At 34.0% G+C, this 72,089-nt stretch overlaps 6 protein-coding genes across 8 annotated transcripts in view; 4 read left to right on the plus strand and 2 right to left on the minus strand.

The window, feature by feature from the left end:
• Positions 1-5,448: 5,448 nt before the first annotated feature.
• LOC116003962 (feruloyl CoA ortho-hydroxylase F6H1-3-like) lies at positions 5,449-7,938 on the plus strand. The gene is made up of 2 exons (XM_031243906.1): positions 5,449-5,957; positions 7,350-7,938. The coding sequence occupies exons 1-2, from the start codon at positions 5,449-5,451 to the stop codon at positions 7,936-7,938; spliced, it is 1,098 nt and encodes a 365-aa protein (XP_031099766.1).
• A 14,131-nt stretch (positions 7,939-22,069) lies between these two features.
• LOC116005036 lies at positions 22,070-27,289 on the minus strand. Of its 3 annotated transcripts, XM_031245258.1 has the most exons (7): positions 27,177-27,289; positions 27,030-27,073; positions 25,958-26,035; positions 24,114-24,228; positions 23,325-23,437; positions 22,800-22,915; positions 22,070-22,388 (listed from the first exon to the last, which is right to left on the minus strand). In XM_031245258.1, the coding sequence occupies exons 1-6, from the start codon at positions 27,190-27,192 to the stop codon at positions 22,835-22,837; spliced, it is 447 nt and encodes a 148-aa protein (XP_031101118.1). In that variant the 5' UTR covers positions 27,193-27,289; the 3' UTR covers positions 22,070-22,388; positions 22,800-22,834. The 3 variants fall into 3 exon arrangements, with proteins under 3 accessions (XP_031101118.1, XP_031101117.1, XP_031101119.1); XM_031245257.1 differs by lacking the exon at positions 27,177-27,289 and having other exon boundaries at positions 27,030-27,170; XM_031245259.1 differs by lacking the exon at positions 27,177-27,289 and having other exon boundaries at positions 24,114-24,301; positions 27,030-27,170.
• A 682-nt stretch (positions 27,290-27,971) lies between these two features.
• LOC116005043 (bi-functional coumaroyl CoA and feruloyl CoA ortho-hydroxylase F6H2-2-1) lies at positions 27,972-29,332 on the minus strand. The gene is made up of 2 exons (XM_031245268.1): positions 28,784-29,332; positions 27,972-28,697 (listed from the first exon to the last, which is right to left on the minus strand). The coding sequence occupies exons 1-2, from the start codon at positions 29,281-29,283 to the stop codon at positions 28,121-28,123; spliced, it is 1,077 nt and encodes a 358-aa protein (XP_031101128.1). The 5' UTR covers positions 29,284-29,332; the 3' UTR covers positions 27,972-28,120.
• A 12,481-nt stretch (positions 29,333-41,813) lies between these two features.
• LOC116004157 (bi-functional coumaroyl CoA and feruloyl CoA ortho-hydroxylase F6H2-2-1-like) lies at positions 41,814-43,226 on the plus strand. Its single transcript, XM_031244085.1, has 2 exons — positions 41,814-42,421; positions 42,507-43,226. The coding sequence occupies exons 1-2, from the start codon at positions 41,919-41,921 to the stop codon at positions 43,081-43,083; spliced, it is 1,080 nt and encodes a 359-aa protein (XP_031099945.1). The 5' UTR covers positions 41,814-41,918; the 3' UTR covers positions 43,084-43,226.
• Positions 43,227-49,725: 6,499 nt separating this feature from the next.
• Positions 49,726-51,138, plus strand: LOC116004252 (bi-functional coumaroyl CoA and feruloyl CoA ortho-hydroxylase F6H2-2-1-like). The gene is made up of 2 exons (XM_031244222.1): positions 49,726-50,325; positions 50,423-51,138. The coding sequence occupies exons 1-2, from the start codon at positions 49,823-49,825 to the stop codon at positions 50,997-50,999; spliced, it is 1,080 nt and encodes a 359-aa protein (XP_031100082.1). The 5' UTR covers positions 49,726-49,822; the 3' UTR covers positions 51,000-51,138.
• Positions 51,139-68,678: 17,540 nt separating this feature from the next.
• The window catches only part of LOC116004558 (transcription initiation factor TFIID subunit 12b-like), a 6,739-nt gene continuing 3,328 nt past the window's right edge, over positions 68,679-72,089 (plus strand). Inside the window, exons 1-3 of the mRNA XM_031244662.1 lie at positions 68,679-68,921; positions 69,816-70,492; positions 70,910-71,125. Of these exons, the coding sequence (XP_031100522.1) occupies positions 69,827-70,492; positions 70,910-71,125 (882 nt within the window). The 5' untranslated portion in view covers positions 68,679-68,921; positions 69,816-69,826. The remainder of the gene's footprint in view (positions 68,922-69,815; positions 70,493-70,909; positions 71,126-72,089) is intronic.

A 72,089-nucleotide genomic window follows, 5' to 3' on the forward strand; every position in this document is an offset into this window, starting at 1 on the left:
TACTCTCTCACTTTTACTTCTTGATGTAATGTGACAATTGATGATTAGTTATTTTCATCACGTAAGCTTCAAAAAAAATATCAACATTAAAATTTTGTGATATGGAGTAAAAGCTGATAATAGAATTTGAGAGTACAAGGAATATTATTTTCCCTACTTGGAACCCACAGGATGAAAATAAATAATAATCAATTGTCACATCAGAGAATAAAAATGGAGTGAAAATGTGTAGTAGATCAGAGGTAGTAAAACTCATTGTATGCACTATGGTATAGTAGTAGAACTCAAACCCATAATCTATTGCTTGATTGGAAGTCTAGCACCTTATATATTAGGCGATACACAGCTAGGCGCTAGATATTTAATAATGTTCAAATATCATTAAATGTTTATTTTGGAAAAATAATTCAAAATTATATATGAGAAAAGATCAAATGAGAAAAGAAAATTGATGTAAGTATAATGTAAAATAGATCAAATTATTATGTCTTTGTATACTTCTTTTATTTTGTATAAATTTGTAATTGTAGGAAGAAATTAGGGGTGTAAATGAGTCGAGCCGTTCGCGAGCTGCTCGCGAGCCGCTCGGTCAAAGCTCGGCTCGAGCTCAGTCAAATTCGAGCTCGAGCCGAGCTCGAGCGGCTCGTTTAGTAATCGAGCAGAGCTCGAGCTCTAATGTCTTAGGCTCGTGGCTCGTCGAGCCGCTCGCGAGCCATATAAATAAATAAATAAATAAATAAATAAATATATATATATATATATATATATATATATATAATATACATATAAAATTATAGTTTATTTTTAATTAAAACATGAATTTAAAATCAAACAGGTAAAATTTGAGCTCAAAATCAAACTCGAACTCGAGTTCAACCCTGATCTTGAGCTCGAATTCAAGCTCGAACTCGAGCTCAAGATCGAGCTCGAGCTCGAGCTCGAACAGTCGAGCTACTTGAGCCGAACTCGAGCAGCTCGAAAATTGGCGAGCTCGAGCTCGAGCATCAATTCTTGAGCTCAATCGAGCTCGAGCCGAACTCGAGCCGAGCCTTCCTTAACGAGCTCGAGCTCGAGCCACCCTATGCTTGAGCTCGGCTCAGCTCATTTACACCCCTAGAAGAAATACAAGCACGACATGATGCTGCAACGCAAGAAGTGGAAGGGTCAACTGAGCCACCAGTTATAAACATGTCACAGTTGTATGTGGATGTTGTTGGTGGGGTGAAAAAGCAGCGTATTTATGGCTTAGGAACCAAGGCATCCTCATTTATCAATGACAATAGTTGTAGTTCATCTGCTACTTCACAATTTCATCAAGATACAATGAAGGAGATGTTAGATACCATGCGAGTTGAGATGGAGGCTCAGATGGAGGCTAAATTACAAGCTGAAAGAACTCAAATGCAGGCTAAATTACAAGCTGAAAGAACTGAAATGGAGACTCAAATGCAAGCTCAGATTGCAAGTTTGATGGATGAGTTGCGTCGCAACGGCATCATACCCACCACTTCTACGCCACAACCTCCAACTACTGAAGGACATTCTGTTAATTCAAATGATGAAGACTTGGGAGATGATTAGATTATGTTTTCTTAATATATTTTCAGATTATGTTTTTGGATGTTGATGTTGTTTTGGAAGTTTCTTAATATTATGTTTTCTTAATATATTTGGCAAGCTCAGATTATGCTTTTTAATATAATAGATTTAATGCAGGTACGTGATATTAATTGTGGGTAATTTTTTTTTTTTTTTAACACTTGGACAATATAATTCAACACTTGGACAATATAACACACAAACAATTCTCAATTTCACTAGGATAAGGGAAATACAACTAAAATAATGGTGAATTATTATACAAAATAGTAGATATCAATATACATAATGGTGCGGCCGCACTGACCGCACGTTAAGGATAATGGGTGAATGAGAAATTAGTTCTCAAAGATGACCAATTTGAGTAAGAAAACTGGAGAGAAAAACCTTTCAAGTAGTTTTTTCCCGCATTGGTTTGGGAAGTGGGTTTGCACCACTACTTATACAAGAGTCTTTCTAAGGCTTATTGAATTGTATAGCATAGAGGTTCTCTCTCGCGCGTAGGGGGTGCAAATCAAATCACAAAATGAGCTTGAAAAGGGTTGACTCGTGTGCACCGGCACCTGCAGGCACGAATATACAATTGTATTACCATATTTTACAATATTACGCAAACCTTAATAATATAGGAGTGTTTTGGACGGGAAGTTAAAATTGAGGATTTTTGTTTTTATTAATAGTATAGAAGTACTATTATTACGATTGCATTGCAAAGAAATATATGTACTGTATTATTACGATTAGTAATTTTAATCTAGAATTGTATTACGAATAGGAACGTAGAGAAGAACGAATATATTTTATTAGAAATTGTATTACCATATTTTAATGTACAATTGTAGGAACGTAGAGAATAATGTATTTTATTAGGAATTGTATGACCATATTTTAATGTACAATTGTATTACGAATAGGAATTGTATTAACATATTTTACAATATTACACAAACCTTAATAATATAAGAGTGTTTTGGGCGGGAAGTTAAAATTGAGGATTTTGTTTTTATTGATAGTATAGAAGTATAGATATAGATTGCATTGTAGGGAAATATATGTACTGTATTATTACTACGATTAGTAATTTTAATCTAGAATTGTATTATGAATAGGAAGTTAGGAACGTAGAGAAGAATATATTTTATTAGGAATTGTATGACCATATTTTAATGTCCAATTGTATTACGAATAGGAATTGTATTAACATATTTTACAATATTACACAAACATTAATAATATATGAGTGTTTTGAGTAGGAAGTTAAAATTGAGGGTTTTGTTTTTATTAATAGTATAGAAGTATAGATTTGAATTTTACTCTTGCTTTGGGTTTAAAGTGTGGTGAAAATAAGATAATATTAGCAAGCAAAATTGGTAGTCGTCTGTGAATTTCAACAAAAAAATAAAAATAAAAATCTAAGAGAAATCCTAAAACAAATAGAAGTTTAACAACAAGCTAATTGAGAGACAATATTGACAACGTTTAAAATAATTAGAAATTGAAATTTTTAAAAATTGACAGTGAGGAAAATTGAGAAATTAAGAGTTGGTTTGAAAATTTAGAAAATGGCTTCCGAAAGTCTTTTCATTTTTTATTTTTTATTTATTTTTTAGGAGTTAATACTCAATTTGATCCATCGAATATTAAGATTTCACCATTTTGGTCCTCAAGTTTAAAAGTTGCTCAATTTAGTCCCTAATTATGTAATTTTTACCTAAAATTGTTCATCGACTATTAGGATTTCACCATTTTAGTCATCGACTACCAAAGTTGCTTAATTTAGTCCCTAACTATGTAATTTTTACCTAAGTTGCTCAATTTAGTTTCCAACTATGCAAATGTTAATCTAAAATGTAAGTTTATTGTGGATTTGGAAACCTTTTTTGAGAGTCAAGGACTATAGTGGTAAAATTCTAATAGTCAAGGGACCATTTTAGGTAAAAATTACATAGTTAAGGGACTAAATTGAGTACCGATGACCAACGTGGTGAAATCCTAATAGCCGTAGAACCATTTTAGATAAAAATTGCACAGTTAAGGACTAAATTAAGCAACTTTAATAGTCGATGATCAAAGTGGTGAAATCCTAATAGTTAAGGGACCAAATTAGGTATTAACTCAATTTTGACTATCAATAGAAAATGAAGTCAATTAACAATACTCATTCTTGCCGAAGGAAAATGACTTATTTTGGTGAAAAAAAGTCTTTAAAGATTTTTACCCAGAAGGTTTTTTTTTTTTTGAATTTTTTTCTCACGCTCAGTTATATACCTGTATCCTTCTAAGAGGTGTCAAATGAGTTGGTTAGCTCGTCATCTTTCTAGTTATTATTCGAACTAAACTATGCTAGTTTGGTTAAAATATGGGTTGGGTCCGATCGGACAAGACTAAACAATAAAAATCTTGACCTAACCAAACTCATAGCATAAAAGATTAATAAAAATTATTTAAGCTTGTTTCTTCAATTTCACTAGTTGAGATTTATTGCATTCATCAATGGTTGATTAAAATACGAATTGGCTGGGGCAGAACCAAATAATAAAAATTTTAACCCTGCCCAACAGCCAAAATATTTTTTAAAAGATAATATTTTATTCAATTATTTTTAGCACAGAGTTATTATATTTATCAATGTCAAAGTATATATGAGTCAGAATGTGTCGAGCTGAACAATAAAAATCTTAAGTCGATCGGACCCACATCCTAAAAAAGAAGTAAATTTTTCTTCAATTTCTTTAATTCGTAATTAATATATTTATTATTTTTATTATAATACGATACAAGTTATAAATTAATTATTTACATCTTTTTATTATAATTATTATTAATTTTTATAAGTATTATAAATTTAAATTTATAATGTTATTTTAATATAACTAATTATTATTGTAATTAAAATAATTAATATTTTAAAAGAAATAGCTTAGTAATTGATTTATGCTCATATTTTTTTAAATGAATCAAATAGGAAAGAATACAATTTTTAACTTTTACCAAACAAAAAAATATTATTTAATTTTCTGACTTTTAGTCAAACACCAAAAAGTAAAAATATTTTCCAAAAAAGAATATTTTATTTTTAAAAAATTCACATTTCCAAATAGACCATAAAAAGTACGATTAAAAAAAAGTTACAGTACAACAATAATTGAAACTCACAGTGAAATTTTGTAATTTGGAGTTTTGAAAATATCAAAGAATTAATATCATTTTTGATCCCACGACTTTTAAATTTTATCAATTTTGGTGCACAATTTTAAATATTTTTAATTTTGGTCCCTAACTTTGTTATTTTATCAATTTTGGTCCTTCCGGTCAAATTGATGGCGAAATATTATCGGATTTTAAGGGTAAAAAATCGTCATCTCAATGAAACGTCTTCAATATCTAAACAAAATCACTGTAAAATCATATTTATAGGTCTTTGATCGGTACAAATAATGGAGAAGACAAACAGAAACTAGACAGAGATTTATGAGATTCATATGATTTCTCTTTTGTTTAGATATTGAAGATCTTTATTTGGGATAATGATTTTGTCCTTAAAATATAAAATTGCGCAATATTTTGTCATCAATTTGGTCGAAAGGACCAAAATTGATTAAAATAACAAAGTTAGATACCAAAATTGAAAAAATTTAAAATTATGCACCAAAAGTGATAAGATCTCAAAAGTGGTGAGACCAAAAATGATATTACTACATATCAAAATGTGGGGTTTACACTTTACACTCACTCTACAAGGTCTATAAAAGGAAAGGATGAATGGGATCATAATCCCAGCAACAAACTTACAAGCTCAAATATCTCAAGAACAAAAACACCATTATATTATATTTTCTTGCTCTCAAAATGTCTTCTTCTTCTTCTTCTTCAACATTGTGCTCAGTCCTCTCAAACCTCACCGCCTTTGTGGTGAACGAGGGTCACGGCGTGAAGGGCCTCTCCGACTTGGGCCTCCAAGCCCTCCCGGACCAATACATCCAGCCTCCGGCGGAGCGGATCACGGCGAGCACGGTCATCACCGACGACTCCATTCCGGTCATCGACATGTCCCCGGAAAACCCGCAGGTGGGCGAGATGATCTGCGAGGCGGCCAAGAAATGGGGATTCTTTCAGATCATCAACCACGGGATTCCCCTTGAAGCTCTGGAGGAGGTTAAGGCCGCCACTTACCGGTTTTTCAGTCAGCCGGCGGAGGAGAAGAAGAAACATTCCAAGGGAAACTCTCCGACCACTAACGTCAGATATGGGACGAGTTTCGCTCCCCTTGCCGAGAAGGCTTTGGAGTGGAAAGACTATCTTAGCCTCTTCTATGTTTCCGATGAACAGGCTAACTCTTTTTGGCCTTCAGCCTGCAGGTTCGTATATATACAACGTAAAAAATAATGGTTCTAAAAATATGAAGAATAATAATGCTAGTTGTAGATATGAGATGATCAACTTCTTAAAATTAAGGGAAAAAAATGATATTGTATTCTCATAATTATCGCAAACTCCAAAACGTTCCATCCAAACTTACACAAGAAAAAGTTTTAGAGTGCATCTACTAATACACAACAATATAATGAACTCATTATTTGTATAAGCACACTCGGACTGCAGGATGATGCACCTTCAAGTTTTGCATGGATATCAGTTGTTTGCAATAATTATTAAAATGTTACTGTAATTTTATTTTCTCCTTACTTTAGAGTTATTGGTAATTCAGATCAACGATGATTAACATTATTTTACAGGAATATTGCTCTTATAAATATATTACACTACGTAATACATGAACGTGTTCTACACATTTGAGAGTGGTTGCCAACTTTCAATTACTCTTTGGTTTGACAATTTATTTATTTATTTTGTTTATTCTAGGTATTTGGCGATGGATCCTAAAAAAAAAAAGGTTTTAAAAAAACCCTAAACCACTTAGATTGCTCTCAAAGCCATTATCTTGTGTGCTTTTGACTAGACTAATATAAATATATAATAACTAATTAATGAACTATTATCTTTTTTTTTTATTCTTAATTTTTATATTAGTCTCAACTTTTTTATATATGCACTTTATTTGAGATTCATATATTGCAGATAGTTTATCATCGGGAGAAAAATTAAAGTAAAATAGCAAGAATTGAGACATGTATAGTGTACCTTTTTTTTTTAGTACTATAACTCTATTATAGTATAGTATTAGTCTATACATACTTTCTCAACATATTGAAGCACTGAAAGCATGGTTGAAAAAATCGCTAGGCGATTGGGGAGCGCCCAATAGCTAGGATGCCTAGGTGGGAATTAATCGGCTCTTAGGCGCCCATGTATTTTTTTTATTTTATTTTTTATTGTTTAAGACTAATAATTATAAATTATATAATACTTTAATAGTTAATACTAAAATATTAAATATTAATCTAAAAAATATTTAGAGTTTGTACAATTTAGGATTATTTTACTCAAAACGATGTTGTTTTGAGTGAAATAACTCATTAAAAAAAAAAAGAACAATAGTTCATCAGCGGATTAAGTGGCTTAGTCGGTGCTTAGGAGGCCAAGGCTGACGCCTAGCCGGCCAGTCGCCTAGACCACCATTTAAGGTGATACGCTAGGCGGTCGACCAACGCCTAACGGGATTTTTGCAATGACTAAAAGTTAATGTTTTCACTGATATTCAAACCTGTGACTAGAGTCAAAGAGGTGACGATCATTGAGCTACAAGCTACTTGACAAGTTATGTAGCATTGATATGGTTTAATTTTCAGGGAAGAAGCATTAAATTTCCTTAAAATCTCAGAAATTGTTGTGAAGCGGCTACTGGAGGCACTAATGGAAGGACTAAACGTGAAAGAGATAAACGGTGCAAAAGAGTCACTTCTGATGGGTTCCAGGAGGATCAACATAAACTACTACCCAAAATGCCCCAACCCGGAGCTCACCGTCGGCATCGGCCGCCACTCCGACGTCTCCACATTGACCCTCCTCCTCCAGGACGAGATCGGCGGACTGTACGTCCGCAAACTAGACGGCGGCGACGACGACACCTGGGTCCCCGTCCCTCCGATCACCGGCGCCCTGGTCATCAACATCGGCGACGCCCTCCAAATCCTGAGCAACGGGCGGTACAAGAGCATCGAGCACCGCGTCATCGCCAACGGGAGCAACAGCAGGATTTCCGTCCCCATTTTCGTCAACCCAAGGCCGGAGGACGTCATCGGGCCGCTGCCGGAGCTTCTTGACGGCGGCGAGAAGCCGTTGTACAAGCAAGTTCTTTACTCCGATTATGTGAGGCATTTCTTTAAGAAAGCTCACGATGGAAAGGAGACTGTGGATTTCGCGAAGCTGAACATCTAGAAGCCTAACGGATGTTTGGTTCCCGGAATAGGCAGGGAATGACATAGCATTCCCAGTAATAACCTATTCCGTTGTTTGGTAAACATTTGTATTTACAGGAACAATGTTCCGGAAATGAGCTATTACCCTTGCAAGGGTAATAGCTATTACCAGCAACCCTGGTATTAGCCTATTACTAAGAAAAATGTTGTATTGTAACAACATGGCTAAGTTTATTATTTCATTAAAAATAAAAAGTATGTTTATTTCGTACATTCATGAAGGTGTGCTGAATAAATCTTAAATTAAGCTTCACTCATTCAGATACTTCTTTTGGTTTTCACAACCATATCATCATTTGAAAAAGACTAGTATTTATTACAAGGAGTTTAATTCGAATCAATGTTTTTTCAGTTTAGTGAGTTGTCTGTCACATTAAATTTTTTTTTTTAGTATGATTTACTTTTTATTTTTACTTTGTCTTGCATTAATCACTAAAATGAATGGACCTTTAGTTATTGCACATCATATCTAACAAGTTGACCAATAATTGCTGTGCATTGGAGAATTTATAAGAGACAAAATTGTTGCTATTTATATACAAGCTAAGACCTTATGCGGCCTGATGCTAATTAACCTTTCTGGCACAATTATCAGATTTGTGAATGATGCGAAGTTCAGTTACGTGGCATGCATGCATGTATACACTTAATATGGATTTGTATTCATTGTGTACTGTACAGACCTCCTATATATATACAAGTTAACAGTAGGTCTCACTAAAAAACATATAAAATATCTTGATTTCAATTTTATATGTGTTACGTTGATTGTTATTATTGTGTTGATAGTAAGTATTATGATGATATATTGTGTTGATAGTTAGTTTTGTATAATTGTGAAGTTTAAAGTATATTATTGTGTTATTGTAAAGAGTATATATTGTATATATAGTTTGTTGGGTTGGTTTTGCAAAATTATGTAAGAATTTTCAAAAAAAAATAAAAATTGAGGGTTACAAAAATTAATTAATTTATATAAAAAAAAATAATATCTGCGACCTTTTCTAGTGAGAAACGGTAGCCAATTAAAAAAAAAGGTATAAGCCACTCTTTCAGCGTAGATAGTGTTAGGCAGTTTAGTATTTGTGTTATGCTAGGACTCTTATCCTTATGTTTTATATCTTGTACTCTTGTGGTTAATGTGACAGACTATTCAAGCCTCATCTGGTATCAGTAGTGACAGACTATTCAAGCCTCATCTGGTATCAGTAGACTTAGGGTTTTCTCTTTTTGCTATGGCGGCTCCTACGTCGGGTTTACAGGACAGCTCTGCCGGAGACTCTTTCGAGCGGACTGTTTCCGGCGTTTCCCCCTCCCCCATTGTGGCTAGCAAATCTCTCACCTCGGCACATCACTTTGTGTCGATTAAACTCACGTCTCGCAACTATCTTTTTTGGCGGACTCAGCTATTGCCATTTTTTAATGGACAAGGTCTTCTTGATTTTGTTGATGGCACCTCTGTTTGTCCGGCCGTTGTTGCCTTACCGGACCCGCCTACACCGGCTGCTATGGAGAGTGCTGTGTATGCTGCTGCTGCCCGTCGTGCCTGACTTAGACAAGATCAAGCCATTCTTTCAATACTCATCTCCTCCATGTCTGAAGAGGTGATGCACTTGGCGGTGTGTCAATCTACGTCGCGGCAGCTATGGTTGGCTATTGAGGGGAGTCTCGGTTCGTTGACTAGGGCACGAACGTCGCGTCTCCTTGGCCAACTGCAAGTTTTCTGCCAAGGTGACTCATCCATTGATGATTACCTAGGATGTGCGCAGATGCTGATTGAGGACCTCGCTTTGGCCGGTCGTCCGATTGGGCTGGATGATAAGAACCTCTATATTTTTAGAGGGTTGCGCTCGGAGTAGCGCCCTCTAGTTGCGACGCTCACCAAGGGAAAACCGGTGTCTCTCACTGAACTCTCTTACTTTTTAATTTCGCAGGACTTTATTTGTGACGATGGTGATTTGGTAAGTCCGTCTACGTTTGCTGTTCGGCGTGGAGGACGTTCTGGTGGTGGTCAGTTTGTGTCACAACAGCAAGGTTCTGGTAGAGGTCGCAGGGGCCGTGGCCGGTCGCAGCAGTAGGGTATTCGTTGTCAGATCTGCAACGTGGCTGGGCATTCGGCGCTAGCTTGTTACGGGCGGTACGCAGAAGCTCCCGGTCCTCAGGCGCATATGGCGTATTCTGCTAATGATTCTGACTCTGTAGCTCCGCACCAATGGTTTCTAGATACAGGTGCTACGCACCATGCTACGCAGGGCTTGTCAGTTTTGTTTACTTCTGCTAGGTACTTTGGAACGGACTCTCTTCGTGTAGGTAACGGCACAGGTATGACCATTGTTAACGTTGGTTCTGCTTCGTTAGCCGCTCAGTCTAGGTCATTTAGTTTAGCTGATGTTTTGCATGTTCCTGGCATTTTTGCTTCGTTGTTGTATGTTCAGAAATTCGCTACTGATAATAATGTGTTTTCTTAATTCCACCCTCGCTGTTTCTTTGTGAAGGACCTCATAACCAAAGTGGTTCTCTATGAAGGGCACTCTTCGGGTGGTCTCTATTCGTGACCCGTTCGGTCTAGTCCCACTGCGTTTGCTGCTGTTCGTGTCTCCTCGTTGGTGTGGCATAATCGGCTTGGTCATCCGCATCTTCGGGTCTTGCGTCAATTTTTAAAGTTATGTTCTATTTCTGATTCTAGTGTTAGGGATTTATCTAGTATTCGTTCTGCTTGTCTGTTGGGGAAATCCTCTCGGTTTCCCTTACCGCGTGTTTCGAATAATAGTTCTCTTGGTTTAGAGTTGATATACACAGATATTTGGGGCCCTACGCCTTTTCTTTCATCTAATGGTTATAAATATATCTTCTTGTTTGTAGATGATTATACACGGTTTGTCTAGTTTTATCCTCTTCATGCGAAGTCTGATTTATATGATGTGTTTGATCGGTTTCGTCTTATGGTTGAACGATTGTTTTCCTGTAAAATCTTATCTATTCAGTCGGATCTAGGGGGAGAATACAAAAAGTTGGGTTACCTAGACTCCTATCGTAGCTATCGTTGTTTGAACTTAACGATTAACAAAATTTTCATCTGTCGTCTTGTACGATTTGATGAAACTGTGTTTCCGTTTGCCTTTCTCACTAATGTGCAGCCTGCGGGTCCTATTTCAATGCCTTGGGGTGTGTCCAGTGTTGCGCCGCATGGGGTACAGTCGCATGTCATGCATTCTTCTGATCCGTTGCATGCTCCTCACGTGCACCTCTCTCCTGGTGATCCTGCTGCTTCCTTGCCGATTGGAGACTCCGATGCTGCTCAGGTCACTACTCCGGTTCGTGCTCCTGCGGCAAGAGGTCGACCCCGAGGTGCGAAATCACGGCGTGGAGTAGCTGTTAGCCGTGTGCGCTCTCATTCTATGGTTTTACGTAGTTAATCGCGCCCCAATCCGGAGCCTAGTGCGTTGGTCTCGCAGGTAATTCATCCGGAGCCTACTTGTTACTCACAGGCTGCTTTATCTCCTCAGTGGCATGAAGCCATGGATCTTGAGTTTAATGCACTCCTTCATAATAGTACGTGGCGGCTGGTCCCGGTTGTTCCTGGGATGAATATTGTGGGCTGTAAATGGGTTTTTCGCACTAAGCGGAAGGCCGATGGTTCCGTGGAGCGGTACAAAGCCCGCCTTATTGCCAAGGGGTTCAACCAGGTTGCCGGGCAGGATTTCTTTGAGACTTTTAGCCTGGTGGTCAAACCGACTACGGTGCAGCTTTTGCTTTCTTTAGCTACCTCCCGCGGATGGGCGGTTTTCCAGCTTGACATCCACAATGCCTTCCTTAATGGTTCTCTGGCCGAGACTATGTACATGAGACAACCCCCAGGCTACGAGGACAAGGCTAATCCTATGCATGTGTGTCTGTTGCAGCGGTCGCTGTATGGGCTTAAGTAGGCGCCCCGGGCCTGGTTCACTCGACTTCACACCTACTCTGTTTCTATTGGGTTCTGTCCATTTAAAACTGATGTGTCGCTATTCGTTTACTCACATGGTGGTGTCCAGCTATATCTGTTAGTTTATGTGGAAGATATCTTCGTCATGGGCTTGGACTCGGCACGCATCTCGGATCTTGTGGCTCGGATGGCAACAGAATTTAAGGTGTGTGATATGGGATTTCCTTCCTTTTTCCTTGGTATTGAGACCATTCCGGTTGAGTCCGGCTTACTTCTGTCTCAGCGGCGTTATATGGGAGACATTTTGAAGCGGGCTAGTATAGTTGACTGTAAGCCCCTAGCTACTCCGGTTTCCTTGGTTCGTTCTACTGTTGACACAGCCACTCCATACGCTGATCCTACTCAGTACCGTAGCCTTGCTGGTGCCTTACAGTATCTTACGGTAACTCACTTTGACCTCTCGTTTGTAGTTAATAAGCTCTGTCAGTTTATGCATTCTCCTACCACTATTCATTGGGGTATGCTTAAACGTGTTTTGCGGTATGTCAAAGGCACTTTACACTATGGCTTGCTGATTCATAAGTCTTTGTCTGTTGATATTCATACCTTTTCGGATTTTAATCGGGCTGATCAGAAGTCTACAAGTGGTTTCACGGTGTTTTTGGGCAGGAATTTGGTGTCCTGGGTGTGTTGCAAGCAGCGAATTGTTGCGCGCTCTTCCACTGAAGCGGAGTATAAGGCCTTAGCTGATGTTTCTGCTAAAGTTACGTGGTTGGTGTCCTTGCTTAAGGAACTTGGTTTGCCTCCGGCTTCACTTCCTCGGTTATGGTGTGACAACTTGGGGGCTACATACTTGTGCGCCAATTTAGTGTTTCATGCTCGCACGAAACATGTGGAGATTGATTATCACTTCGTTCGGGATATGGTTGCTAAAAAGGAGGTTCTAGTTAATTTTTTTCTACTAAAGACCAGCTCGCTGACATCTTCACTAAACCGTTGTCTGGTGTGCGGTTTGCTACTTTGTTGTTCTTCGTTCCAAGCTCAATGTTCTTTCTCATCAACCTTGTACTTGAGGGGGAGTGTTAGGTAGTCTAGTATTTGTGTTATGCTAGGACTCTTTTCCTTATGTTTTATATCTTGTACTCTTGTGGTTAATGTGACAGACTATTCAAGCCTCATCGATAGGGTCGCAGATATCCATTTATTTTTGTAAAAAAATAATATGGAATCTGCAACCCTTCTACGAAAAAAGGGCCGCGGATTCTTGATTTTCTGCGACTCGACACAAAGGGTCGCAAAAAGTTCAAAGCTTTCCACGACACCTCATATTTGCAGATTAGTGTGTTTGTACTAGTGTCAAAACCACATACCGTAAAAATATAATGGATTTTTGAGTAAATCTCCCCGCCTCCCTTACTGTTCTAACAATCCCTTTCAATCTAAAGCATTTATCTATATAACACCATTCTTACTAAGCCCTTTTGTAAATAAATCTGCCAATCACTACTACAATCATGTATAGTAGATATTTGCATCTTCTCCCATATAAAGTGACCATCAACCTCAATATGTTTAGCCCATTCGTGTAAGATCGGATTATTCATAATTTAGGAGTTTAGCAAATTAAATGTGTATCGCAACACCATTATCACACCACAACCTTACTAGCAACTCCAACTCCAACTCCACACCAACTTCTCTCGGGTTATTGTGCACACGGACTATTTCATTAGTTTCATGAGCAATATCCTTGTATTTTAACTCTACACTAGACCTCACCGCAATACTTAAAAAGAATTTTGTTTGCAATGTGGAAGTCTTATAAAATTGCCTCAAAAAATTGTGTAGCATTTCGGCTAGTGGTTGGTGTCAATTCAGTTCGGGTGACACTCGAATTTTATTTCAGATATCCGAAAATTTTGGGTGATGTTTATGACACCCAATATCCGAACTAAATTTAATTCGGATATATTTGGTTCCGGTGAAATTATTTCGGATTTATTTCGGCTTAGTTTGGACTTTGGATATACCCAAACTGTTATTTTTTTTTATCAATTTTGAGTTTTTTTTAATGATTTTATTATTTTTGTATTTATATTTTTTCATATACTATCCAACTAAAAATAAGAGAAAATAATAATAACTAATTATGAGACTTTTGAAAATTAATATACTTTTAATTATGAAATACATTTAAAACTAAATATAAAATTTATATTATTATATTTATAATAAAATTTTTGTTAGTTTGGGTTTCGAGTCGAGTATGGATAATTTTTTAACACCCGATATCCGAACCAAATTTATATTCAGATATACCAAAATTTAAAATATCTGAACCGATAACTATTCGGGTTCACCCGAAATTTTAAATTCAGTTAAGATTTAAGGTGGTAGTTAAGATAATCTGAATTACGCCCATCCCTAGTTTTGGCTTAAAGTGAATTGAATGTGTGTGTTTATGCTCGCAAATAAATTATATAAAATGTAAGGTGGGAGAGAGTCAAAAAAATGTTTAATATATATATATGCATCTATTATTGTACCAAACAAGTTGCACTTTTTATTGCAGGTTGGCATGGATATTTCAATTGATTTTATTATTTTTATTATTTTTTATTTATTTATTTTTTAATCCCTCGATCGATGGTTATACTTATTCCAAATTTGATCCCTGATTATTAATTTTTTCATATTTAATTTAGCATATCACTATCAAATTATTGCCATATTTGGTATTCCCAATCAATTTTTGATCAATCTTATCTAACTTTGGTCAATACTAACACCAACACCATTATTTTTAAATGTGATTTCCATACTATTCAAATTCAAATAATAGAATTGTCTTTTCAAATAACTCACATGACTATTTTGTGAAATTTTCTAACTAAGAAGGTTTGCCATAAAATTTAGAAAAAATGGTCAAATTGGTCCCGTAAGTCAATCGGGTAGTGTAATTGGGTCCACTAAGTAAGAAAAGAAAAAAAAAAAAAAACTCCATTCAAATCCCTTAAACCTATAAAATTGTTTAATTGTGTAATTGAGTATATAAGTGTTTTATACTCCTATTAAATCATTGTAATTTTAGATAGGTTTCGCAATCCAATTGGACGAAAGGTACTAGTCTGAAGGAAGCATTCGTAAGGAAATGCTTCGAAATGAAGTGACCAGAAAGAAAGGCTTAAGAATAAGACATTCAGAAGGAGTCAGATCGGAAGGAAGCTAAGGGGAACGAAAGAAAAGATATTCAAGTATGATCTTCATGGATGATGAAAAGGCATTCATTGTTATATTCAAAGCATGTATGTGTTTTGCAAAAGAACTTTTAAGGAAAATCATTCTCGGAAGGAGTTCATTCAAAAAATGATAAAAAGGGCCATTGGACAATTGCAACTTGTCTGACACCAAGGAATCTATGGAGAAGACAAAATTTTGATAAGCTGGAGCTTACCCTATGGATATCCAACTAGGGATGGCAATGGGTCGGGTGTGGGTCGGGGAGGGCTACATCCATCACTCGACCCACCTTATATTTTCTCCACCCACCCCCACCCCCAACCCGCATCAGGTGGACTTTTTTAGAATCCATCCCCACCCCCACCGGGTGCGGGTGCCCACTCGGTTACCCACCACTTATCATCTTATTAATTTTTTTTCAAAAATTAATATTTAAATTACTTACACATAATAAAATAAAAAAATTCATTAGTTATACTAAAACAAAAAATAATAAAAATATCCAAATATAAGAACTAAATTGTTAATTTTTAAAAATAAACTTAGTTGTTTAAATATAAAAATAGTAAAAAGTTATCAAAAGTTATAGAAACTTTGATAATAAACTACATACTAGTACTTATTTTACTATTATATATATACATACACACACATGGTGGGTCGGGTGGGGTTCTAGGCGGATTTTGTACATAGAACCCGAATCCAACCCGACCCACCACGGGTTTACTTTTATAAGACCCACCCCCGATCCACCACCCACTATCACCCAAAAAAACCCGACCCATGCGGGGTGGATTCGGGTGGATATCCACGGTGCGGATTGAAATTGCCATCCCTATATCCAACTGCACAAACTAAGGATATGGTAGTGGATTTTAGGGGATTATGGTAGCTTTTGGACGACTATTGTCTGTTAAGTGACAACGGGCAGATTCAAATTTAAAGTTGGTGCTTACCCTTCCTCATCTATAAAAGGAGGGACCCCAAGCCTAGAAAAAGACATGTGAATAATATTATGCTTTTGTGCATTTATCTCGTGTGATCAAGTGCAAGTGTTCGAGCATTCAAGCTACATTTAGACTTCTAGGCTGAAAAGAAATCAGATCAATTTATAAAGTCCAACACTCATCAACTTACAACCATCTTCCATCAAAAAAAGTTGTGCGATCAACCTAGCAAGGCGACTTTGTGGACAACCCTGGGCTATCTCTGATCAAATAGTGAAGGATAAGGCGACTTAGTGTGCGAAACTTGTCTCAAGCTAAGGACTATCCGGAAGAAGTTGAGGCTTCTATATATCACTTTGTATTTGTAACAATACTTAGTGAAAGTTCCTTGGAGTTAAGGAGATAAATGGAGTAAGAAAGTTATTCCAAACCACTATAAAAATTTCCTATGTCTTTTCTTTTCATTGTTTATTATTTTACCTACAAACTAACCTCATACTTATACTCACACAAACACAATCAAGCGCAAACCTTAGCTACATCTCTTTTAAGCAAGTTAAAAAACTTCCGCGGTAAGAAAACATGTTTCCAAGCTTTGATTTCAAGAGCTCACGTTGAGTCATTTTGAAAAATATTTTAAGTATTATAAAGTTTATCCTCCCCTCCCTCCTTTCTACTTGCTTTCGACCAACAGAGAGCCTCTAAGTCATACAATTCAAACACCTATATAAAAGGAAGTGCATATATATACTAATGCAAACCCTCATCCTTTTTCATGTGGGACAAAGGCTCCTTCAAAACCCTCCAAATTTCAATTTTCCCTACTCAAATGGGTCCCATTTTGAGTGAATCATATATCGAATTAAAGTTCTCACTTTTAAAAACCCGAATCTACTTTGACCTGATCCATATTAAAAATAAACCTCATTTAAAATTACATATGCCTGGAATACTTTCATATGCAAAAAAAAAAAAAAAAAAAAAAAAAAAAAAAAAAAAAAAAAAAAAAAAAAAAAAAAAAAAAAAAAAAAAAAAAAAAAAAAAAAAAAAAAAAAAAAAAAAAAAAAAAAAAAAAAAAAAAAAAAAAAAAAAAAAAAAAAAAAAAAAAAAAAAAAAAAAAAAAAAAAAAAAAAAAAAAAAAAAAAAAAAAAAAAAAAAAAAAAAAAAAAAAAAAAAAAAAAAAAAAAAAAGAGGCTAATTTTCCATCACTTATCAGTCAACAACATATCTTGGAAGGGTATGATAATATAGATATGTTTAAATATGTGGGGTCTGCATATTTCTATCATTTCAATACTTAAAAGTGTTTGTCTATAGACAAAAGTAAGTACGCAAAAAATCTTGCTTTTGAATTCAGCTATGAGAACTCATAAAAAATTTTACTCATGATGATTTGTCTTTTTCTGTCCTTTTGTTGATATTTTTTAGTGGTTACTATTTGTGATATTTTATGATGGAGAATTCATCCTGTATTCCATGAGCAAGAAGGGCATCAGGCCATCAGGCAAGCTGATTCCGGTTGTTATGTCATGGACTCGGGTCCAAAACAACGTGTTTTGCTTCAAAACGATGTTTTTGAATTTTAAAAAAATTACTTCCTTACCGTTAACTTGTCGTTTGTCTTCAGAATTCATTCCTCTATATTCATAATTTTAGAACTATATATATTCACAATTTTAGATCTCAATATACAAAATTACAGAACTCAATATTCACAATTGCAGAACTCTATATTCACAATTACAGAACTCTATATTCACAATTTCATAACTCTATGTTCACAATTAAAGAACTCTATATTTACAATTACAAAACTCTATACTCAGCAGTATAACACCTTTTTTTTAATCTATATTCACAATTTTTAAACTTTATATTCATAAAAAAAAAAATCATTGGCTAAAGAAATGATGCTACTAACGATACCGTTATTCCGTATTTTGGACTTGAGTCTAGCTACCTTATAAGGTAGATCTGGGTCCATATATATATAGCATAATTTGCCAACTGAAGTCAACGCTAAATAATAAAAATAATATATATATATATATATATATATATATATATATATATATATATATATATGGGTTTTGGTGATGCTATATGTGTTAAAATGTAAAAATATATATATAAAAAAGGGCTGGGTTTTGGTGATGCTATATGTGTCTGTTACTTCAGACTAACAGATTCTTGCTGTTGATGCCCTAAGGGGGCGTTTGGTTTAGGTCATCTCAAGGTAATTTGAGTCTGGTAATGTTATATTATCTTGGTTGGTTCAAATTATGAGATTATCTGGTAATGTTATATTACCTCAAAACTGATGTGATGGTAATATTTCAAGTTAATGTGATTACCCCCATTTGAAGCAGGTTAGGTTGTATGAGTTGGTTGGTGGTATGTTTGGTTGTGCAGTTTCATTGCTTGGAAGGTGGATTATCCTGGGTAATTGCTTGAGGACAAGCAAAAGTTCTAGTGTGGGGGAGTTGATATCTACTATTGTATACAATAATTCACCCCTTATTTTAATTGTATTTCCCTTATCCTAGTGAAATTGGGAATTGTTTGTGTGTTATATTGTCCAAGTGTTGAATTATCTACAAGGAACAACAAAGGAAGAATTTTGGAGCATTTTGGACAAGTTCTGGAAGAAAAGGGAATTACAAGGAAGAAAGAAAACAAGAATACAAATGGGAAAAGGATTAGAATTTGCCTAATGGGCCAAGGCCCATCTATCTCCTATATATTCTACATATTCTCTACAATTGAAGGAGGTTCCCTTACAGAGTTCTGAACCCTAGTTTTTAGTTTATATTTTCCCCAGCATAGTTTAGACTAGTTTTACATTAGATTATTTTATTTCAAGATTGGAATCAAAGATTGAAGATTGGATTTGTTCTTTATCAATTAAGTTCTCTTATTCCTTTATTATTTTCTTGCAATGTTTATGGTTATTAATTATTGCTTTGTTTTGTTTGCTCCCATCATGCGGGAGTAGTTCGTTTATGGGTTTGGATTAGGGATCCATTGTTAATCTTGATGTTCAATTGGTAATTAATTGCATAAAGGGATTGAATCTTTTACCTAGGGTTTATGTTGATTTGGGGATTTCTTTCTACTTGTTATTGATTGATGGCCACAATTAATTGCTAGTCTAGGAGAGGGATTCATTACAACGAAAGTTGGATGGAGACCTCGAGCCTTACCAATTTCAACCTAATTTTCCTGCTATGAAAGTAGAGGTAATTTTGGAGGCTTACAATGCTTAGGTGTTTAAGGTTATAATTGATGCATCATGACAGTGGGGCAATTTTAGCTTAATTTTCTTATTGATTACGAAAGTAGTTGAGTAGAATTCTTTTGTGCATTGCCCATATATCCCTTGGTTAATTATTCTTTCCCTAATCCTGATTTGGTAGGAACATCAAGATTACAATCCCCCTAATCCGGCCCATACCTTTATCATATAGTTTTCACCTTAATCAATTGCTTTCTTTTATTCCACATCATTCAGTCTTTGTTACTTGGATTCTATAAATTCATATACTCTAGTGCTTGGTAATTCACACAGTTTCGTGACATAACACCAATCCTCAGCGGAACGACATTACACCCTTTTCACACTCATCATTTGTGCCCATCATGGACCATCGTTTAAAAATACATAAAGTATATTATTCTAATTCATAAAAAAAAACATTATTCTAACACATAAAGTATATTGTTATAACTCAATAAAGTACATTATCTTACCCTAGAAATTTCATTCTACACATAAAGTGTATTATTCTAATTCATAAAAAAAAAAAATTATTCTAACACATAAAGTATATTGTTGTAACTCAATAAAGTACATTATCTTACCCTAAAAAATTCTTTCTAACACATTAAGTACATTATTCTAACTCATAAAATACATTATCTTATTCCAAAATGTTCATTGTTCTAACACATAACGTCAAAAGAATCAGATATGCAAGTTGAGTGTCATTTATACCTTAACAGCTGCCATGCTAAAACTTGAGACATTAGTGTCCCGATTACTTGCAAGGGAATTTCTTCTTAAGACAATTCAATCCTGAAGGCAGAGCACTGAAAGGAGAAAGGATGCATTGAATAAGATTAACATCCAATCTAAGAGAAATTAAAACTCTCTCAAAATAAATTGTAGACTTATTTGCCTCACTCTGTCAGAGCAAATTGTACGCCAAACATTTTCTAAAAGAACAATAGCCTGATGTAGCCATGGTAACAGTTTGGATCAAAGTGTTTACTATTCTAACCATAATGGTAGAATCTTATGCAAGATCCTAAGGTCCTGGTTAAGATTTCTCTATTTTAGGAATAGAAACTAGAGATGCCCCTTATAACGGGCGTTTGGTTCAAGTTATATAAGATAAATAAAGTTATATTTGCTTGGAAATATAAGATTCTCATGTTTGCTTTTAAGTTATGTAATTTTTTCAGGGAATGTAACATAACCTCCACATGAAGGTTTTAGCTATTGGAAGAGAATGTGAGATAAGTCTCAATTTCTTAGGTTTTCAGGGGATGTTACTAATATTTGGTTTTTGGCATTTTAATCAATTTGTCTTATTTCCGTTTTCTTATTTGCGTACTTCAGTTTTATACCAAACACAGTGATCTAACATTCCCAATTATCTAATATTCCCAGCAATCTAACATTTCCTAAGGTAATTTAGCATTTCGTGAACCGAACTAAACGCCACTGTAAGGCACTAGAAGGCTAACATGTACTGAACGGTTCAGGTTCTAGTTCCAGTACAACCAGTCCTAACCATGGAGATGAGTAGCCTTATAGATGTAGATTTTAAATTGATTTAAACATATCTCTAGCATTTTAATTATTAGCAACATATTTAATATCTATGAACATATCTACGGCCTTTGGAAAATCCCAAGAACGTAACAACGAAAATAGAAGATAGTTATTTCGAAAAATGATATATATGGACAATATAATTTACACTCACCTGCCCCTAGAGCTACGTATTGTAAAGTTATTGCTGATGAGATTTCTACAAATTATATAATAGCAAGTGGGAACATTAGAATTCAATTCAAGAAGAGACCCCTATTATATTAGAAACTGAATCTTGTAACAAAAACATATACATTAGGAAGTAATGTCGCACAATGTGTGATGTTTATTGTCTATTCATACTTACACTTGTAAACCTCGTCCACCATCCAGTCCAAGAATTATCATACAACCAGATGATTTGTTGTATGATAAGTCTCTGCAGGTCAAATCTTGAGAATGTTAAAGATATTCAAGTGTTAAGGATTTCCATCCATATATATATATATATATATATATATATATAAACACACACGTAGGAACAGTAATACAAGTCACATTGAAATTATTTGTAACAACCTTTACATTTTATCATATACAAATTTTGATTTATTTGATGTTTTAAATTTTGAATTTCAAGTGTTAAAGGATTTTTTGCCAAGCACTTTGTATTCAAATGTCATGTAGTGATTCTCCCATATAGGAGGTCATGAGATCAAGCCAACAAGTTGAGAAAGTATATACCCTTTTTGAATACAACTTACTCTATTACATTGTAGTATATGTTCATCTATACTTTCTCAAACTGTTGAAACACAAAGAGTCAATATCGATATCGCCTCCACTGAGGCTCGAATTCATGACCTCCCATATGGAAGAGGTCACTACATGTCATTTGAGCACAAGGTGCTTGGCACTTATCTTTTTGTTCTACGTGCGGGGACAAAGGCAAGTAATTGAACTTTTAGTTCTTTTTTTTTTTTGAAATTTGTAGCAAAAAGCAGGAAAGTAAATTGTTGTAATGATTGAACACTTTCTTAGCTGTGTTAGAGCATCCATATCAGTTGCGATTTTTAAGGAGTTTTTGCAGGTATGACTGGAGAGAGATGATGGGAGGAGATGATAAAAAAAAAAAAAAAAAAAAAAAAAAAGACAAATCTACCAACAAAAAACATATATATAAATGCTCATTCACGCGCCCAGAGGACGCGTGCAGTACACGAGGGCGCACACCGTGCGCTTCAACGCGTAAGCTTCAGGCTTTCTTCACATTCCTCTCTCTTCTTGGGCCCCACAAATAACCTATCTTCCTGCAAATTAAATTTCCTCTCTCCTCTCTCCTCCAAATCATCATCTCTCACCTCCATATCATCCTAATAACTCCACATTATTCACAGATGGTGATGCTCTTACATATTTTTTAGGCAGCAGATTACTTGGACCAAGCTGTATATGATACTGGAAACCCTGAGGAGGACCTGAAAACACAATCTTTGATGAGGCAATTGCTTTATAATCCTAAATTGCAAGCTGCTTATCCAGTTCCTTTCAATGAAGCTAAGTTATAGAAGGGTCAAGGTGGACCTGACTTGATGCAGCAGATACAAAAGCAGTTCATAGATTGATGAAGAATTTATCTCGAAAAAAAAATTGTAGAATTTGACAATTGTTGGAAGAAAAGGTCTGTACAAATAACAGATGCATATTTCCACAAGAAAAACTACTTTGAAGCTAATGAAAAGTATATATATACTTCTGGAGACTAGTTTTTGGAAGTAAATGCGAAACATATATTAGAATCACTCATTTATAAGTCAATTGGTTTTGGCAACTCTACAATACCAAATAAGCTTTGATTTCTTGCTGATAAGATGGGTAGAGAAGAGAACCTTAAAAAGGAATGAATCAAGCTGCTATTGATATCCTAACGAGTTTTCTTCATGCGCTTTGTGGGCCTTGCCATCTCTTTCCTTGTGTCTTCTGGAGTCTTAATCTCTATATGTGGCTGCAACAATCCAAAATGATGCAAATTTACAACATACTTCATTGATTACAAAGTAGAATGTATACTAAAAATTTTGGATGATCATTGAATGAAATTAATCGGAAACTACCTGGACTTTGAGACCCAAGTTTTTATATACTCTAAAGACTAAAGTAGAATTACAATTCGCATATTTTCCAAACCTTTGCCACATAAATATGAAGCTGTGTAAATAAACATATGTATCACAATAGAGATACACTATTTGACATATAATAACACACAAAAGTCAACAAAAACACAAAAGGCTCCAACTCTGTTATGAAATCAAAATTTCAGAAGAAAAAAAAATAACTACATGCAGAAGGGGTGTTTTACATTTTCGTTTATGAAAGGTAAAACAATAAACATGCATTATAATCTCACTAACCTCTTCAAATTTTCTTTGGAGTTCCAAAAGTTGTTGACAATATGTAAGGCCCTCTGCATGGTATATGGCTGCCAAATCTTTTATCAATGCCTTCCTTCTAATAATACCAATCACTTCAAAATAACCAATAAAAAGCATACATTAGAATCGAAAAAATAACCAAATATATTCCATAGATATTCTTCAACTTCCAATCCACGTAATCAACTAATCAAGAATGCATTTCCCCATCTATCGAATAACACGCAAGTACATATAAAGCAAACAAGAAACAAAATAAAAAGGACACAACCTATCTAATTGTGTAGGGAGATACAATGTGGAACCACTAAGATATCATAATATTCCTGAAGTCAATGACCAGTCGGTGCCATATTGCTCTGGATAATATGTTTGTACTCTCCCACAAAACTAAAATTCGAATTCAGTGTTATATACACTCTTTATAGCCATAAGTGCAGTCGTTCACTTCAAATGGAAGAATTAATGCAAATAAATGATACAATTACGTCAAATCTAAAAGATTGGTAAAGAAACAAATGATAAAATTACGTCAAAATTGCAATTAAGTTTCGCATGTTTATTAGCAAATTGAAAGACCAGAAACCCAAAATTGAAAGAACTAATCACCAATTAATACAATTGAAAACAATAACAAAAGGTGTTTATGGAGCGTAACTTATTGGTAATTTACCCTTCCTAAACTGTAGACTGGGTTTGAATCTCACGGGCGTATATCAAAATGGAACAAAAAGTAATAACAGCAAGCTAATGGATGGAGAGAGTTACTTCGGCTAGGGTCGAACCGAGGAGGAGGAGGTGCGTCTCTGGGAGGCTCAGCACTGGGTTCATAGGAGGTTGATGGTGGCCGAGGACCCAAATCGTCGGTGGGCAGTGGCGGTGGCTGAGGAGGAGAGATGTGATTAGGGAGTGGGGTCATCGTGATCAGGGAAGACCCCCTCTGACCTCTGTGAGTTCTGGAGTAACATAGCCTAGTTATGGATTCGGGTCGTACCCGGATTTCATCCTCTCTTTTTTTTACTACAAGCTAACCAATCGTGGTAGTTGCTTAGGGTGAGCCCAATGGGGGTTCTTTCATAGTTTTTTGCAAGTCAAAAAATCACAATTGTTGTAAATATTTGTACATTGTGGTTATTATATCAATTAATGTATTTCTGGATCATCAAGTGGACTCTAGCCCCAGTGGACTCTCTCATGTTCCTTATTGACAAGAATGTTGCTTATCCTTTGAAAGTTCAAAAGTGATGTTTAATGGGTTATCTGATGTCTACACATTTTTTAAAATTGCTTGATCTTCTAATTGGAATTTAGTTGCATTGTGCTCTGCTTATTCTTAATGTAAATATTAGTGAAATCTTAAAAACTTTAAGCTTGTAGCCATCCACACCTCTTTAAAATGTGTCCACACAACATTTGATAACCAACTCAACTCAAATTTGTAATCAACTAACAAGGACAAGATGTTGCTAAAACGAACTAACTTAGCTAAATCAACTTCTTGAAACAACCTTTTTAATGTACCGTAATATTTTAGGCAGAAAATAAAACAACTTGAAATTTTGCATGAATGATGCTTCCACACAGCTAAAATGTAGACAGAAATTTCCATGAGTTATAGAATAACATGCCAATGATGTCAAGCTTAATAGTAAGTGTTTGTTAAAAACTTTTAAAGAAATGAATGAAAATATAAATTCAACAAATGGGAAATACTTGTACCTTGCAGAAAGGCCAAGAAATGATTGATGCTTTTAGGAAAGGGAATGTTACTAATGAATGAAAATAGAGAAAGTTTCACACTTTTATGGAAAGAACAAGCCCAAAGAATTAGTCCCCCATCAATGTAATATACAGTGTTATTATTAACACTGTAACAACCCACAATTGAATCGTGGGTCAGCACTCAGCAGAATATCAGTAAGGTTATATAAAAATACTGAATGATCCAACCACAGGTTATATAAAAATACTGAACGATCCAACCACAGTTTATGAAAACCATACAAACTGCAGTTCTCTTTGAACTGTGGGATTCTTATTTGAAGGGGGGAAAAAAAGAAGAGAAAAAGGAAAATACTAGATTTCACTTAAAAATCCAAACGCATGATGTCCATGGCATTGAAGGCACAAATTATTTGATTTCTTAATTGGACTTCATGGTCTATACGTGTTTTCACTTTTAATTTGGCTTGCAAAACTTGGATAGCAAATATGGAATACCTGGTTGATGGAACTTGATATGAACTTTGCTAATGTTGTGGTTATGCCTAATATTCAAACTCTCTAATTGACTATGTTGGATGGAATTAAAATTGTTCCATGAGCATTGTTAGAGTAGAGATTGAGGGTTATTGACTGTATACTTTGCTTAAATCTTTTTGCTTTATGGATTAATATCTACCATCTTCACTTTATTTTTATATCATTGATATTAAGAAATTTTTACATATTATTAAATAATTATGTACATACCAGAGATCCAACAGTTGAAACTGGATGAATCAAAAATTAAATTTCATGGGTCAATTTATGGTTTCGTATTAATAACAACACAAATATGCATATTCCAATGAATAAAAGATGGTGATGGTCATTCACTCATTCTGACTTACATCAAGAAGCTGATCATAATTGGACTGCAGCAGGTTTATTTTACGCTCACAGTAATCCTTTCCTTCTGCCATAGTTTTCTAAACAAACAAAGATAATAAAAGTCATGTTAGATATAAAGTTCTCATAGAATTGATAAAGAAAAAATAAATAAAAAAAAAAATGAATGATCCAAAGGTATTGTCCCCATCATGTTCATAGCAGACACTGTTCATATAGTGTCTAACACAGTTCACTTTATCTTAACTAGTCAAGAACTTGTGCACCACTGGACTCTAAGGAGATTAGGAGAAATGATATGGAGGGTTATACATAGAAGCTTCATCTGACTAGTAACACCCAAACCCCTTTCTCAGAACATCTTTATTTGATATCCATATATTTGGGTAAAATATGAACTCGAGAAATCCAGCCACAACAAATCAAAAGCTGCAAGATTAAGGTCACTAGTGTAAGCCAAAAATCTTAGAGGTTGTATGGTTCATTGGAATGAAGGGATTGGGCTAAGAATTCTTACAGGTTTGGTTTACAGTTGGGCCATCTCTATATCTGGGCGTCACACCCTTTTATCCCAAAGTTTGGATAGCTTCTAGTCTTGGGAGTCTTGGGATGGAGTGGGATTAACTGATTAAAAATCCCCTCGCCGTTATAAATGAATAATGAATACCCTCATCACTATAAGGGATTGTTAATCAACCTTTAACGAACTGGTCATATATTTGCACAGCATTTGATGTTAGATCATCAAAGAATGGCACGGTGGAAAAGCTCCATTAATGATTTCTAATTCATAACAGTAATACCTTGCATTCTAGCTTTACATGTGTAAATCAAGTAAAGGATTTTCTCTCTTAATAAATAATGAAAAAAAAAAAAAAAACAAACAAACACACACACACAAATATCCATTTTCAGTTCTCAAATGCTAAATGTAATTTCAACTGAAACCTCTACAAAAACTGGATTACAAGAACACGTATTCTTTGGATCCAATGATTCTCATATTGAAACTTGTACAGCAATATAAATTAAAAATCTAAAAAATTTCCAACTATAGAAGAAAATACTACTAACCTCCACATAATACCCAGTCCCAATATCAGCATCATCCAGAGTACCTGGTACATAAAGCGACGCCGTTAGAGGAACCAACATTTTCTTCCCTGCAACCCACAGTGATTTAGGCAGGGGAAAAGAGAGATGAACATCGAAGAGAGAGACCTTTCGAGGACGCCATAGCAATTCGCAACCCACTCTCAGAGACTGCTAAGGGCGAAGATTGAACTGTCCTGCTCCAAACTGCTATGAAATTTGAACTACCGTATTTTTAACTGTGAAAATAACCAAAACTTTCAATTCTAATTAACTTCTAGCAAAATTGGCTTTTCCAGTCTTTCTAGTTTCTATTGTGCCCTAATGATAAATTCATCTCTTAGTTACAAGGGAGGCAACCTATTGCATGGACTATAGTCCACGTAGAATTTTGTGAATTACAACAAAAAGTACATTTTTAATAGGTAATTCTATTTGTGGCAAATTATGTTGGGTTCAATACGACCCTGTTTCATTATTTTTATTTTTTTTAAATTACTATATATATATATATATATTATTTGATGGATATGATTTATCCTCACAATCCTCTATAATTGGGTTTCCTCATGTGAATAAAGGCTTATATATATATATATATATATTAGAATGAATTGTGTAGTGTAACTAGTCCAAGATATTGTGCACCAAATTGCTTTGCGAATAATATTATCTCAGTAGCCATAAACATCCAAAAAATACCCGCATTGTGTTCATTTTTTTATTTTTATTTTTGAGAATGCATTGTGTTCATTTTTTAACTCCTCCACCGCAGTATAATTTGGTCCCAAGATTCCGTACATGATTTGCTTTGCGAAGAGTTATATATCTCAGCCGCCAAAACATCCAATTAATTTAAATTCCAACATAAGTAACGATAAGAATCGCTGACATGTAAAGGTAAATCCAATTTGCACCAAAATATATTAAAGAATCGACTGAAATATCTTATTAAATTCATGCATAATACTCGGACTTATTGGGTACAAATAAAATAATGAAGCATAGTCACAAATATGTATTTATTACATACGATGAGTTCATATTCAACTTTGTGAATCAGTTTGATTTCCTTATTCTATTCTGGCGAAAGCAATGGTGTCTTTCCCATTATGAGCTTTACGGTAGAAATGCTTGGCGTAGTCGGAGTAGAGAACCGGCTTGTATACCGGCTTCTCCCCGCTCGCCAGCACTTCCGGGAGTGGCGCCACGATATCGTTAGGCCTTGGGTTCACGAAAACAGGGACGGAGATTCTATCGTTGGTCTCATTGGCCATAACGCGATGTTCGATGCTCTTGTATCGACCGTTGCTCATTATCTGGAGAGCGTCGCCGATGTTGATTACCAGAGCGCCCTTTACTGGCGGCACGTGCGACCAGGCTTCGTGCTCCAGTTTGCGCACGTATAGGCCTCCGATGTCGTCCTGGAGGAGGAGTGTGAGGGTGGAGATGTCGGAGTGACGGCCCACGCCGACAGTGAGGTCGGGGTTGGGGCATTTAGGATAGTAATTGATGTTTATCCTACGTGAGCCCATTAGAAGTGATTGTTTGTCATCGTCAATTTGATTCACGTTTAGTCCTTGCATCAATGCCTCCAATAGCTTCCTACTCACCATTTCACAGCTTTTTAGGTACTCCAGTGCATCATCCCTGGGACAAATTACAATAATATATGTTATTTTCTTCTAATCTTATTGCATGGAATAATATATAAACATGCAAATATATATAGTGACCTGCAAGAAGGAGGCCAATACTGAGCAGCTTCCTCATCAGAAACATAGAACATACTGAGGTGATCTTTCCACTCCAAAGCCTTTTCTATTTGTGGAAGAAAGCTTGTGCTATACCTCACATGGCTAGTCGGACAGTTCTCCTTGGAATACTTCTTCTTCTCCTCCGCCGGCTCCCTAAAGAACCGGTAAGTGGCCGCCTTTGCCTTTTCCAGCATCTCAAGGGGAATCCCGTGGTTCACAATCTGGAAGAACCCCCTCTTCTCTGCGGCATCGCAAATGAGCTTAGCCACCTTCGGGTCCTCCCAGTTTGAGACGTCAATGACCGGAATGGAGTCGTCGGAAACAACGTCCATGCTGGATAACCTCTCCTCCGGCGGGTGAACGTATTGGTTGGGGAGGGTTTGGAGGCCAAGCTCCGAAAGGCCCTTCACTCCGTGGCCTTGTTTCACCACGAAGTCATTGATGTCGGAGGGAACAGTGGAGAGTGTTGTTGAAGGCATAGTTTAATAAAATGTGCAAACTAAATGTATTAAGATGGATGGGATGAGAGGTGAGTGAATTCCTTGTAATTGGTTCCATCTTGAAGCCCTTTTTATAGTGGTTTGGGGTGTTGGGGTTGGTGGCTTAATTCAATTATTTTATTTGGTCTTAAGTACGTAGTAAAGGAGCCTTTGAAGACCAATGAAATGAAATATATCTTTTATCGCAGCTAAAAATGACTTTTTGATGTTGTAGTGCCTAGCTACAGCATATATGCAGACTCAAACTACATACATTGTAATCGTTTCATACTTGAGCCGTTTTGAAAAAAAAAATTGGAGTCCAACTTTCAATTATAGTGTGCAAATTTGAATTATAGATCCTATATCAATATGCAAATTCATCTGCACTGTATATATATGCTCAAAATTTGAATTATTTCTATATTTGATTTTATGGTTATTTAGATAATTTTCACATCTGAATATAAAATATTATTTTTGTTACATTTGGTATACAATTTTTTTTTTTTTTTGTGTGTGTGTGTCATGTCTATTTATTCTAAATCTAATCAAATCTCCTATAGCAAATGGTTGAAATGTATCACATTTTTGGTTCAAAACCATGTCAAATTAAACACTTTAGTACTTTTTAGTAGAAAACATACCATTTTAAACTAGAAATATGATGCATTCCGACTAATTTTTACAAAAAATTTGGTTTGGTTAGAAGCATCAAATGTATGTGTCCAAAAAAAAATCTTACACTAAATGCAACAAAAATAATATTTGAGAACAAAATATAAAAACAACGTAAATAATATGAATGAATAGCTAGATTTTTTTTCTTATTTAAATAACTTAATAGCGGTAGACCAAATTAAAAGTGAAAATAATTCTCTAATAATGATTTTATTAGAGTCACTTTATTTTATTTTTATATTATTAAATGGTATTGATTCATTTTTTAAAAAATAGTAAAATCCAACAAGGTATATTCTACAAGTTATTTCAATCTTTTCCCTGTGACAATGATATGTCCTTGAATTGTCACATCAATAAACTTAATTGTTGAATTTAATATTGATGGAGAAAATTAATTCAGAAAAAAATCTTAAAATATTTAGATTTTCCAAGGTAATTATTTTTAGCCTAGCTTAAAACTATGCTCTAATTAGTTTGTTAACCAAATTACAATTGCCTAGAAAAACAATGCGAATTTTAAAAATTATATTAAATGCAATTTATAGAATTAACTAATAAGCCGATGTAAATTTTTGTTTATCTATGTATTGTAAGTGCATGTCAAGGATATTGTAGTCTAGTGACACCAAGTAACTCTCTCATAAGAGAGGTTGTGCGTTTGAGCTTCAGTAGAGTCAGTATTGGCTCTTGATACTGTAATATAATAGAGTCTATCTATTTTTTTTTTTTTAATAATACTAAGTTGGAATGACACTTTTTATTATATATTTTAAAAATTAAAGTCATCTTTTCTTTAATTAATTAAAAATTAAAGACATGTTTTGATAAGCAGGATGGATAGTGCATGTACCTAGTCCAACATAGCGCAAATCAATTTCGTCTGCAAACAATTAAAAAATCTCAGCCGCCAAAACATCCAAAAAGCATAAAAAATTTTAAAAGTATAAAGGGCATTTTGGGGGAAAGAACAACTTTTCCCCAAAACGTCGAAATGTAAACGTTGCTCTTAGTAGCGTATACAGTCTTGACGATTTGGAGCATATATTAAACGCGATTTTCAGCGTTTTGACAAAGTTAAAACACTAAAAATTGTGAATTTGTCAAAATTTTGGTGAATTCGTTATTTATTAAATATGGACATAATTTAAAGGAATAAGGGTCAAATTAGCCACTGAATTACACACAAAAATGCAATTAGGCCATCGAACTAAAAAACAATGCAATTGGGTCCCTGAACTATACGAATTCATGCAATTTCATCCAAAATGACCTGTTTTACCTGATGTGCCGGTTACCAATTTTAAAAATGATATTTTAAAATAATTTTAAATAAAATAATTAATTAAAATTAAAATTAAAATTTAAAAAAATAATTAAAAAAAATAAAACTGCCGGCCGGAGACGCGGGCTGGAGACGAAGACCTTCGTCTCCAGCCATGGAGACGAGGTCCTTCGTCTCCTTGGCCGGAGACGAAGCCGACCTTCGTCTCCTTGGCCGGAGACGAAGCCGACCTTCGTCTCCTGGCTATGGAGACGAAGGTCGTCGTCTCCATGGCCGGAGCCGGAGACGAAGACGAAGCTCTGGCCATGGAGACGAGGCCGGCCGGATTCGTCCCTGGCCGGTAGTTTTTTTTTTCTTAATTTTTTTTCAATTTTAATTATTTATTTTATTTAAAATATTATTTTTAAAATAGGTAACCGGCACATCAGGTAAAACAGGTCATTTTTGATGAAATTGCATTAATTCGTGTAGTTCAGGGACCCAATTGCATTATTTTTTAGTTCGATGGCCTAATTGTATTTTTGTGTGTAGTTCAGTGGCCTATTTGACCCTTATTCCTAATTTAAATGTCATTTGAATCAAAGTCCTAGGAAAGGATCCATATTTCAAAGTTTGAGAAGCTAATTTGACAACAATGTGAAACAAATAACAATGATATTTACATCCACATTATAGTAAAAGATAAAGGCCCTGTTTGGTAAATAATCAGCCTATTAGTCAATTTTGGCTTATTTGACCACTATTAGTTGTTTGGTTAATAAGATTTTTGTAACTATAAAATGCTAAAATTCAAAAGGCTACTCAAAACAGCCTTTTCAATTAGCTTTTTGATAAAAGAAATTATACCAAACAACTATTAGCTAACAACTAATCTATCAAACAACTTTCTACAATCAGCTAATGTTATCAACAAATCATACTTTCTAACCCAAACAGCCAATCCAATCAGCTAACAGCCATTTACCAAACAGGGCCAAAATTAAATCAACTAATTGTCAATAATTGAGAGATTATGATCATGTTTGGTAACATAGTTAGTTTATCTGTCAATTTTAGCTTATTTGATCACTATTAAATGTTTCATTTGGTTAAACTACCAATATAAGTGTTTGATTAATTAGCTTTTTGTAACAGCTTATTGTTCCAAAATATTAAAATTCAAAAAGCTGCTCAAAGTAGTTTTTTCGATAAGCTTTTTTAGAAGTCATTTTGCATGTAATCAGCTATCAGCTAATTAAGAGCTAATTTATCAAACATCTTTCTACAATAAGCTAATGTTATCAACTATCAAACCCATTAACTCAATCAACTAACAGTTATTTAACAAACACCCCCTATATATTCAAAGAATTATTATTATTATTATTAAAAATGTTCAAATTAGCCACCAAGCGAAAATGCAATTAGGTCATCGAACTCCGAAAAAACACAATTAGATCCCTGAACTATAAAAAAACAATTATGCAATTTGATCAAATTTGACATGTTTCTCCAGTTATAATTGATGTGACGGTAATTTAGCTTATTAAAAATTGAAAATTTATTTTAATAATTTTAAATAAAATTAAAAAAATTAAAAAAAATAAATAAATCGTCCCCCTGCTAGAGATGAAGACAGGGAGGGATAGATTTTATTTTATTAAATTATTGAGATAAATTTCAAAATAATAAATTTTTAATAGAATGACCACCACATCAATTCAAGGATAACCGGAGGAACCTGTTAAATTTGGTTGAAGTGCATAATTTTGGATAGTTCAAAGACCTTTTTTTTTTTTTTTTTTTTTGAGTTGGATGACCTAATTGCACTTTCGTGTATAGTTTAGTGGCTAATTTGAACCATTTTCCTTATTATTGACTTTGACAACGATGTTAAACAAATAACAATTATATTTACTTTCACATTACACTAACAGATAAAGAAAACTAGTTTTGAATTCATCATCAATTGTAAAATAATTTGGATATAGTAATTTTATGATGTGAAAGTATGTTATGAACTTATGTGATAAGTTTAGTGAATCTAGATGCACAAGTAATAGCATATTAAAATATGAAAAGTAAATTGTTTATGAGAAAAAAAATAATATGCACTTGTGTTTTTTTTTTTTTTTTTTGAATACTATTGACTCTGTTATAATGTAAGCACAACGAGCCAACGCCCCCACAAGAAAATGAATTTGTGACCTCTCACTTAGGAGGACCACAACTATGACGCTTGACCACAAGATCTTTGGCAATATGCGCTTGTGTTTGGTACACCACTTTTAATAGCCTTTGTGGTTATCAACTGAATTTGAGTACAATCATCTGTAAATAAAATTATAGAGTAACGGTATAATGGTGAAAGGATTCCACGCTAGGAATCCTTATTTATACTACAACCCTCTACAAAATTCTAAGCGTTACATATCTTGTGTGTAACTTGCTTGTTCAGTCAGCTGCGACACCTCAGAAATAGCATTAAAAGTTTATTTATATTTATAATATTGCTGAATGTAATGCACGTTCTATAATGTACCAAATAACAATCATTATATCGTTAATCATGGTCCACAGTGCAAGATGAGTCACTAACATACATATTCATTTTTAGTATATTGAATGCTCATTTTTAGTATATTTCAAGTTTATTTTTAGTATATTACCTAAAAAAGAACATATAGTACATTAAAATGAACCATCAGTATATTTACTGAAAATGAACATTTGTCGTTGTTCCACCTTACTATGTAAACTATGCATGGTCTATAGTACAAATTGTCACCAAATATTACTATTTGGACTTCTAAGTTTGAGATGCTCTACTAATTAAATTATTTATTGGAATAAGGGTCAAATAGGCAAACCAACTACACATCAAAATGCAATTAGGTCACCGAACTAAAAAAAAAACAATTAGATTGCTAAACAACAAAATTTTTATATATTACAATTTTTTAGTGTTGTCAATTGACACCACTCCGATCCAAGATTATCGATATCCAAGCAATTATTGAGTAAGGGATCAATATTGCAAAGTTTAATTTGAGTGACTAATTCGACAATGATGTGAAACAAACATAAATGATATTTACATTCACATTATTGTTAAAGAAAAATTAAATCAATTAATTCATTAATTGTCTTTTTGTTTTTGATAGCGATGTGAAACAAATAAAAACAATATTTACTTCCACATTATAGCCAAATATAAAAATAACTAATTGTCAATAATTTAGAGATATATTATATATTCAGACTTTTTTTTGTCTGACTACAACATGTGTCCTAAGCGAGTCGACTAATAACTTACCACACACCAAAACTAATCCTAAAGAGGTTCGTGTCATATCATCCATACCATGATACCATATACCTAGATATATTCAAAAAATTATAATAATTAATAAAAAAAATGACTAATTTTATCAAATAAGTTAATACAATTTAAATTAATTAACAACTAACAATTGAAGCTAACTACCATATTTGAGAAAGTATAAAATAAATACTACCTTGTAAAGAATTATGAGTATTAAAAAAGGGTCACACTTGTGTGAGACCGTCTCACGGATCCTTATTCGTGAGACGGGTCGGGTCGGGTCAGAGCACAATGCAAATGTCATACTTATATGCTCAAATATAACACTAATCAAGAATACAATTTTTGTTACTTATAAGAGAAAATGTAATACCTTTTTCATAATAAGTAATGTTGGCAAGTGCCCCTTACTTATAAGGACAAATATAATACTTTTGAGGAAAAATGTAATACTTAATTGAAATGTAAAAGTATATTGTATTTTCCCTTAAAAGTATTACATTTACCTTTATAAGTAACAAAAATTTTATTCCTAATTAGTATTGCATTTGCGCATATAAGTATAACATTTGTGCATATAAGTGTTACATTTACATTTTGACCCGACCCGTCTCATAGTGAGACGGTCTCACACAAGTTTTTGCCAAAAAACAACTAACAACTGAAATTCATTATCTACTAATAGTTTGTTGGAAATTGGTGAATAAATGTTAATGAAGGTTATACCCTTCATTTATGTCCGTTTTTCTGTTACGTTTTATGACAAATATACCATGCACATGCATCCACCATATATTTTCTTATCTTTTTCAACAACAACAACAACAACAACAACAACAACAACAACAACAATAATAATAATAATAATGTAAAACATTTTAATAAATTTGATATCCCAAAATAATGTAGCATAACTCTCAGGTGTAAAACATTTTAATAAATTTGATATCCCAAAATAATGTAGCATAACTCTCATGGTGCATTTACTAACATTGTCTGGTGTATATTTGCATACCTAGTATTTGTGTACATTGTGTGGTGTATGCCATTCGGGTGGCACTGCACTCTGTGCTTGCCTGCCTTTCCAAACGCATTCGGGTTTACGACTCGAACAATGACTCCATGTTATGCATTTTGGGATTTGAGTTGCACCCCTCCTTTGCGCGAGAGAGAACTTCTATGCTATATAATCCAATATGGCTTAGAAAGACCCTTGTATATATGGTGCAAACCCACTTCTCAAACCAATGTGGGACAAATGCTACTTTAAAGCCTTTCCACATTCATTTTCCAATTCAAATTGGTCTACTTTGAGAACCAATTTCTCATTCACCCATTATCCTTTTTGAGCGTACAATATATCAAAATCTCCGTCTCACTACGAAGAACCTGAATCCACTTTGACCCGACCCAAATCAAAAGTGTACCTCACATATATTTGCACCACAAAATAGTCATTTAAATGTCATTTTAAGCTAAAATTCCAACATAGTTACGTTAATCCTAAACAGTCCAACTTCATCTTTAAATTAACAGGATCGGACACTTAGAACATTACTTACAAATTTGTCTTCCCCACAAATTAAAACCACTACTGTTATTTAAAATAATAGTCGTGGTTAAAACCACTACTAATATTTAAAATAAAAATTAAATTGATATATTAAGCGACTGTTATAATTGTCGCTATTATTTAAATGAATAAACAAATAGATATATTTAGTGGCGGTTACAAAATTGCCGTAAAAAGCAAAAGTGACATACCTAATTTTTGGTAATGGTTACGAAAGCACAACTAAATGCAATATTGGTTAATAATTCCCGCAGTTGCATAAAATTGTCACTAAATCTTTCACGAAACACTATTTAGTAATGAATATAGACCCGTCAGTAAACAATTTCGTGACGGTATGGAACTGCCACTAAACAATAATATTTAATAATTTCCGCAGTTGCATAATATTTGTTTGTTTTCCCAATCTTATATTTATTCATTATATTTATTTTATTCATTGGTTATCCATGAATTAAACAATCTCACCACATTAAAATAAAATTAAAAACCAATTTTAATGAAATAAAAATAATTTTTTGAAACACAATGAAATAAAAAAAATTAATTAAATATTGTGTAATAAATACTAAGAAATAAAAATAAGAAGATAATATATTATACATTTTACTCAAATGAAAACAGTATCTATTGTAGAATCTTGACTAGTGACTTTCTTTTTATTGGTCTTATTGGGATAATCTAATACCTCATATATAAAACAAAATTTTTTATTGTTGTCAATTGACACCACTCCAAGATATTTTGATTGTTGTCAATTGACACCACTCCAAGATATTATCTCCATCCAAGAAATTTGTGATCATGAGTGAAGGATCTATATTGCAAACTTTGAGAGACTAATTTGGCAACAATGTGAAACCGGATCCGATAGCAATAATATTCACATTCATATTATATATTATAATAAATGATAAAATTAAATCAACTAATTATCAATAATTAAGATTATATATTCAAATTATTATTATTATTATTATTAGTATTATTATTATTATTATTATTATAATTATTATGTTTTGAAAATGATGTGAAATAAATTAAATAACAATAATATTTACTTCCACGTTATAGTAAAATCATTTTTTTTATCTGAGAAGGAGGAGGGAAACCCCAGAAAACTAATTAAGCTAGTTCGTTTGCCGAACTCTACGACATCAGATGGCACGTGCAAGATCATGGAAAAAGACCTCCTCACTTTCTGACGGGCAAGTACTTAGGTCGTCCACTCATTCATAGTAAAATCATTTAACAGGTAACGCATATAGAGCTAATTGTCTGACTTCCGATCCCGGGCTGTGGTTGGTGAATATTGCACATCTATCCCTCCTTTTTGAAGCTCTAAAAGTAATCTTCAGCTGCCTTCAATTCAATGATATATAGAATTATATAATAGTCTTCATTCATCGTATGTACCAAATGGATTACTCTCATCTTGTATATCCTCAAGAAAAAATATATTAAATAATTGAAAAAAGCCACCAACTTCTAAACCCCCAAACCACTATAAAAAGGACTATAAAAAGGGGTAGAAGGGATGTCGGCATTTATAGTTAAATTAAATTAAGCGTTACTTAAAATTTTTGGTTTGCATGCAAGTGGACAAGTGGTGGTTCTCTAAGTGATCCAAAATCTTAAAAGGTTTTGAGTCAATGATTGACACTCCACTTCCAAAAGAGGAAGCAAACTTTTGTTTGTGTTTCTATTTTCCAATTTAGAACATATATTTAGCAACACCAGTTTCATTGTTTTTCGTTCTCTCTAAAAAAAATTAAAAATTTTCACAATTAATATAATTAACGTACCCTGCAAACTACCAAGAGTACCAGTTGTTATGTCGTGGACCCAGGTCCACCTTGCAAGGTAGACCTGGGTCCAATACGACGCCGTTTCACAATTTTTTATTTTTATTTTTATTTTTAAAAAAAATTAACGGCGTTAACGGCTTCTCATCGCAACAGAATACACACTCTACATTCACAAACCCTATACTCCATATTCACAATTTGAAAACTCCACATTCACGCATTACAGGGCTATATGTTTAGTAACTATAATACCACTGCATTCACACATTCAAAATTCTATATTCACAGGTCCTATACTCCATGTTCACAACTTGGGAACTCCACATTCACACATTACAGGGCTACAAGTTGCTAGAACTCTGTTAACTCTACTACAGATTCACACATTCATAACTCTACATTCACGATTTCTATACTCCATATTCACACTTTGAAACCTCCACATTCACACATTACAGGGCTACAAGTTGCTAGAACTCTGTTAACTCTACTACGGATTCACACATTCATAACTCTACATTCACGATTTCTATACTCCATATTCACACTTTGAAACCTCCACATTCACACATTACAGGGCTACAAGTTGCTAGAACTCTGTTAACTCTACTACGGATTCACACATTCATAACTCTACATTCACGATTTCTATACTCCATATTCACACTTTGAAACCTCCACATTCACACATTACAGGGCTACAAGTTGCTAGAACTCTGTTAACTCTACTACGGATTCACACATTCATAACTCTACATTCACGATTTCTATACTCCATATTCACACTTTGAAACCTCCACATTCACACATTACAGGGCTACAAGTTGCTAGAACTCTGTTAACTCTACTACGGATTCACACATTCATAACTCTACATTCACGATTTCTATACTCCATATTCACACTTTGAAACCTCCACATTCACACATTACAGGGCTACAAGTTGCTAGAACTCTGTTAACTCTACTACGGATTCACACATTCATAACTCTACATTCACGATTTCTATACTCCATATTCACACTTTGAAACCTCCACATTCACACATTACAGGGCTACAAGTTGCTAGAACTCTGTTAACTCTACTACAGATTCACACATTCATAACTCTACATTCACAAATTATATACTCCATATTCACAATTTGAAACCTCCACATTCACACATTTCAGGGTTGCTAGAACTCTGTTAACTCTACTACAGATTCACACATTCATAACTCTACATTCACAAATTATATGCTCCATATTCACAATTTGAAACCTCCATATTCACACATTTCAGGGCTATATGTTTAGTAACTTTTTTTTTTAAAAAATAAAAAATAGTGAAATGGCGTCGTATTGGACCTAGGTCCACCTTGCAAGGTGTACCTGGGTCCACGACAATTTGCGGCAAACTACTATGTTGTGTGATGACACATTTGTTACTATTTCAAATAGGTGGTCACATGACTGTTCCGCAGTGGTGGGGCATTGATTCTTTAGGTTAAAAAAAAGATTAAGAACATGTAGAACAGATACTACATTGTAAAGAATATAATCACGAGTATTTTTAAAAAATTAACGCACCATTATCATTTCCTTATGGAAGTTACCCAACAGGTGCAAGAAAATGATAGTTGTACTCCCCAAAAATAAAACTTCCAACACGTCTTAATTTTATTAGGGAAAAGATATAAAACGCGTGACTCACAGTACATTTTTTTTATTAATCAAAACATGGCACTTTAACTCTAAGAAAAATGTTATTTTCCCTTCTTAATTTTACTTATATAACGATAAAATTCGTTATATTTATTATATTCATTGGTTATCCTGAACTGAACAATTTCACCATATTAAAATAAAATTTAAAAACTACTATTCTTAACCATTCAAAAAAACCTATATTTTAATGAAATTCAAAAATTAATTTAATATTTTCTAATGAATACTAAGAAATAAAATTAAGAATATGATGATGTGCTACACCTTTTACTCAAATGAAAACAATATCTATTGTAGAATCTTGACTATTAACTTTCTTCTTACACTCCAACAGATATTGAAATCTGATGAGGACATGAGTCCTTGAGAACCTATTTTATTGGGAAAGTCTGGGCCCAATCGCCCAACCGCGCGCCATTTTAATTTGTTGGTAGTTATAATGTTTATATTTATATTTCTTTAATTTTTATTTTAATCGAATTTATATTTTTAAGATCATAAAAACCCGCTTAGAACCTGACATCTTAATTGACTCTTGGCCTTAAACATTTTTTATATAATTTTGTTAACTCTTATGTTGAATTATTACTTTTATTAGTAATAATAAAATAATAATAATAATAATTAAAAATAACTACTAATAACAACAACAATAAATTGTAAAAGTAGTTTAAAAATTAAGTAGCATAATATATTTATGTCTTTATGTGTCATTTTACATGTAATTAATTAAGAATACGTAAATCACTAATTTATCAAACACCTATTAATAACCGTACTAGCTAACACAATCAGTATCAATTATCAACTAATTACTTGCCAAACAATTCCGTAGTAAGTCTATTTATTTATTGTGTCAAATCATATATCTATCATATTAATCAACTACATGTACCTATCAAAAAGTCTCCCTCTAATAAAAACTTTAGCTTTTACCAACTTCTCCCAGCTCCCGTTTTCCAATTTTCTCCCAATCCCCACACAATAAATTCACTTGTTGGCTTGTTGCAAGACTCAACTCAAATTATCAAATTATTATTTTGATCGAAATGCATATTAAAGTGTCTGGAGAAGTTTCAAACAAAAATGCTTTATGTTTAAGTTTTAAAATATTATAATAAAATAACTTTCATTAGGTAAAAGGAACATTGAATAGAAATTTTCTCATAAAACGAGAGTATGAGACCTACTTACACTGGAGTAAACAATTATGATGTGTAGTGTGTGACGAAATATCATTTTAGACATCATTTTCTATTTCGCCACAGAAAGAAAGGTATTTTAGTTAATTGATTTTGTTGCGAGTTTGCTTTCTTTAAGTAGCTAATTTATTGTTGGAAAAAAAATAACATAAATGGCATTTTAAGTTGCTATTTTGTGATACAAATATATGTGAGGTCCACTTCTGATTTAAGTCGGGTCAAAGTGGATTTGGGTTGTTCGTAGTTAGACGAAGAGATTTATATATTGTACGTTCAAAACGGATAATGGATAAATGATAAATTAATTCTCAAAGTAGACTCATTGTTTGAGTGCTTATAGCTTTGTTATTCTAGCCTTTCTTTAATTACCTAATGTGTTCATAGTCTTGTTCTAGTTTGCCAGGTTTCATTGTTTGAGTTCTCAAACTTAAAGTCGTAGCTTGTTTTATCCTAGAAAACTATAGGCTACGATCACCAAGGGAGGTAGCAAATAAGATTTTAAGAACAGTATAGTGATTACAAGACTAAGTTAACCATTTACCAGAAAACCCTTTTCGCATTTTTTCTATAGAAATATTATTTTGGTAGTAATATTTGGTAACATTTATGTCCTCCATTGTTCTTTATTATTATATTATTATTATTTTTTCCATTGCAATAAATTCATTTTTAAAAAATCAGTTAACAGATAAGGTATATAGAGCTTGTCTGACTTTCGATCCCGAGCTGTGGTTGGTCAATATTGCACATCTATCCCTCCATTTTTGAAGCTCTAAAAGTAATCTTCAGCTGCCTTCAATTCAATGATATATAGAATTATATAATAGTCTTCATTCATCGTATGTACCAAATGAATTACTCTCAAGTCTCATCTCATATATACTCCCAAAAAAAGAATATTAAATAATTGAAAAAGCCACCAACTCCTAAACCCCCAAACCACTATAAAAAGGGGCAGAAGGGATGAAGGAATTCACTCATCTCCATCTTAACACATTTATTTATTTATATACTCCTCTCAATCAATCTTTCTTTCTATTTCCCACGTTTCATTAAACATAAACGAATTGAATATGCCTTCAGCAACAGTACTCTCCAATGTTCTCTCCGACATCAATGACTTTGTGGTGAAACAAGGCCACGGAGTGAAGGGCCTTTCAGAGCTTGGCCTCCAAACACTTCCCAACCAATATGTTCACCCGCCGGAGGAGAGGTTATCGAGCATGGACGTCGTTACCGATGACTCCATTCCGGTCATTGACGTCTCAAACTGGGAGGACCCGAAGGTGGCTAAGCTCATTTGCGAAGCCGCTGAAAAGAGAGGGTTCTTCCAGATTGTGAACCACGGGATTCCCATTGAGATGCTGGAGAAGGCAAAAGCGGCCACTTACCGGTTCTTTAGGGAGCCGGCGGAGGAAAAGAAGAAGTATTCTAAGGAGAACTGTCCGACTAGCCATGTGAGGTATAGCACAAGCTTTCTTCCACAGATAGAGAAGGCTTTGGAGTGGAAAGATCACCTCAGTATGTTCTACGTTTCTGACGAGGAAGCTGCTCAGTATTGGCCTCCTTCTTGCAGGTCACTATATATATGTTTATATATTATTCCATGCAATAAGTCAGAATGAAGAAAATAACATATTATATGTTCTAATTTGTTCCAGGGATGATGCACTGGAGTACCTAAAAAGCTGTGAAATGGTGAGTAGGAAGCTATTGGAGGCATTGATGCAAGGACTAAACGTGAATCAAATTGACGATGCAAAAGAATCACTTCTAATGGGCTCACGTAGGATCAACATCAATTACTATCCTAAATGCCCCAACCCGGACCTCACCGTCGGGGTGGGCCGTCACTCTGACATCTCCACCCTCACACTCCTCCTCCAGGACGACATCGGAGGCCTCTACGTGCGCAAACTGGAGCACGAGGCCTGGTCGCACGTGCCGCCAGTGAAGGGCGCTTTGGTGATCAACATCGGCGACGCTCTCCAGATCATGAGCAACGGTCGATACAAGAGCATTGAACATCGCGTTATGGCCAATGAGACCAACGATAGGATCTCTGTCCCTGTTTTCGTGAACCCGAGGCCTAACGACATTGTGGGGCCGCTCCCAGAGGTTCTGGCGAGCGGGGAGAAGCCGGTATACAAGCCAGTTCTTTACTCCGACTATGCCAAGCATTTCTACAGGAAAGCTCATAATGGGAAAGACACTATTGCGTTCGCCAGAATAGAATAATAAGGAAGTTCAATATGAACCATACTAATCATATACAATAAATACATATTTTTTAGCATGCTTCATTATTTTATATGTTTCCAATAAGTCCGTGGACGTACTATGAAATTAATAAGAACTTTCAGCTGATTGTTTAATCTTATCGTTACTTACGTCGGCATTTGGATGTTTTGGCGGCTGAGATAGTGAGATTGTAGCTTATTTTAGGAATATTACCAAAGAGAGAGCTTATAACTTATTAGTAGGCTATGACTTTCTACTATAGTCCAATCGTTACTGAGGCTTTTGCTTCTGTTTAATACATAATGACCGAAGCTAACTTTGGCAGGTTAATCTGATCATTCATCGATGGTCAGCAAGTATGATGGTCCTAATGATGATCGTGCATGTATTAATTTCGTGTGTATCACATCAAGGGATTTTAAAAACCTAGTGAATTGACTTGGGTTACAGGTGTGGTTTTAGTTATATTGACCGCATCTTTTGGCGTAACGGGTTATTACTTTGGGACCAAATTAGTTATTGGGCAGTGCAAATTGTAACAGGTGTACCCGAAGCTATTCATGTAATATGACATCCATTGGTAGAATTATTGTGCGGGAGCGCTAGTGTGAGACAATCTACTTTGACCCGTTTTTATAGTTTACACACTTTTGTATTGCCACTTCTTACTCCCGTATTTATGTTAATGCACTTTCCAATGATACGTAAACAAAGGTATTTATGGGCCTTTGTAGAGAAAATCTTATAAAGATTTGTGATATATCTTTTAAAATAAGTTATAAGCTCCTAAATAAGCCCGGTCAAACAGAGTCTAGATTGTTTATTTAATTGTTGGAGTGGACTTATTGGGCGTATCTAATACAGAGTACCTTTTATCTATAACAAATTTTTTTTTTTGCATTGTCAATTGCTCCAAGATACTTATTATCGCTATTCAAGCAATTTTTGAATGAAGGATGATATTGCAAAGTTTGTGAGACGACAACAATATGAAATACATAACAAAGATATATATTTACATCCACATTAACTCAACTAATTGTCTTTAATGATTTTGAGTTTTGACAACAATGTGAAACAAATAACAATGATATTTACATCACTATTATATTAAAAGATAAAATAAAACCAACTAATTGTCTTTTTTTTTTTTTTTTTTTTTTTTTTTTTTTTTTTCACAATGATCCGACGTAAAACAAATAATAATATTTAATTACTTCTACATTACAGTAAAAGATAAAATAAAAAAATAATTAATTGTTAATAACTTAATAATTAAGAGATATATTATATGCCAAAGACCTTGTGGTCTAGTGGCACCCGGTGTCCCGGTTAACACTCCCACATTGATGTTGGGAGTGGGTCACTGTTGATTCTTTTCTTTGTGCTTCAGTAGGTTGAGAAAGTAGCTATGAACAGATACTCAATTAGTAACTAATCACTAATCCACACACCGAATGCGGCATTCAGTGGAGGCTGTTGACTCTTTGTTGCTCAATTAGTATCCACACATCCACACAACGAATTAAGTGGTCAAGCGGCACTCAGTGGTTGGCATCTGGTGACTCTTTGTTGTCTAATCCACACACCGAATGCGGCATTCAGTGGTTGGCATCTGGTGACTCTTCCACACACCGAATGCAGCATTCAGTGGAGGCTGGTGACTCTTTGTTGCTCAATTAGTATCCACACATCCACACACCGAATTAAGTGGTCAAGCGGCACTCANTTTTTTTTTTTTTTTTTTTTTTTTTTTTTTTTTTTTTCACAATGATCCGACGTAAAACAAATAATAATATTTAATTACTTCTACATTACAGTAAAAGATAAAATAAAAAAATAATTAATTGTTAATAACTTAATAATTAAGAGATATATTATATGCCAAAGACCTTGTGGTCTAGTGGCACCCGGTGTCCCGGTTAACACTCCCACATTGATGTTGGGAGTGGGTCACTGTTGATTCTTTTCTTTGTGCTTCAGTAGGTTGAGAAAGTAGCTATGAACAGATACTCAATTAGTAACTAATCACTAATCCACACACCGAATGCGGCATTCAGTGGAGGCTGTTGACTCTTTGTTGCTCAATTAGTATCCACACATCCACACAACGAATTAAGTGGTCAAGCGGCACTCAGTGGTTGGCATCTGGTGACTCTTTGTTGTCTAATCCACACACCGAATGCGGCATTCAGTGGTTGGCATCTGGTGACTCTTCCACACACCGAATGCAGCATTCAGTGGAGGCTGGTGACTCTTTGTTGCTCAATTAGTATCCACACATCCACACACCGAATTAAGTGGTCAAGCGGCACTCAGTGGTTGGCATCTGGTGACTCTTTGTTGTTGCTCAATTAGTATCCACACATCCACACACCGAATTCTTTGTTGCTCAATTAGTATCCACACATCCACACACCGAATTAAGTGGTCAAGCGGCACTCAACGGTTGGCATCTGGTGACTCTTTGTTGTTGCTCAATTAGTATCCACACATCCACACACCGTTGTTGTTGCTCAATTAGTATCCACACATCCACACACTGAATTCTTTGTTGCTCAATTAGTATCCACACATCCACACACCGAATTAAGTGGTCAAGCGGCACTCAGTGGTTGGCATCTGGTGACTCTTTGTTGTTGCTCGGCACTCAGTGGTTGGCATCTGGTGACTCTTTGTTGTTGCTCAATTAGTATCCACACATCCACACACCGAATTTGTTGTTGCTCAATTAGTATCCACACATCCACACACCGAATTAAGTGGTCAAGTGGCACTCTAAGTGGTCAAGCGGCACTCAGTGATTGGCATCTGGTGACTCTTTGTTGTTGCTCAATTAGTATCCACACATCCACACACCGAATTAAGTGGTCAAGCGGCACTCAGTGGTTAGTATCCACATATCCACACACCGAATTAAGTGGTCAAGCGGCACTCAGTGGTTAGTATCCACACATCCACACACCGAATTAAGTGGTCAAGCGGCACTCAGTGGTTGAGAAAGTAGCTATGAACTCTTTGTTGTTGCTCAATTAGTATCCACACATCCACACACCGAATTAAGTGGTCAAGCGGCACTCAGTGGTTGAGAAAGTAGCAATGAACAGATATTACATTGTAACAGAGTCAGCAGAATTCAAAAAAAAAAAAAATACTCGGTAAGGGTGGAAATTAAACCCTTATTTAATAAGAGTGTGGATTTTTTAATTAATGGAGTATTTCCAAACACATAGTAGTATTCTAAAAACATTTCAACCAAACAATAACAATCACTTTGATACACATACCTTATACCAAAACCCGTCAACCAAACACACCCTAATTAACTACTAACAACTAAAATTCATTATCAACTAAGAGCTACTAACAACTAAAATTCATTATCAACTAAGAGCTAATTGCTAAAAAAAATCCAACATCATCTTTCAATTAATAGGATGTCGGCATTTTTGCTTAAAAAATTTCCTTTGCATGCAGACAGTCTGTATCCAAAGTCTTAAAAGCTATTGAGTCAATGATGGACACTCCACTTGCAAAACAGGAAGCAAACTTTTGTTTGTTTTTATATTTTCCAATTTAGAAAATATATTTAGCAACACCATTTTCTTTGTTTTTCTTTCTTTAAAAAATTAAAAAAATTTCACTTAATATAATTAACATACGTTTATCATTTCCTTATGGAAGTTACCCACAAGTTGCAAGAAAATGATAGTTGTACTCAAGAAAATGATAATTGCACTCCCTAAAAATAAAATTCGACCTTAATTTTATTAGAGAAAAATATAAAACATGGGACTCACATTTTTTTTTTTTTATAAATCAAAACATGACACTTTAACTTTAAGAAAAATGTTATTTTCCCTTCCCAATTTTACTTGTTAATGTCCAGATATAATGATAAAATTCATTATATTTATTGTATTCAATTCATTGGTTATCCTTGATTATAATTGAATAATTTCACCATATTAAAATAAAATTTAAAATTACACTCCCACATGGATGATGGGAGTGGGTTCGAGCCTCAATGGAGGCAACTGTTGACTCGTCGTGCTTCAGTAGGTTGAGAAAGTAGCTATGAACAGATACTACATTGTAACAGAGTCAGTAGTACTCAAAAAAAAAAAAATTTAAAAACTACATCTTTTAACCTTTCAAAATAAACTACATTTTAATGAAATTTAAAAATTGATTTATTATTTTTTAATAAATACTAAGAAATAAAATTAAAAGAATATAATGTGTTATACCTTTTACTCAAATGAAAACACTATCTATTGTAGAATCTTGACTATTGACTTTCTTCTTACCCATCAACATATAGTGTTCATTCCACGAAAGTACAAATTAATGAAATTATTTAAAAGAATAAAGATTTAGTAATATAGAATAAGCCTATTGATAAAAAAAAATAATTTAAATTTTTGAATGGTGCCGTTATTATAAGAGTAATGTTACATACTATTTCCAAATCCATCTTCACCCTTGACATAACGACTCTGTTTGGCAGAGCTTATTTATGAGTTTATAACTTATTTTAAGCTATTAATAAGCTATAAGTCCTGTTTGGTAATGTTCCTAAAATAAGCTAATAGCTTAAAATAAGAGCTTATTTTTAAACGCTACCTAAGGTAGCGTTTCAAAATAAGCTAGTAACTTTCTAACTTTTTTTCCTATCTTTAACCTTACTATTTTAAAGAAATTACATCATTTACCCTTCTTAATTAAAATCTTTTTGACTTTTTCTCTTCAATATGCTTGGTTGTAATTTCAATTTGACATTTGTGTTTAAACATTGATTTTTGTATGAACTAATCTTATAAATTATAAACATTTTGTTTTACTTTATATGTTTTCAAATATATGCTCTTACTTTATATTTTATTAAAATAAATTGATTTCACTATTTTATATTTTAATATATAAACAAACATATTTAAATTCATTTTTAATTAGTGTTGATAAATTACTCCCTTGTCCCATCTGTCCTACTTACTATTCATTAGTCAAACCAACTCTTTCTTCTCTGTTTATTTTCTTTAGTATTTTTTTACTTATTTTTAAATTTAATTTTTTTTTATTTAATAGTACTTTTAGTGTAGTTTCTAATTAAATATATAAATTTCGTATACTAATACTAAATTTAATATTATGAAAATTTGAATTAAAAATAAATTCAATCAAACCTCGTTAATCGAACCCGACACATAAAATATGACGAGGAAGAACATACCTATCAAAAATTCTCTCCCAAATAAAAACTTAGGCCCTGTTTGGTTAATAATTGGCCTATCAGTCAATTTTGGCCTATTTGACCATTATTAGTTGTTTGACTTGGTTAAAAAATCAATATAAGTATTTGGTTAATAAGTTTTTCGTAACTCTAAAATACTAAATTTCAAAATACTACTCAAAACAGCCTTTTCAATTAACCTTTTGAGAAAAGAAATTATACCAAACAGCTAATTTACCAAACACTTTTCTACAATCAACTAATATTATCAATTAATTATACCTTTTAATCCAATCAGCTAATAAATAAAATCAGCTAACAGTCATTTACCACACATGGCCTTAACCTTTTAGCAACTTCTCTAAGCTCCCTTTTTCCAATTTTCTCCCAATCTCCACACAACAATTTCACTTGTTGCAAGAAGACTCAAATTATCAAATTATATTGACATTAAAGTGTAGATACATAATTTCTTTTGTGCAATTTAAACCGTATAAGTTTCAAACAAATTAAAAATGCTTTATATTATTTAACTTTTAAAATATTATATGATAATAAGCAGCCTAATTTGATCATGTAAAAGGAACTTTAAACAGATATTTTCTCATAAAACTAGAATATGAAACCTACACATACTCGAGTCAAAAGTTATTACATCTATATGGCGAAATATCATTATCTATTTCGCCAAGCAATGAAAGGTCTTTTAGTTAATTGATTTTGTACGTTGCAAGTTTGTACACATTTATTTTGAGATGTTAATTTATGTCCTCCTTTGGTCTTTATTGCAATATTAGTATTTTATATACGCGATGTGTAAAAATGTATGTCTAATATTAATATTCAATTTTAAAAAAAAAATTGTGTGTATTGAATTTATGTTGTAGAATTCATATTATATTAAAAGTAGAGTTGATCATTTGAGTATGATATAGGTGCCTCGACTGAGGCTCAAACCCACTCCCATCATTTATATGGGAGTATTAACCGGGACACTGGGTGCCACTAGACTACAAGATCATTGGCAAAGAGACTTGGTCTACATGTTACTTAAAACTCATAAAAAAGTAATAAGTCCACACACATAAATATATTTTTGTCCAAAAACTGTGTAGTATAACTCATGCAATGAATTCATTTCAAAAAAATAATTTAACAGGTAAGGCACATAGAATTGGTCTGACTTCCCATACCGGGCAGGGTGTGATTGGTCAATATTGCACATCCCTCTTTGCTTGAAGCTCTAAATGTCATTTTCAGCTGCCTTCAATTCAATGATAGAATTATAGTCTTCAAAGGCTCCCGCCGTGTTAGATTTATCTCTATCTTACCCTCAAAAAGCACCACCAACTCCATCCTAAACCCCAAACCACTATAAAAGGGGTAGAAGGGATAAAGGAATTCACTCATCTCCATCTTAAGACATTTATTTATACTACTCTCAAGTCTCAATCAATCTTTCTTTCTATTTACCACATTTCATCAAACATAAACGAATTGAATATGCCTTCAGCAACTGCACTCTCTACTGTTCTCTCCGACATCAACGACTTTGTCGTGAAACAAGGCCACGGAGTGAAGGGCCTTTCGGAGCTTGGCCTCCAAACCCTCCCCAACCAATACGTTCACCCACCGGAGGAGAGGCTCTCGAGCATGGACGTCGTTACGGACGACTCCATTCCGGTCATTGACGTCTCAAACTGGGAGGACCCGAAGGTGGCTAAGCTCATTTGCGATGCCGCAGAGAAGAGGGGTTTCTTCCAGATTGTGAACCACGGGATTCCCCTTGAGATGCTGGAGAAGGCTAAGGCGGCCACTTACCGGTTCTTTAGGGAGCCTGCGGAGGAGAAGAAGAAGTATTCCAAGGAGAATTCTGCTACTAGCCATGTGAGGTATAGCACAAGCTTTCTTCCACAGATAGAGAAGGCTTTGGAGTGGAAAGATCACCTTAGTATGTTCTATGTTTCTGATGAGGAAGCTGCTCAGTATTGGCCTCCTTCTTGCAGGTCACTATATATATTTGCATGTTTATATATTATTCCATGCAATAAGATCAGAATTGAAGAAAATAACATATTATATATATATTCTAATTTGTACCAGGGATGATGCACTGGAGTACCTGAAAAGCTGTGAAATGGTGAGTAGGAAGCTATTGGAGGCATTGATGCAAGGACTAAACGTGAATCAAATTGACGATGCAAAAGAATCACTTCTAATGGGCTCACGTAGGATCAACATCAACTACTACCCAAAGTGCCCCAACCCGGATCTCACCGTCGGCGTGGGCCGTCACTCCGACATCTCCACCCTCACACTCCTCCTCCAGGACGACATCGGAGGCCTGTACGTGCGCAAACTGGAGCACGAGGCCTGGTCGCACGTGCCGCCAGTGAAGGGCGCTTTGGTGATCAACATCGGCGACGCTCTCCAGATAATGAGCAACGGTCGATACAAGAGCATCGAACATCGCGTTATGGCCAATGAGAGCAACGACAGGATCTCAGTGCCGGTTTTCGTGAACCCAAGGCCTAACGATATCGTGGCGCCACTCCCAGAAGTGCTGGCTAGCGGGGAGAAGCCGGTATACAAGCCGGTTCTTTACTCCGACTATGCCAAGCATTTCTACAGGAAAGCTCATAATGGGAAAGACACTATTGCGTTCGCCAGAATAGAATAGGGAAGTCCAATATGAACATTACTATTCATATGCAATAAATAAATATTTGTTAGCATGATTCATTATTTTATATGTTTCCAATAAGTCTGTGTAGTGTGTACTATGAAATTAATAAGAACGTTCAGCCGATTGCTTAATATATTTTGGTGCAAATTGGATTTACCTTTACAAGTTTAAACCATTCTTATCGTTACTTACGTCGGAATTTGGATGTTTTGGCTGCTGAGATAGTGGGATATATTTAACTCTTACCAAAGCAAATCTTTTTTTTTTTTTTTTTGGAATAATTCCCAAGGCAAATCATGTACGCAATCTTGGAATCAAATTATACGGTGGAGGAGTTCAAAAATGAACCCACAATGCACACAAATTGAACTAAATAAACATAAAAACATCAATTGTTTTCCATCGTGAAGATGACCGTCCCAAAGACGGAAAATCCAGTAAAAATATACGTGCTTTAACTAAAACTGATACTATTAATAAGGAACGTCTTTATCAAAGTATATTGGCAAATGATAAAAATTTGATTGATGTAAACATAGAAACTGTCATAAATTTTGTAGAAATAGAAGAAAATTATAATAGAAATTTAACTGTCGTCGTCGATGATCATTTTGCCTACACAATTGCCCTTAACCTTTCTTTTGATAATCTAGATCCAAAATAAAAATCTATAGCAGAGTGCCGGGAGCGCTCAGATTGGTTAAAATGAAGAAAGGCAATTGAGGCTAAATTCAACTCGGATTGCTTAATAAAAGGAAAGTCCTTGGTCCCCTGTACTTACCCCGAAAGGTATGATCCCAAAAGGATCTAAATGGGTGTTTGTGGGGAAAATGAATGAAAATAATGATCGAAGTGGTTAGATATAAAGCAAGGTTGGTAGCTCAATGGTTTTCACAAAGACCCATAATAGATTTTGAAAAAACTTATTCCCATGTTCTTGATGGCACAAACCTAACTGCGTAGAGCAGAAGCATAAGCAACGTTGATCTCCTGCTTGATCTCCAACCATAGTTGATGTGTGATGCCTTTTGGACGGTAGACCGTTAACCATATTTGACTCATACTTGACTCAGAACTCTAGATGGTGTATTGGTGTCTACTGAGTAGTATGAGTACCGTGAACTGTATGTGCTATATAATCAATATCATGTATCCCGTTTATATTAGGCGTAGAGTCAGCTGGTTGAATAACAACTTCTAGTTATTCAGTCCAACCAAACTACTTAAGAAGCTTAGTCAACTTGCACCACTTAATTAAGGCCTTAATATATAATATAATATATATTATTAGGGAAAAATCTTACACCTCCTATTTAATTTCACTGGCAGTAAAAATGAACCTTGATATGCAGTTAATTGATGTAGTGACCGCTTACTTATATGGGTCACTAGACGCTGACATATATATGAAAGTACCCGAATGTATTCAAAATCCTTTGTGGAAAGATAACAGATCGAAATATGTATAGCGTAAAACTACAAAAGTCATTATATGGCTTAAAACAATCAGGAAGATTGTGGTTTTGCGGATTGAGTGAATTTCTCTTAAAGCAAGATATGAAAATAAAGATATAATCCTTGTATCTTCATTAAGAAATCATTGATGGTTTCTGTATCATATCCATTTATGTTGATGATATAAACATTATCAGAACACATGACACAAAGATGTTGTAAGGGCATGTTTATGTTTAAAGGAGGAATTTGAAATGGAAAAAACTAAGTTCTGTCATGGCCTGCAGATCGAGCATATCTCTAAAGAAATTTGTGTGCATTAATCTAAATATACAAATAAACTATTGGAGAAATTTTATATAGATAAATCACATCCACTTAGTACTCAAATAGTGGTCCGATCCCTTAGCTTGAAGTTAATAAGGACCCACATAGACGGAAGGAAGATAACGAAGATATTCTAGGACCAGAAGTTCCTTACCTAAGTGCCATTGGGGCGCTTCTCTACCTTGCTAATTAATTGTACTAGACCTGACATTACTTTTGCAGTAAACATGCTAGCTCGGTTTAGCGCCGCTCCAACCAGAAAACATTGGAATGATGTAAAACATATCCTCGGATATCTTCAAGGTACAAATGATCTTGATCTTCTATTTGAAAGAAACCAAGATACTACATTATTACTAGGATATTTGGATGTTGGTTATATGTGTGATCTACATAATGCTAGATCCCGGACTGGATATGCATTTCTCTGTGGAGGTACTACTATTTCATAGAAATTCGTTAAACAGACACTAGTAATTATCTCATCTAATCATTCAGATATTATTGCTCTATATGAGACATCAAAAGAGTGTATATGGTTGAGGTCATTAATACATAATATTCATAACTCGTGTGGAATAGCAAGTATAAGTGACGCCCCCATTGTCTTGTATGAGGACAACGCAGCATGTGTTGCACAAATGAGTAGTAGATATGTTAAGCGGAACCTTACAAAGCATATTGCACCTAAATTCTTTTATCCACGCGAACTCTAGAAGAGTGGTGAAATACATGTTCAGAAAGTTTGTTCTAGTGACAACCTAGCATATTTGTTCACCAAGTCCCTACCTACGTCTATATTTGAAAAGTATGTTTATGAAAGGGATGGGCCGGGGTGCGTAAGTTATGGAGATTGTTGTCTTCTGGGGGAGCAACAATATCTAAGTATGATTGATTTATTGGTCCCGATGATCAAATATTTATATACATCCTAAGTTTAAACCATGAAGGTTTACGATTGTACTATTTTTCCCTTAATTGAGTTTTTTTTTCCCACAAGGACTTTCTTAGTGTAAGGTTTTTAATGAGACAATCGAACCGACACATGAATTACCTATATATCATGTACTCTTTTGTCGTTAAAATTGGTCATTTTGTACTATAATCGATTAAGATATATAATTTCTCAAAATTTTAATCGAAAGTAATAACCGAGATATAATAATATTTATAAATTACATTAATATTACTATCACATACGTACGTAACTAATGCAACAAAGGTTGGTGGGTCAAGAATTGAGTTTCAGTGTAAAACTCTTTATACAGAATGTGAACCAAATGAAAATAAAGTATCTCAATGTTTTACTTTATAATGTAGACTAGGGTCTATAATATATTAAGTTTTGGTTTTTCACATTCTCGCTAATAATAATAATAAACCAATGTATTAAGGGGGTGTATTCAATCACGACTTTCATGAACTTTTAAATACTTTTATCAACTTTAAAAGTTTGGTGGTATTCAATTTAGACTTTTATAAACTCTTTAAAAGTCTACATGTATTCAATTCAAACTTTTCAAAACTTTTTAAAAGTATATAGGTATTCGATTCAGACTTTTATAGAGTTATTAAAAGTCTACCGGTATTCAAAAAGTTAGTGACTTTCACAAACTCTGTCAGAATAGGATTTCTATAGACTTTCTCTTCATTAATATAAATAGATGAAATCCAACCCTCCAACCCCAAACTTTTCAACATTCTCTACAGACTTTTTTTCTTCTATCTAAATTAGACAAAATTTTCATCAATTTTACGGTACGTTTCAAATCTTTCATAAATACTTTTTTTTTTTATGTTCAAGCAAATTTTTTGTTGCCATCGCAACAAAATAATTGTTGCGATCGCAGCCAAAAGAATTGCCGCGAACCGCAGCAGCAGCTTGCTGCAACTAGCAGCAAGATGCTGCTGGTTGCAGCAAATTTTTTAATTTATAATTTTTAAATTTTATTTTATTAATATGTTTATAATTTTATATAATCGTATGTTTATTAATTATTTATATATATATATATATATATATATATATATATATTTTGTATTAAGTTGAATTTTTAAGAGATATTTATTGGTTCAGTATTAGTTGTTTCATTAGTTCAAGAAATATTTTTATTGGTTATATTTATAAAAATTGATTATATTTTCTTTATGAATAATATACTCTATTTTTGTGACATCAGTATTTATTTTATTTTTTTTACAATGCACTAATTTATAGATAATATATATATTAATAGAAGTTATGGAATGTTTGTGAGGGTGTATTCAATTTAGAGTTTTTAAAAGTCTATAAATGTTTGGTCTATCGATATTTATAAACTCTTACAAAGTTTATTAAAGTTTAAAAGATTCTAGGAAAGTTTACAAAAACTCTACAAAAATCAATTAAAATTCATCCCTTTAAAAGTATTTAAAAGTTCATGAAAGTTGTGATTGAATACATCCCCTAAGTTTATGAATTATGAACCCATTTATCCATCTCAACAACAAGTCAATTTTTATATTATTACTTTTTAATTTAATAATTACTAATATGGATATTTAACTAGAGGACCAAATTGGAACAAAATAAATAACTAAGGAACCATTATTCTTTACACTTATTTGGAATGGTAACAGATGTGTCATCTCATTACATAGTAATTGGCATGCTGATGCATGTTTAGTTTACCAAATATTATTTGAACTTCTGAGTTTAAGCTACTCCACGCATGCACTAGATTGTGCATTTAGTTGTTGTTGCAATGAGTTAATTGGGCTAGCCTTATAGTCTTATACTTTATATATATATCACAAAATTATTAAGTGTGTCAATTGACACCAATCCAAGATGCCATCCAACAATTTAATTATACATACATTAGTGAAGGATCAATATTGCACAATTTGAGAGGCTAATTTGACAACGATATGATGTAAAACAAATAACTATTATATTTACATTCACATAATAGTAAAAGATAAAATTAAATCAAGTAATTATCAATAATCGAGAGATTATATATTCAAAGATTTTTTGTGGGGAGCTTGATAGCAATGTGAAACAAATAACAATGATATTTACTTCTACATTATAGTAAAAGATAAAAATAGTAGTTTTGAATTCATGATGAATTGCAAAACAATTTGGGTATATTAATTTTATGATGTTGACGTTTGTAATGTGACAAGTTTAGTGAATCTAAGGGTACTAATAATAGCATATAAAAATGTGATAAATAAATTTTGTGAGAGAAAATAATACAGGGTTATATTGTGTTTGGACCACCGATATTAATAACCTTTAATTTAGTGACTAGCAACTAAATTTGAGTACAATCATCGATATGTGAATAAAGTTAAAAAATAATTAATGGTACAATGGTGAGAGGATTCCACACGACGAACCCTTACTTATACTATAACTTTCCCCTAATTGAAAAGTGTTACATATATGTAATCATAAGTTAGGAGATATAGCTTATGTGTAACTGGCTTATTGTGCCAGCTGCAGTACATCCCAAATATCATTAGAGGTTATTTATGTTGTTGAATGATGATGCATGTTCAGTATACCAAATATCTATCATTATATCGTGGATCATATGATTCACATTAGAAGCTAGGTATACCCAATTGTTATATCATGGACCAGGGTTCATATTGCATTGTGAACCCTGATACAAAAATTATGTACTTTCAGTTAACACATTTTGTACTTATCGTTAACAATTTCTGCCCATGTAAACAAATAACTCGATAATTGCTAACATATAATATGATAGCTACAGGTATAGAAACTATCAACTGCAGATACATAATGTGTCAACTACATATACAGAATCTAAAGGTTAATTTTGGACCAGAGTCTACAATACAAGTTAGACCCTTGGTCATGGTATAATTTGTCAGGTAGACCACGTACTAACAAATCTGTTCATATTTATTATATTACCAAAAAATGAACTTATAATACATTAAAAATAAATATTTAGTACATTGTTGGAGTGGACTTATTGCGCTAATCTAATACCTCGCGTCGTATATATAACAAAAAGAATTTAGCATTGTCAATCGACACTACTCTAAGATACTAATCTCTATTCAAGCAATTTTTGAGTGAAGGATCAATATTGCAAAGTTTGAGTGACTAATTTGACAACAATGTGAAAAAAAAAAAGAAGATATTTACATCAACATTATAGTAAAAGATAAAATTAACTCAACTAATTATCTTTTTTTTTTTTGACAACGATGTTAAACAAATAACAATTATATTTGCATCCACAATATAATAAAAGATAAAATTAAATCAAGTAATGGTCAATAATTGAGAGATTATTTTTTAATTTTTGATTTTAATAGAAATGTGAAACAAATAACAATGATATTTAATTACACGCTATAGTAAAAGATAAAAATAGTAGTTTTCAATTCATGACCAGATGAAAAAAAATTGGATATATTAACTTTATGATGCAGAAGTTTGTTATGTGACAAGTTTAGTGAATCTAGGGGTACTATAATAATAGCATATGTAAATATGGCAAATAAATTATTTGTGAGAGAAAATAATGCGGGACCGTGTTGGGTCCACCAATATTAATAACATTAATAATAAAGTTATACTACAATCATATGTAAATAAAGTTAGAGATTAACTCTACAATGGCGATTGAGAGGATTCCACACAACGAACCCTTATTTATACTAAAATTTTCCCCTAAATTCAAAGCATTACATATATGTAATCATAAGTTAGGAGATCTAGCATATGTGACCATGATTCTTGCAAGGTAGACCACTGACATATATATTTATTTTTAGTATATTATAAGTTCATTTTTTGAAGGTTTATTTTTAGTATATTAATTATCTAAAAATGAACTTATAGTACATTAAAAATAAATATTTAGTATGCTAAAAATTAACATTATATTTAGCATTAGCATTTAGTCCACCTTACAACGTGGATCATGATCCATAGTAAAAATTAAATTGTCACGAAATACTATTTGAGCTTTTGAGATTGAGTTGCTCCACTAGCTAGATTGTTTATTTAGTTGTTGGAGTGGACTCATTGGACTAATCTAATACCTTTTATATAAAACAAAATTTTGTTACTATTGTCGATCTACACCGCTCTAATATACTTATCTCTATTCAAGCAATTTTTGAATGAAGGGTCAATATTGCAAAGTTTGAGAGACTAATCCGACAATAATGTGAAATAAATAACAAAGATATGTACATACACATTGTAGTAAAAGATAAAATTAACTCAACTAATTGTCTTTTTTGGTTTTGACAATGATGTGATCAAACAAATAACAATGATATTTGCATCCGCATTTTATAGTAGAAGATGAAATTTAACTCAACTAATTGGGATCGTTTGGCAAATAGATGCTAGCTGAAAGCATATTGACTTAGCTGATGATAGCGGTTAGCGGATCAGGTTAGTAGATTTTATTTACTAGTTCATAGCATTAGCTGGTTGTAGAAAGATCGATGTTTGGTAAATTAATTTTTAGTTGATAATTGATTATATGCAAAATGAACTTTAGGAGTATAAATGTATTATGTTTTTTAACCAAGAAGAAGAAGAAGAAGAAGAAGAAGAAGAAGAAGAAGAAGAAGAAGAAGAATAGTAGTAGTAGTAGTAATAATAATAAAAATAAATAAATAATAGGTAACTGACTAATTGATTTACTTGCATCAAATCAACAAGTTAATATATTTAATTGCAACTTTTAAAATTCATGAACGTAATTATTTTCTGTGTAAAATTCAATGGTCATTTTCGTTAATTCCCAATTAAGAAACATTTAATGAAAAAGGAATTACAACCAAATTGTGGGGATTTAGAACACGCTATTAAGTATGGATGGGTCACTTGTATACAATATTTTTCCTACCTATATATATTATCATAAACAAATCATAAATTATGCTTTCTATGAATCAATTCGTCATGTTTTCTCCCACATTTTTCGCTTTGATTATTTTTGTTTTGGCAACAGGTAAGCCATATTTCTTTAATTTCAATGTGTTATCTATAGCTTAGTTACACTTACTGTTTTGCTCAGGAAATGTTGTAACCATTACCCAAGGGTATACATATTACTTTTATGCTATATATGGTTGTTAACAAAAATAGGAAAAAGATAGACAAGTGATCGCCCCAAATAAAAATAAAAAGAAATTGAACAAAAGAGTTTATTTTTATCATTTATTTATTTTAATTTCTAATCTTAATTGCTATCGCCCGAACAAAAATATTACATTTACTAAAACCTATTACATCTATTAAGTGTTTGGTTCGAATTACGATTCCTATATATGTATTATCTTTTTGTTAAAACAACTCTTTTCTAAATATATATCAATTTTTAATCGTATCACATTTTAAAATTATTTAAAAATATGTTCTATAAATTTTGTGCTGTGTAGCCCAAATTATAAATAAAGAACAGCATTTTAAAAATAAAATGGCAAAGGTGTGGGGAGAGTCGAATGCACCGGAGAGGGAATTTAATGATGTTTTTTTTAAAAAAAATACATTTAATAAACGAAAGAGGATAAGAGTTAAACACACGTCTATTATTTAAACCTTCTAGCCCTATAAAGATGACTGAGTGTTGGAGTAAGATTTTCGTTATTATGGTCACGAGCTTGATCCTTGCTAACACATTCTCGGATGAGCTTTTTGCACAAAGATTTTTTAGTGTCAATTATTACACAATAGTAGAATTTACTTAATATACATTTTCAGATAGTGATTATGAATTATTTGAATTGATATACGGAGTATATTATGTCACAAGCTTAATAAATGTCGCAATATTAGGGGCATATTCATGTGGCAATATAGCTGCATCGACTTTTCAAGGAGTGGGCATAAACAATACGGCGTCGGACGAGGTGTTACGAGACTATCAATGCGTGGCGAATTTTGGACCGTGCGATGACGAATTCTGTGATGTGGATTGTTGTAGCAGGCTTTGCTTGAGTTCATACGACGAGCTTAATCCATGTTTCCTATGTCAAGGATCTCCTATCAAGTTCTGTATTTGTTATCATGATTGCTACTAGTAACTTTTTTTTTTTAATACTATTATCTCTATTACAATGCAGTATCTGTTCATAACTACTTTCTCAACCTATTGAAGCACAAGAGTCAGTATTGACTCCACTGAGGTTCGAACCCACCACCTCCCGTATAAAGGGAAGGGTTTGATTGCTACTAGTAACTTAAATATAAATATTGTATCTTACCTCTAAATATTCAATAATGGCCAAACAAAAATAAATAAATAAATAATCCTAGCTTATTCAAAGATGAATGAATTTCCTGTTCCAATCTCATATCGTGTGATGAATCAATAAAATATCACTTTGTATTTTAGTTATTAGTATTGACATGAAGGAAAATCCGTTCGACCAAGAAGGCGTTCGTAAGACCAACTTCATGAATAGGCGACGGTAGGAAACTTAAAATTATTTGGGTAATTCGAGATTTATTTCCTACATGGGCCTTGCGGCAAGTTCAAAGGGGTTTAGGATATAGTCTGGCAAAATCAGAAAAATTGTGTTATTAAAAAAGAAAATTGATTCTGTTAAAATGTAAACTGAAGCACAAAGAGTCAATACTCACCTCCACCAAGGCTCAAACCCACTCCCTTCCATATAAAGTGTAAACCGAGTGCCACTAGACCACAAGGTCTTTAGCATTAATTAAATATTATTAATCTGAAGTGATAAGTTTAGCAAGTACAATTATATGCCCTTATAGGGATAAGAGTAACAATACAAAAATCAGAAGTTGGATCCGTGTTACATGCAATGAATTGCGTAGTATTTATACTAGCTAAGCCCTCCCGAATTACTAACCACCCATCAATTGCGTATAGTAGTAGTCTCCAACCAAACAATATAATTTCGTAGGTCAGAGAATTGCATTAGAATTGAATTGTAATTACACTTTGCCAAACACCCCTTAATTATACATTAATGACAATCATTATTGTGTGGACTATGGTTCACACAGCTGTGTGGATCATGGTGCACACAGCTGTGTGAACTATACTATCAAATAATATATATTCAGTACATAAATAATGTATTTTTAGTATATTAAAAATATGATTCACCTTACATAGCGTTTCGTTGGGATGAAGGAGTAAAGGAAAAAATGAACTGTAATTCGATAGGAAAAGAATAAGTAAGAATAAAGTAAGAATTCGAATTACAATTCATTTTTTCCTTATCTATGTTTCACCTTATGATGTAAACTATATACGGTCTATAATATATTAAGTTTTGATTTTTCACATTCCTACTATTAGAAAACCAACGTATTAAGTGTATGAACCCATTTGTTCATCTCAACAACAAACCAATTTTTATATTATATTAATTTAATGTTTACTAAATGGATATTTTGCTAGAGGACCAAATTGAAACAAAATCAATAACTAAGGAACCATTATTCTTTACACTTATTTGGAATGGTAACATATGTGTCATTCCATTACATATTAATTGGCATGATGATGCATGTTTAGTTTACCAAATATTATTTGAACTTCTAACTTTAAACTGCTCCACGCACTAGATTGTTTATTTAGTTGTTGCAAGCAATGAGCTAATTGAGCTAACCTTATACCTTATATATATCACAAAATTATTAAATGTGTCAATTAACACCAATCCAAAATGCTTATCTCCATCCAAGAATTTAATTGTATATACACTAGTGAAGGATCAATATTGTATATACACTAGTGAAGGATCAATATTGCACGATATTGCGTGATCATGATGGGATTTGAATTGTGGGTTACAAATCTAAAATTGGGCTGACGAATAGATTCATTGCGGAATTGTGGGGTCTATCTGAAGGTCTCCTCATTGCTAACAAATTAATCGCCGAGACAGACTCCCTGTCGATGGTTCAGGCCTTGCACAAAGGCTCTAATCCCACGCCAGAAACGGAGACCCTCATTGAAGATTGCAAGAACATCATGGGTCAATTCCAAGTTTATGAAATCGCCAACGTGTTTAGAGAAGTTAATCAATGCGCGGACTTGCTCGCCAACTTGAGACAAACTAGTCAATAAGGCACTACAATTGTGAACCTTCCGTCTGATGATGTCAACACCCTCCTAGAGCGAGATGCTCGGAATGTTGCCACTAGAAGAATCTACTAATCCCCGGGGGTCACTTGACCCCTCATGCGCACCAAAAAAAAATATTGCACATTTTGAGAGGCTAATTTGACAACAATGTGAAACAAATAACTATTATATTTACATTCACATTATAGTAATAGATAAAATTAAATCAAGTAATTATCAATAATCGAGAGATTATATATATTCAAAGATTTTTTTTCATTTTTTTTTTTTGGTGGGTGGGGGGCTTGATAGCAATGTGAAACAATTAACAATGATATTTACTTCCACAATATAGTAAAAGATAAAACTAGTGGTAGTTTTGAATTAACGACCATTTGCAAAATATTTTGGGTATATTAATTTTATGATGTGAAAATTTGTTATGTGACAAGTTTAGTGAACCTAAGGGTACTAATAATAGCATATAAAAAAGTGTCAAATACATTGTTTGTGAAAGAAAAATAATATGGGACCGTGTTTGGTCCACCAATATTAATTATATTTAGTGGTTAGCAATTAAATTTGATTATAATCATATTTAAATAAAGTTTGCAAGTAACAGTACTATGGTGAGACGATTCCACACAACGAACCCTAATTTATACTACAATGTTTCCCTAAATTTAAAACAATTTAATTGTATATGCACTAATGAAGGATCAATATTGCACAATATTGTGTGATAACGATGGGATTATAATTGTGGGTTACAAATCTAAAATTAGGCTGACGAACAGCTTCGTCGCGGAATTGTGGGATCTATGCGAAGGTCTCCTCATTGCTAAAGAGAGAGTCATTAACAAATTAATCACCGAGACAGACTCCCTTTCGATGGTTCAAGCCTTGCACAAAGCCTCTAATCCCAGGCCAGAAACGAAGACCCTCATTGAAGATTGCAAAAACATCATGGGTCAATTCCAAGTTTGTGAAATCACCCACGTATTTAGAGAAGCTAATTAATGCGCGGACTTGCTTGCCAACTCGGGACAAACTAGTCAATGGGGCACTACAATTGTGAACTTGCCGCCTGATGATGTCAACACTCCTAGAGCGAGATGCTCGGAACGTTGCCACTAGAAGAATCTACTAATCCCCCAGGGTCGCTTGACCCCTCCTGCGCACCAAATAAAAAATATTGCACAATTTGAGAGGCTAATTTGACAACGATGTGAAACAAATAACTATTATATTTACATTCACATTGTAGTAATAGATAAAATTAAATCAAGTAATTATTGCTAATGACCTTGTGGTCTAGTGGCATCTGATAGTGGCATTTGGTTGCACCCCATGTTGGAGGGGGTAGGTTTGAGCTTCGGTGGAGGCGATTATTAACAGATACTACATTGTAACTGAATCAGTAGTATTCAAAAAACAAATCGAGAGATTATATATATTCAATTTTTTTTTAATTTTTTTTTTGGGAGGGTGGGGGGCTTGATAGCAATGTGAAACAATTAACAATGATATTTACTTCCACAATATAGTAAAAGATAAAACTAGTGGTAGTTTTGAATTCATGATCAATTGCAAAATGTTTTGGGTATATTAATTTTATAATGTGAAAATTTGTTATGTGACAAGTTTAGTGAACCTAAGGGTACTAATAATAGCATATAAAAAAGTGGCAAATAAATTATTTGTGAGAGAAAAATAATATGGGACCGTGTTTGGTCCACCAATTCAATATTAATAATATTTAGTGGCTAGCAACTAAATTTGATTACAATCATCTTTAAAAAAGTTTGCAAGTAACAATACAATGGTGAGACGATTCCATACAATGAACCCTTATTTATACTACAATTTTTCCCGAAATTTAAAGTGTTACATATATGATATATGTAATAGATCTAGCTTGTGTGTAACTGACTTGTTATGCCATCTTTTACACCTCACAAATATCATTAAAGGGTTATTTATGTTGCTAAATGATTATGCATGTTCAATATAGCAAACACTAATCATATTATATTATATTATGAATCATGATTCACAAGATACCAGACCACTTAGGCATATGCTCATTATATTTTTAATATATTATAAATTTATTTTTAAAAATTCATTTTTAGTATATATATTACCTAAAAATGAACATGTAGTACATTAAAAATAAATATTCAATATACTAACAATAAACATTTAACATTGTCATTTTGTCCTATGTTGATTATGGTCTATAGTATAAATTGTCTCCAAAAACTATTTGAACTTTAACTTTGAGTTTGAACCGCTCCACTAAATTGTTTATTTATAATTAGTTGTTAGAGTGGAATTATTGGGCTAATCTAATACCTTTTTATCTATAACATATTTTTTTAGTATTTTCAGTTGACACCACTCCAAGATACTTATCTCCATTCAAGCAATTTTTGAATGAGGATCAATATTGCAAAGTTTGAGAGGCTAATTAAATTTAACAACAAAGTGAAATAAACAACAAAGATATATATTTACATCCACATTATAGTAAAAGAAAAAATTAACTCAACTTATTGTCTTTATTGGTTTTGAGAGCGATGTGAAACAAATAACAATGATATTAACATCCCTATTATATTAAAAGATAAAATTAACTCAACTAATTGTCTCTTTTTTTTCTTTTTTTTTTTTTTACAATAATCTGATGTAAAACAAATAACAATGATATTTGCTTCCATATTACAGTAAAAGATAAATAAAATTAACTGTTATTCCGTAATAATTAAGAGATATATTATATATTTAATGACTTTTTTGTCCGATTAAAAAAAAATATCCTAAGTTGACTCGTACCATTTCATCCACGCCTGGGCTGTGATTGGTCAATATTGGACATCCCTCAGCCCCTTGTTTGAAGCTCTAAAAGTCATTTTCAGTACCCACACTTGCCTTCAATGCAATGATAGTCTTTAAAGGCTCCCGCCGTGTTAGATTCATCTCTATCTTATACTCAAAAAACATTAAATAATACAGAAAAGACAGCCACCAACTCCAATCCTAAACCCCCAAACCACTATAAAAAGGGGTAGAAGGGATTAAGGAATTCACTGCACTCTTCTCCATCTGATCTTAACACATTTATTTATACTACTATCGATCAACCTTTCTGTTTACATTTCATCAAAAAAAGAGAATATGCCTTCAGCAACATCACTCTCCACTGTTCTCTCCGACATTAATGACTTCGTCGTGAAACAAGGCCACGGAGTGAGGGGCCGCTCCCGGAAGTGCTGGCGAGCGGGGAGAAGCCGGTATACAAGCCGGTTCTCTACTCCGACTATGCCAAGCATTTCTACAGGAAAGCTCATAATGGGAAAGACACTATTGCGTTCGCCAGAATAGAATAGACTAGGGAAAAAAGTTGAATATGAAGTAATCGTATGTGATAAATACATATTTGCCACTATGTACCCAATAAGTCTGAGTACGTGAAATTAATAAGAAATTTCAGCCGATTCTTTAATATATTTTTGGAGCAAATTAAGTGGATTTACCTTTACAAGTCACCCATTCTTATCGTTACTTGCCTTGGAATTCAATTGGATGTTTTGGCGGCTGAGATATATAACTGTACTCTTCGCAAACCAAATCATGTACGGGAGGTGGTGGGTTCGAGCCTCAGTGGGGCAATATTGACTCTTGTGCTTCAATAGGTTGAGAAAGTAGTTATGAACAGATACTGCATTGTAATAGAGTCAGTAGTATTCAAAAAAAAATCATGTACGCAATTTTGGGATGAAATTATACCGTGGGGGAGTTCAAAAATATTTAGGGTTTAGGGCATTGTTACATTAAGTCCTATTATTTTAATTTTGTCATATTATATCTATGACTTTGAGCAACTTCTACGTTTAGTCCGCAACTATTATGGCATTGCCACATTTAGTCCTATTATTTTAATTTTGTCATATTACATCCATGACTTTCTGTTAAAAATTCAATTATTTTACCGTTATAATTAATAAATAACAAAGAAAAAATCCGTACACATATCATAATTCATATTTCAAACACATTAGAAATATCGTAAATATCAAAGGATGTAATATCGTAACTCATAGAAATATGAGTTACAATAGGTATGCATATTTTTTTTCCCTTTGTTATATGTCAATTTAAAGATATCTCTGTATTTCAATATCGTAACTGATATTTCTAACGGTAAAATAATTGAATTTTTAACGGAAGATAAATGATGGCAATCAAATGAAAGTCATGGATGTAATATGACAAAATTAAAAGAATAAGACTAAATGTGACAATGTCATACTAGTCGAGGACTAAAAAGAAAGTTGTTCAAAGTCATAGATGTAATATGCAAAAATTAAAAGAGTAAGACTAAATGTGACAATGTCACAATATAGTCGATGACTAAAAGTGAAAATTATTCAAAGTTAGGGATGTAATATGAAAAAATTAAAATAATATGACTAAATATGACAATGTCACAAATCACAATAGTCGAGGACTAAAAGTGAAATTTGCTCAATAATATTATAATGTTACTCTTTTATTTTGAAACTAATTATAGAAGGAAAATTTATACTCATTTATAGTAATCTGATTTGTAGTTAGTAAGTATTTATTATTTAATGCATGTATTTTTTATTTTTATTTTTGAATCAGGAAGGAGGGGGGACCCTGAGGAGCTAATAGTCTTGTTCCTCCACCATTGTTCGAGCTCTAACGACGTGTGCCACATCCTCGAGGTATGCGTCCTCGCTCACCACTGGACATTCTACAAACACCATCATCCCATCGCCTTGAATCGCCGCAAACGACGCTAGGTCGTTCGCCACCGCATTTTACCCCCTGTAGATCACTCTGAATGAGATTCTCCAGTCCTTGTTAATCCACCATTTAATCTCATCGATGCATTGTCGCACAGGGTCGCGCCCTTCCGAGTTTTCATGAATCCACTGCATTATGTTCTTGGCATCAGACTGGACTTCCACGTCGTGGATCCCTCTAAGCTACACCCATTTTAGTCCCTCAGCGATTGCACTAGCTTCGACCAGAGATGGATCGCCATATTGAGTACTGCCCGCAACCCATTCTATCCACTCACCCTTGTTGTTTCTCAAGACACCACCCCAACCAGCTTTGTTGATACCAGTTTTAACACTGCCATCGATATTTAGGGTGGTCTTGTGCTCATTAGACGCTTCCCATCGCAACCGGCTGATATTTCGGTGGCGCCTATGCCTCACCTAGGTGGCGGGCGCTAGGCGCTAGTCTACCGCCCGATTAGCACCTAGCGCCTATGCAAATATGCTTTCAATAATGTACTTTATGTACACAAATAATGTATTTTTAGTATATTAAAAGAGTTTATTACCGAAATGGTCCCTTGACTATTAAGAAATTACCAATTTGGTCATCGATAATTTTTCGTGTCTAATTAAGTCCATCGACTTAGAAAAATTTAACCAATTTGGTCCTCCGTTAATTTTGTCGTTAAACATCCGTTAAATCAGGAACAAATTGGTAATTTTGCTATAGTCAAGGGACCATTTCAGTGAAAAATTAATTATCAGGAACAAATTGGTAATTTTGCTATAGTCAAGGGACCATTTTAGTGAAAAATTAATTACCAATTTTGGCCCATTGACTAAATTAATTACCAATTTGGTCCTTGACTATAGCAAAATTACCAATTTAGTCCTGATTTAACAGATGTTTAACGGCAAAATAAACGGAGGATCAAATTGGTTAAATTTTTCAAAGTCGGGGGACTTAATTGGGCACGAAAAATTGTTGAGGACCAAATTAATAATTTTGCAATAGTTGATGGACCATTTTGATAATAAACTTTTTTTTTTTTACAATGTAGTATCTGTTCATAGCCTTGAACCCACTCCCATCATCCGTGGGAGTGTAAACCGGGACACCGGGTGCCACTAGAACACAAGATCTTTAGCGTTAATAAACTCATATTAAAATTATACTTTTTTATTTATGGTCCACTCAGTCGTATAGACCATGGTTCATGTAATAATGCTTGATGGAGTATGAATGATTTTCGAGCCCTGTTTGATGCACAATTGGGTCGGACTTGGTTTCCAACGGACACGAACCGGCTCCCTCTCCACGAAGTCACCTTGTCCAGTGGGAAGAAACATCTCATCTCTGCCACCGGAAACCCTCTTCCTCTTCCAGTTAGCTTCTCTAGAAACCTATTTCTCATAACACAGGTTTTCTCTCAAACTTCTTTCTCTACTCTAAAAGATCCAATTTTCGAGGTAACATATTTATCTGATAGCGTTCATTCAAATTTATTTTCAAGCCAACTAAATTTCTTCCTCTTCCTCCTCTTCTTCATAGAAAATTACCGCTGCCGCTGCCTAATCTTTCTGTCAATACTCTTTCCTTCTTTTCTCGGGCAAAACACGATAGAGGATAAAAAGGTTTTCTTAGTGAATTTTTCTCTTCGATATACATATACACACACATGGTGATGTTGGGTGGGGTTCTAAGCGTGTCTTTACATAGAACACGACTCATAACGTGTTTACTTTTTTTAATGCCACCCCCAACACGCCATCCACCATCACCCAAAAAAAACTCCATCTATACAGAGTGAATTCGGATGAATATCCACAAGGCGGATTAAAATTGCCATCCGATCCCGACCATTTGTGGGGGAAGAATTGAGTTGCAGTGTAAAACTATTTACTTAGTGTTCAAATCGTACATCTATTCATCATCTCTATGCACCCTTTTCTTTTGTTTGAAAATTTGTACTCCGTATTTCTCTCTCATACTAATATATATATATAATTTTTTTTTTTCATTTGTTCATCTTTCCTCCCGGAGTCCAGGCTCCCGTTTTCTTCGTTCGCCCTCGCCTCCCACTGCGTCGCGCCGTCGCCAGTCCACCCCGGTCCACGGCGCTGCGCCGCTGCCGGTCCACCCCTCGCCGACGCTGACGCCACCGCCTGTCCGCCTCCGGCCTCTCAGCCCTCGACTGCTCGACACCACAGCCCACCAGGTTTGTTCTTCTACCTTCTTCGATTCTTCCCTTACTATTTACTAATTAAGTAATTAACATCAACTCCTCACAATCTCACCCCTTGAAGTCTTGAACTATAAAGGTTAATTTCAATAATTTATTCGCCTAATTTTTTTAATTTTTGTTTGCCCTAATTTCTTTTTTCTTTTGCATTAATTTCCCTAATTTTGATGTTGCCCTAATTCAATTGATACTAATTGCTGATAGTTTTTGCCCTAATTGTCCCAACTCCCAATTTTGTGTGTTTTTTTTATTATTAGTTTTTGCCTAATTGACACAGCTTGTATTTTGTTGCTCTTGGACTGCTCACTGCCGCAATCACTGCCCAATTTTGTGTGTGTTTTTTTTTTTTTTAAATTATTAGTTTTTGCCCTAATTGACACAAGTTTGTATTTTGTTGCTCTTGGTTGGACTGCTTACTGTCACTGCCGTATTGCCAATTTGCTACTCACTGCCCAATTTTGTTTGATTTCTAATTTGTTATTAGTTAATTAGCTAATTAGTGATTTATTGATTTGTTGATTTGTTATGGAAAAATTCTTTAAAAGAAAATCAACTTTTGAGGATTCATCTAGTCAAGGTAGTGCCATATCTTGAGAAAGGTATTTTTGATCAAGTTTCCAATGAAGCAATTCTACACCGGTTTCAAAATATGGGAGAGCTTAGATGAATATTATCCCGTAGTTCATCATAAACCTTATATTGTAATTTATAATGTATTTTGTATTTGAACAATCTTATTCGTATATGATATTTTGTATTTGAACAATCTTATTCATATATGATATTTTGTATTTGAACAGTTTTGAATTCATTTTACATTTGCTTCTTTGCCCCACTCAACTTAATTTCTGGCTCTGCCACTGCAATCAGGAAACCAAGTTATGGAAGCGTCGAACACGCAGTTACAAACGGTTGCTGCGGCCGGGGCTGCTGGGACAGTGTCGAATACTGGAATCCCCATGCCCTCGCCGTCAAATTCAATTTCCCACTCGCCATCCGTTGACCTCCCACAAATCCCCATGACCCCATCGCAACAACAGCCACAGATGCTTCAGCAACAACAACAACAGCAGCAGCAGCAACAAATGCAGCAGCTACAGCAGCAGAGTAGTAATAGCAACAACAATAACAATAGTAGCAGTAACAACAATAATAATATGATGGCGGCTGCCATGGCGTCTAATTTTCAGATGCAGCAAAGCTTGCAGAGGTCGCCCTCAATGTCGAGGTTGAGTCAAGTACAGCAACAGCAACAGCAGCAGCAGTTTGGTATGACGAGACAGCAAATGGCTGCTGGGCTTTACGGGCAGATGAATTTTGGTGGTGGAGGTGGTGGTGTACCTCAGCAACAGCAGCAGCAATCACAACAACAGCAGCAGCAGAATCCCCAACAGCAACAAATGGGGCAGATGGTTGGCAGTGGGAATTTATCTAGATCGGCATTGATAGGACAGACCGGGCAACTCTCCATGTTACCTGGACAAAATGTCATGGCTGCTGCTGCTGCGACTGCCCAATTTAATTTGCAGTCTCAATTTTTGTCTGCGGTATGGAAGTTGCTTATTTATTCATCTGCATTCACTATTTGTTTAACAACACTATATTCCCCTAGCATATAGTTCCAAGTTTGAAATTGAGCATTGACACGTAGAAAAGGTCAGATGTGTGTTTACCTGATCCTGTTCCAGAACCTTAATCTAAGCATACGGGAATATGAGCTTGACCCATAGAGATAGTCATTATAATCTTGTGAGTTTTGCTGGAATGGTGGTGCCATCCTAGTGCTAAAAGGCCTCTTTTGTTAATAATATTTCTGTATTTTGATGAGTGATATTAGCGTGGTACATGTATTTTGTAAGGAAGTTCATTACTATATATATACACACACACACATAGAGAGAGAGAGAGAGAGTTAAAGTTTGTTTCTTTGTGCATTTCTGAAGTGGTTTTGCTTCTTGGTGCAGCCTCGGCAGAAGACTGGTTTGGTGCAGGGATCTCAGCCGCACCCAGGGAGCTCCCATGGGCAGCCATTGCAGGGAATTCAGGCAATGGGGATGATGGGACCTCTAAATTTGAGCTCTCAACTTAGAGCCAATGGATCCCTTTATGCCCAGCAAAGGATGAACCAGGCCCACCTGAGGCAACAAGTGTCTCAGCAAACTCCGCTCACCTCCAATCAGGTATTTATTTTAATATTTTGCTAGTATGCATCCATTATGGTAGAATCTACTTTTGCAATGTTTCTTTTATTTATTTATTTATTTATTTATTTATTATTATTATTATTATTATTATTATTTTTTGGTTCTTTCACTTCATAGTATTGGTAAACTTGTAGCAAACCTTTTAAAGAATTTAGTTGCAGTCATATCCTTAAATTAGGTTTTACTTAGATTATATTAGGCCATGTATTTGCTCAATAGTTTTCAATCCCAAGCAACATGATAGTGTTTGGTGAATTTCTAGCCTATCTGGGCTTCTGGGGATATACTACTCAACGTTTTGGCATTTCTAGAAATTTTCTTCTTTGGCTTCTTTCCCATCCAAGTTGCTGATCAGCTCTACCTCCAGAATATTCTGTGTTGATCCCATGCCCCATTGACTAATTCCACCATTAAAATTATAACTCTTGTTTGAATTCTCACTAGAAATCAACAATTCAGTGCAGTACTGAAAAGACCAACAATTTTGTGCTGCTTAAGCTGACTATACTATACTATACTATATGATACAGAGTACTAGTCTAGTACTCTTTGCTTAGGCTTACTTTTACTTTTTAAATTCACTCTAGTTCAGGATTTGAGTCAAGTCTTACTGGCATACTGGCAGTGAAAAACTTTGTATCTAAGGCATACTTTAGGGAAGCTTAATCTTGGTAAAAGTACCTTCTATGTCTTCTTTTTAGCATTTCCATTGCTATATGGCTTGTTACATGCATACACTGGCTGAAAGGGTGAGAATATGAAAATAGAGTTTATGCTGCCTTTACTTTTTCCTATTGATGAGGTGTCATTGATCTTTTCCCATTTAAGGCGATGTAACTTCTAACTAGGCGGAGGTTATTAAAGAGCATTTATTATGCCAGTGTCTTCAGTACATTTTGTTTTAAAGTTTCTGCTCGTGTTGACTGCTACATTCTTCTCA

The sequence above is a fragment of the Ipomoea triloba genome, chromosome 14 (genome assembly GCF_003576645.1).
Source record: "Ipomoea triloba cultivar NCNSP0323 chromosome 14, ASM357664v1".
NCBI classification, from domain to species: domain Eukaryota; kingdom Viridiplantae; phylum Streptophyta; class Magnoliopsida; order Solanales; family Convolvulaceae; genus Ipomoea; species Ipomoea triloba.

What these genes read in the sequence shown, in the direction of transcription:
- LOC116003962 (XM_031243906.1), top strand. Translation starts at nt 5,449, where the DNA reads ATGTCTTCTTCTTCTTCTTCTTCAACATTGTGCTCAGTCCTCTCAAAC. An exon ending in TTTTGGCCTTCAGCCTGCAG is followed by an intron (nt 5,958 to 7,349) that starts GTTCGTATATAT and finishes TTTAATTTTCAG; the next exon opens with GGAAGAAGCATTAAATTTCC.
- LOC116005036 (XM_031245257.1), bottom strand. Translation starts at nt 27,110, where the DNA reads ATGTTGGTTCCTCTAACGGCGTCGCTTTATGTACCAGGTACTCTGGAT. An exon ending in GGACTGGGTATTATGTGGAG is followed by an intron (nt 26,036 to 27,029) that starts GTTAGTAGTATT and finishes TTGTTTGTTTAG; the next exon opens with AAAACTATGGCAGAAGGAAA. An exon ending in ATTATGATCAGCTTCTTGAT is followed by an intron (nt 24,229 to 25,957) that starts GTAAGTCAGAAT and finishes TCTCCTCCTCAG; the next exon opens with CCACCGCCACTGCCCACCGA.
- LOC116005043 (XM_031245268.1), bottom strand. Translation starts at nt 29,283, where the DNA reads ATGCCTTCAACAACACTCTCCACTGTTCCCTCCGACATCAATGACTTC. An exon ending in TATTGGCCTCCTTCTTGCAG is followed by an intron (nt 28,698 to 28,783) that starts GTCACTATATAT and finishes AATTTGTCCCAG; the next exon opens with GGATGATGCACTGGAGTACC.
- LOC116004157 (XM_031244085.1), top strand. Translation starts at nt 41,919, where the DNA reads ATGCCTTCAGCAACAGTACTCTCCAATGTTCTCTCCGACATCAATGAC. An exon ending in TATTGGCCTCCTTCTTGCAG is followed by an intron (nt 42,422 to 42,506) that starts GTCACTATATAT and finishes AATTTGTTCCAG; the next exon opens with GGATGATGCACTGGAGTACC.
- LOC116004252 (XM_031244222.1), top strand. Translation starts at nt 49,823, where the DNA reads ATGCCTTCAGCAACTGCACTCTCTACTGTTCTCTCCGACATCAACGAC. An exon ending in TATTGGCCTCCTTCTTGCAG is followed by an intron (nt 50,326 to 50,422) that starts GTCACTATATAT and finishes AATTTGTACCAG; the next exon opens with GGATGATGCACTGGAGTACC.